The sequence below is a fragment of the Epinephelus lanceolatus genome, chromosome 9 (assembly GCF_041903045.1).
Source record: "Epinephelus lanceolatus isolate andai-2023 chromosome 9, ASM4190304v1, whole genome shotgun sequence".
Classification (NCBI taxonomy): domain Eukaryota; kingdom Metazoa; phylum Chordata; class Actinopteri; order Perciformes; family Serranidae; genus Epinephelus; species Epinephelus lanceolatus.
The window spans coordinates 15,224,675-15,295,824 of NC_135742.1; the positions used below are offsets into that span (position 1 = coordinate 15,224,675).

The following is a 71,150-nucleotide window of genomic DNA, read 5'->3' on the forward strand; positions in this document are numbered from 1 at the left end:
GCACACTGCACTTTTGGTCGTTGTAGAAATGGGATACACTAAGCACTTACACTAAGCACATGGACGCGCATGTCAAGTGTCCAAGTGCGTAAGTGTGATCAAGCGTGCATAATGGGACAGGCCCTAGGTTCGGGAACAGAGACCACTCCTCAAACACATCCCATTTCCACCCAACAGTAGCCTAATTAAGCACACCTCTTTCCCTTCGACACATTTCTCACATTGACTGACGTGCACTTCACATGTAAGCACAGGCTTACCTCAATCTAAAAGTAATACAAACTCTAGTTTTTATTGTATCAATTAATCAACTCACCACGGATCCAGAGCTAGAAAGTAATCAAATGTAAAAAGTTACGTCATTTTGATGTACAGTAATTAAATAGTTACATTACTTATTCTATTTACTTATTACATTTCAAAAGTAACCTTCCCAACACTGTAGCTATACTACAGGACATATAATTTCTTTGAGGGTAAATAAATACATAATAAGATAATAATGTAATTGTTGACTATGTTTGTATTTTATATCATTAATCTGAATCTGGAAAGTAACTAGTAACTAAAATTAGCAAATTAATGTAGTGGAGTAAAAAGTAGACAATATTTATGCTACCTCTGAAATGTGGTGTAGAGTACAAAGCACTGGCAAAAAAACCCTGAAATATTCAAGTAGGCAAGTACACTCACCAGTCACTTTATTAGGTACACCTGTTCAACTGCTCATTAATGCAAATAGCTAATCAGCCAGTCATGTGGCCACAGCTCAGTGTATTTAGGCATGTAGACATGGTCAAGACTGCTGAAGTTCAATCAGAATGGGGAAGAAAGGTGATTTAAGTGACTTTGAATGTGACATGGTTGTTGGTGCCAGACGGGCTGGTCTGAGTATTTGAGAAACTGCTGATCTACTGGGATTTTCAGACACAACCGTCTCTAGGGTTTACAGAGGATTTTCCCAAAAAGAGAAAATATCCAGTGTTGATGTTAGAGGTCAGAGGAGAATGGCCAGACTGGTTCAAGATGATAGAAAGGCAACAGTAACTCAAATAACCACTCATTACAACCAAGGTCTGCATAAGACCATCTCTGAACCAACAACATGTCCAACCTTGAAGCAGATGGGCTACAGCAGCAGAAGACCACACCAGGTGCCACTCCTGTCAGCTAACAACAGGAAACTGAAGCTACAGTTCACACAGGCTCACCAAAACTGGACAATAGAAGATTGGAAAAACGTTGCCTGGTCTGATGAGTCTGGATTTCTGCTGCCACATTCAGATCGTAGGGTCAGAATTTAAACAACATGAAAGCATGGATCCATCCTGCCTTGTATCAACGGTTCAGGCTGGTGGTGGTGGTGTATTGGTGTGGGGGATGTTTTCTTGGCACACTTTGGGCCCCTTAGTACCAACTGAGCATGATTTAAACACCACAGCCTACCTGAGTATTGTTGCTGACCGTGTCCATCCCTTTATGACCACAGTGTACCCATCTTCTGATGGCTACTTCCAGCAGGATAACTCACCATGTTACAAAGCTCAGATCATCTCAAACTGGTTTCTTGAACATGACAATGAGGTCACTGTACTCCAATGGCCTCCACAGTCACCAGATCTCAGTCTAATAGAGCACCTTTGGGATGTGGTGGAACGGGAGATTCACATCATAGATGTGCAGCCAACAAATCTGCAGCAACTGTGTGATGCTATCATGTCAATATGGACCAGAATCTCTGAGGAATGTTTCCAGCACCTTGTTGAATCTATGACACCAAGAATTAAGGCAGTTCTGAAGCCAAAAGGGGTCCAGCTCTGTGCTAGCAAGGTGTACCTAATAAAGTGGCTGGTGAGTGTATATCAAAATTGTTCTTCACAGCTGGAGAGTTATAATATTTGCAGAAACTGAGCAGATGGGGCCCAACAGCTCATTTGTGCCCCGCGGCCTCCTAGCAGGTTAATCCGGCTGTGCACGTTGCGCTTGCGCAAGAAAGAAGCGCGGAAGTGGCTGTGAACCTGCTGCTCTGCTCTGTTGTCTGCAGACTGTACAACGGATGGCGCACACATGGACTAAATACCGCTCTGAAATATAAAGCCACACCGAAGTCTCGTCTTTGTATCGTCAGGGAGCTCCATAAATGTCTCCAACATGGCAGAGGTTGTTCGGACGACAGGTTTAATGTTATATCTCTGGAGTGTTTTCATGCAGTTCAGTCGCGTGTCAGGTGAGTTAAGGGGCGGAGGCTATTTTAAATGCTGGTACACAGCTAATTTAGCTATCGGGTCGGTGTTACAATTAGCTGAAGGGTTTCAGGAGCTAAAGCTTTTTGCTGCAGCCTCCAGGATTCGTCACTTGTGAAATCAAATGTGGAGGCGTACTGTGGTATATTTACTTCCCATATTCCCATCCTGCTGTGGTTTACTAACACTGACCTCATGCTGATGAGTATGCAGTTATTTATTGCGTGTGTGTTTTGCTCTAGGTCTTGGGATCAATGAGCTGCTTTATTTCCGGGTCATCAGCCCAGAGGAGATAGGGTACATCTTTAGTGCAGCACCTGCTAAAGATTTTGGAGGAGATTTTGTGAGTACTCTGTCCTCCTCTGATCTTAATTTGTTGGCCTCATGTCCACTCACCGTCTAATTACAGCCCTCTCCCCTCCTTTGGTCCCCAGACGTCATCTTATGATGAGATTTTCCTCGTGCCAGCAGACCCAGCAGATGGCTGCTCAGACCTGGAAGACAGGGAAATCATCCATGGACAAGTAGTCCTGGTGGAGAGAGGGTACAGTAAAACTTCAGTTGATAGCTCGGGCTATAATTTGCTTAAATCACTGAAATCTGGGACAGGTGTCTGATTCCTTTCACACAAAACTGCGTTCCGCGAAGATAGGAGATACATTAAACTTGTTTATTTAATCCAGTATGAATATTACTTGTTTAAAAATTAGACTTTAGATAACATATCAGTTATGAATCATTCATTTGATCTAGCTAGGATTACAGCACCCTGCATACCAACACAACACCACTTTATCCTGTTAAAACAATGCTCATAATTTGGATTTATTTTTAAGGAAAAACCGTCTTGATTCATTTGATCTGAGGACCCTTACAGCCTAGAGGAATATGAATAACGTACAGGGTAATCAACGAGTGGACACATAATTTGACAGGCTATATTCATCCAAAGAACTTCTATAAAAAAAAGATTTACTGCTTGGCAACCATAGCAGGCGTCTAAGAGGCATTTATTTGCCACAATGTGTAGCCACACCGGGCTAGTGAAAGGGACTGGGTGTTTGATTGGGACTCGGCTTTTAAATGAGGTTGTACGGTACGTTTACACATGCCTCAGCACATATAGCTTTACTTTTATAAACCATAGAGAATGTGAACACAAACCACTGGTAGGAAACTGAAACTTAAAGCCTAGATGGAGTCATTTCATACTGAAGGGGAAAGGAAGGAGTCAAACTGAGAAAGCACCAAGAAATAAAGACTTGAGAAGCAGGACAGTAAGGCAACTGTTGTAAGCTTCAGTGTGGTACTCTCCCGCCCTTAAGAAAACTGTTTGAGCTGCTTTGTTGTAGGTGCACGCCGTCTGTTACCTCTGGAATTTAAAAAAAAAAATCCTAAAAAGAAAAATTCTCACTATGATGTCATTACAAAGGTTATTTAATGGTGCCCATTCATTCCACTAGCATAAGATAAGATAAGCTTTTATTGATCACCAGAGGGAAAGTTCAGGTGTTGCTGCTGCACAAAGACAGAAATAGATCCAGATAAATGGAGAAGTAAAAGAGGTGTGTACAACTACAATAGAAAAGAAGTAAAAATAGGAACCTTACAAGAGCAACTAAAGACAGTTATGAAGAAAAGAAACATAATGTGGTTAATAGCAGTGAGTTGGAAAGTTTAGAATACATGGAAACAATGCACACCATAGTAATAGTAATAAACCAGATCAATCAAAGTTGCTCCCCTGGCACATAGACAGACAAAAACACCTTTCACGTTTCCACATTTTTAGACCTGTATTATGTGCACATACAGTAAGAGTCTGTCTCTGGCCTCACCAACCAACTGCCTGCTCTCACAACTGGCACAAAAATAAAGTGTTGATATGGTTGTGCACAAGACTGGACGTTTGTATTTATTATATTGATATTGTGATACAAGACGAGATATGGTCTTAGATTTTGGATATTGTAATAAGTTATGTGTTGTCATTTCCTGCTTTTAAAGGCAGCATTACAGTAAAGAGACGTAATTGGGTGAACTTAACAAACTGTTCGAGCTGTTCTATTGTTAGCTTTTACCTGATTAATCATTATATCCACATTACTGATGATTATTCATCAGTAATCTCAATGTGTTAATATTGTGTGAAAGCACCAATAGTCAAACCTACAATATTGTTGCAATTTCAATAGAGGTGTATTTGCTACAAAATACTGTGATACTCAATATTCTCCTTATCGCCCAGCCCCAGTTGTGCATAATATTTTAAATTCACTTTGGACTTTTAGCTAAAATTGTGCCTTTTTTTAATAAAGCATTCTTAGTAAATTTGCTTTGTTGTTTCATTGGTATATGGGAAATAGTCCTTCTGGGCCAAAGGGCATTGCATTTCCTGCAACTTTGACTGGAGATATAAGAGCAAAATGTAGCAGGGGAAACCCCCAGCCCTTTTCCTGGGAGCTAGGTTCTTATCTAAAGAGCAACAGGCCTCATTGAAATAAACATGTTGACATTTAAAGGTCAATACAGTATGTCAAGACCTGGTTGCACAACCTCTTTCCCAAACTGAGGTATACATGGTAAACATGAGATACTGGCTCTGACTTCCAGCCCTTGTAAATATACTTAAACAAAACTGCAGGCATAACAGCAGTACAATGATATTCAGGTTGTTCAAGAAAGACCAAAATTCCAACAAATGTGCCCTGTTGAATAGTGTAAAAACAAACCTACGGTATTCTTGCTTAATTTTGAGTCACCTGTAGAGACTTAAAGTTACAGACCCGGGGCAAAAAACACCTTAAGTTAAGATTTTCCTTGAAGTCCTTGTTGACGTTTCCTCATAACAAAATCAGTTGCACAAAACACCCTTAAGTCCTCTCCTTAAGGTCTCCTTAAAATGTTTACTTAAATATTTATGGTTTTCTCCTTGTCTTGGTCGTATACTTAGGGAATCCCTAGACTGTTGTGCAAGAGAACTTAGCAACCAAAGCAAGATAAAAAATAAAAAAACTTTAGGTACTTCTGACTCTGTCTTAACTGCAGCATGACCGAGTTTGTGGTGATAAATGAAAAAAAAAAAAAAAAAACACACCCTGAGAAGAGTGTTCTGCGACCAGGAGAACTCAGTGGATATGACTTTGATTTGACACTGTAGATTTGACTGAATTAATTTTCGTTGCAATTTCTTCCTACAACTGTTTTTAGTATGTGCTTTCTATGATTGTGTTCCTCCAGAAGTAAAATCCTTTCCTCCTCTGTCCAATTTGTTTTTCTTGTCTTCGTTTCTTCTGCCATTTTTTCCACTATCTAATTATAAGCCAAATTTATGGGACAAGAACAGGCATCACAAGCGTGACTCCAAGCAAATAAACAATCTCCTTGCAAACTTTCGCCGCTGTAAAATCAAGTTCAACACAGTAATTGAGTTATTGTTTTTCCTTAACTAAGGAAACCTTTTTGGGGATTTTGTGCAACTATGTTAGTCCCTCAGCTAAGGAGAAATCAAGCCTTAACTATCATGACCAATGGAAGTTTGGTCTTGTGTATATGTTTAGAAAAAGTTTAAGCAGTGCTCAGTATCAGATGTCACACACAGGATTTGTGTGTGAAGAAATTAGCTGGTGAAATGATGGCACTGCTACTTGTAAGTTATGGGGAAGCTTTTATTTTTACTGCAAACTGTCTGCAAATCAAACTGCCTTGAAGTAACAACAGATGATTTCCACATTTTAAAATAGTGTCTCACACTTTCTCTGTTTTTGTGTGCCCTCCAGAGGTTGCTCCTTTGTACAGAAGGCCCGACATGTAGAGGAAGCAGGAGGCAAAGCTGTTCTGATCGCTGATAATGCAGTGGACAATGACAGTCAGTACCTTGATATGATCACCGATGGAAGCACAGCTAAACCAAGCATACCTGCTCTGTTCCTGCTGGGCCGCGATGGGTAAGACATGCAAACACACAAACAACCACTCAGTCTTACATTAATATAATACATATCAGAACATAAACAAATGTTCTTCTTTTCCTTGTATTCTAGGATGATGATCAGGCGATCTCTTCAGAGACAAGCGCTGCCGTGGGCTGTCATTTCCATTCCTGTCAATGTTTCCTCTTTGGCCTCATTCCCACTAAAGCAGCCGCCATGGACACTGTGGTAGAAATGACGCACACCCACAACTTCACACACTTCCTCACTCAATAAACACCCTGTCATCAGTGCATATCATGTCAGCTTTGAATAAACTCGCACCCTCACAGGGAAATTCTTCAGTGGTATTTAAACAAATTCACAAGCTCTAGTGAACCGGTAAATTTAACATACATACACATGATTATATCACGCTCAAACACGCGGCCAAAGACACATGGAGGGAACCTTTAAACAGTGTCTGAATGGACTCTACGTAACAGCTGCTGAAACAGGTGATGACAGACAAACTCAACAAGAAACATGCATGTTTTCTCTCAGCGCTCAGTTGAAGTTGACTGAATTAGCAGGTGGTTTTGAAGATAAGCAATCTGTTTATCAGTTGAGTCATCTCCAGGAACTTCTGTACAGATCGTTTGTCAGTGTTGAAAATGAAAAACTGGATACATGTTTATACAACACATGCAGACTGATACACCATTTTTTTTGCCTTGTTAAGCAGCATAAGTTGTTGTGTAGGACAGTACGGAGGGAAAAACAGGCCAGGACACTATTTATTAAACTTCACTACAATACAGCGCACCAAGAATGTCATCTCACTGTAATAATGTTAATGAATTCCTACTTATCTGCATGACCAAAATGAACATTGTTTCTCCTACGGTTAATAAATATAAAATGACTTTTGTTGCATTTCAGACCAGCAGTTATTGCCTTTCTGAGGTACGACCATACACACATTTTTCTGTCTGCTTGTGCCTGAAGCTTAATCGCTCAGACAACACCTTATAAGCAGTAAAACGTGTTGCACTCATTGACTTTGCATTCATATCCACTGTCATTTTCAATATCTGTGATCCACAAAAATGTATTCAGAGCAGCTTATTTGAACAGGATTGATGAGGTATGGTGTTTGGGAAAAAGTGGAGACAAAGTAAAGATAATAAAAATACTAGGTATGACAGGTATGTGAAAACAACAATACAAATTATGAATATGTTGCAATGCTGTGAAAGAGTCTAGTCTGCAAAAAATAAAGACGCAATTATATTGTGGTATGTTGTATAGTTTTATTGATAACAACATGTTTAATATAATTCTCGCTAATTTAATCTGTAATAATGAAGCACAGCAATGAAAACCTTTCAAACAATAAATATCTGTAAAGCTCATTAAGTATTAGATTTCTGTTTTTAGTTTCTCAGCGTTGCCGCTCATGTCTGGAACGTAATGTTATATAAACATTTGAGTATAAAGTCAAATGTAAGTAAATTACCTACTCTACTAAGGTATCACAAATGAGGCTCTTGTAGCTTTGAAAATGCTTTTACCACATCCCCATACAAAGCTTTACTCTGCTGTTGTAACCTTTTGAAGCAGGTCACGTTTTCTACCCAAATGACATCCAAGTCTTTACCATATATTTCCATTATTTTATATTTTAGGTTGTTTGCTTTCATGTGAATGCACAAATATCAGTTCTCTATGCTGTTTAGAGAATTTGATTCAGCTACTAAAGTGAGCCCAATTAGATTCTTACAATATACAGTAGGTCTGTGCAGATAGTTAACACATATTTGACCTACTGAATTAACTTACTGGACTTATACAATATTGCACTCGCATTTTATTGGACTGTCTCTTACTTGCAGTAGTACTCTAATGTCTGTGACTGTCATGGCCCATTAACAACTCTCATTGCACCTCCAGTCCGTCATGAAGGGATGGGCTGGCTGGTGTCCCTTTGATTTTTCCATAATGAGATTTCTGATCATTTTCATGTGAGTTTTTCCTTCATAGATTTGGTCAGGGGCTGATGCTTGAATAAAGAGTTTAGAATGGCCATTTAAATCACTTATTTTCTTTATTTAATATGTGACAGTGTTTTAATCTGAGAGATTTAGCACTTTCTTCACTTGTTAAAAAAAAAAGAAGAAGAAGAAATAGGCCGGTGTTTATTTATTTTTTATTCATGTATAGAATTAAAGTAGAAACTTGTATCAGAGACTGTGGGGTCTGTACATTTGTCTTTTACTCAGCATAGAGATAGTAGAAGTAATTCAAAATTGTATTACCTCTAACGTAAAAGCCATTACCTTTGGCCATGTTGATGTTCATTATTTTCTCTTAAAAAAGGAGTATACATATATATCACAATAAATATTTTGTATAAAATACATAGGCATAACAGATCTCAGTTATTAAAAATAACATTCTTTTTAGTAGAAATGTTTTGCCTGTACCTTTCTCTATAGATAAATTATTTTCAAACATGGAATATGCCCATATACCCGATCATCACTTATGTGTAGGTGTGTGATATAAAGTGTTACAAAATAACCTTGATATATACCATTACGTTTGATTTGTTTTTTAGAAGAAACACCATTAAATAATTTAGATAATAGCATTTAAGCTGTGTGTTATCCGTCTTCCCATTCCTTGTATTTCATATTCAATAATAGATTTGGACCCAACAGTAGGAAAGGAGGCCTACATCAGGTAATTCTTTGCTTTCATGGGCCTTTTTTACAGGAAACATTTTGACTTGTCATTGTAGGAAAAGTACAGGGGAAACTGACATCATTAATGATGGCTCAGTTCCATTAGCTTTCCCTGTAAGCTTTTCTAGTGAGCCAGCATGCACAGAACCAGAGCCTTCCCTAAATGGTATGCAGCCATCATCATTATTATTAGATACACCTGTCGGCTGTGAAAAGGGTCTGTTCTCTACATAATTCAGTCCCAATTATTAAGCGCTCCGGGCTTGTTCTTAATCACTACTCATCTCCAGCATGCAGGGTCTTTCTGAAAAAGCCCAAATTGTGCAAAACTGTCAGTTTGTAGCGCTAGCTCCCTTAATTCTTAAATCCATTGACGACAGCCAGGTGCGCTTATCTCTTCTGCTCGCTGGTAACTTCAACTGTCCTAGTACAAAAATCAACTTTACGCACGCTACATTAACACCGCTTCAGATGTTTAATTTTTGTTTGCAAGCTTGAAGCCGACAGCTACAACAAGACAACCCCAAACCCTCCTTGAATACACAATATAAAAGAAAAACATCAGCCAACATTAGGGCATGGCGTGCTGAAACTGCGTTTTAAAAATAGGCGGATTCAGCACCACAAAGCATGAACCTACAGGCAATTTGCCATGCCTGAAAACACACTGGAAACATCAGTTATAACAAATAGTTTTTTTCTTATCCTAATGCTCATAAGCTCAGTACATGGAGCTCTCCACCTGTCATGTACATCTGGATAGAGCACTCCGGCTTTGTCCACGTGTACATCCCCCAGGACATTGTCACTATTTCAGATGAAACATTAAAATTACCCTGCAAGATCCAGTGATGGGAACACTTCAGAAAACAGTGTATGCATAAAAAAAACTCTGTATATTGAGTAGGCTGCATAGTTTCAACCCAAAGTATTCAGAAACAAAGAGGGAGAGAAAGGAAAAGGAGTTTATTAGACGTCCATCAGTTCTTGTTATTTCCATGACTGTTTGACATCTGCCATCCCATGACAGGAGCCAACTCTGGAGAAAAGGATTAAAGATTATTTAAATGACCAGACTCTGCATCAAAAATCACAGTATGTATAGATCAATAGTTTGAACATAATGAACTTTGCATGCAGTGTTTCCTCCTCACCTCGTCTTGCACCTTGGACACACTCTGCCCCACACTGTCCTCACCATGGCCTCCCTCAGAGCCGGACTCCCCCAGATATACACAGACGGTGTGCACACTGCGTTTAAACGAGCCATGATGGCGAAAAGATTGGTGGCCTCGTTCCTAAACGTCAGCCCTCCTCCCACCACAAACCTGATGATAATATTCACAAAAGAGGGGCACCACAACACCAAGAAGCTTATGACAACAAAGATGATGATTCTCAGTGATTCCTTCTTGCTCTCTCTCTCGGCGCTGGGAGGATCTCTCTCAAGCTGGACTCTGGCGATTACATACAGTTTGATGGTCATGACCACTTTGGTGAGCACGATCAGCTGTAAGAGGACTATGCTGAGTGCGTACATTTGTATCGCTTTGGAAACTGGCAACAGATTCCTGGCGAGCAGGTGAGCAGCGTTGTAAACCCAGCAGTAGATGTTGATGCCTATCACGAACTGCCTCGTTATAAAGCGGCTGTAAATGAAAGGGTGGCACACAGCAAAATATCTGTCAAACTGAGCGAACAGAAACGTCAATATATTGATCCCTAGAAGTGATGGTAAAACATTAAAAGTCCCGTTTCTAGACGGATATCCCTCCTGAACATCAAACAGACCCAGATAAAAGACTGAAAACCCAACCAGCGTGTCACAAATACTGGTGTTCAGCATGAAGATGAACCTGTTTTGGAGGCGCAGAGCTCTGGTGGACAGTATGGCAATGACCACAGGTCCGGCCACCAGAGAAGTAGTTGTTGCAAACAAAAGCTGGAAAATAAAGATGAAATAATCCTCAGGACTGTCGAAGTCCACCGAGAGAGGCACTCCTCCTGTCATAGAGTCTGAGATGTTGGAGGGGAGCATTGTTTACCAGATGGTTTAAAGTGCAGCCGTCATTTTATACAGGAGCTGTGCCGTGGAGTCACCAGCCCTGATCCCTTGAGATGCTGTATGATCTAATGTCGTTTGTCCCCTTTAACACCAGCCTCATGCAGAAGTAATGCAGAGTATTTAGTTTATGCATCATTTCTCCATATGTTTATTTTATTTTGCTCACATTTACTCAACTCTTATTATGATGTCATTTAACAATATGCACCCTTTGTTTATTGCTGTTACACATTCAGAGCTGTTGGAAAATAAATCCAGGTTGACTGAACCTGATAAAGATATTTTTTTATAAATATCTCCAGTGCCATATATCACTATATAAACTGTTTATGCTCATATGCGAAAGCTTTGTGGTCTCTTTACGCACGATAGGTTCTCCCAGGTTATGCAAAACTGTAGAACTAAATGATTTTTAAAAATCAGACTTCATTAAAAACAATAACATAAGCAAACCAATCGGCGCTTTTGTCTTTTTACTTTTAGTATGAACTGTAGCTTTCCTTAAAAGGTACTGTTGCATGCAGTATGCACACAACTGGGACATACTATTTTCTTATAACATTACGCCCTAAACTTTGACCCTCTTGCTTTTATTTTCGTTACCTTTGCGTTAAAATGAGCTACCATTTTGTTTGCGATGTATGTAGTTAAACTTTAAAGTTATAACTGCACAGATTGAAGATTCTAACGCATTATATTTACCACAGTGAAATCACATCTGCCTTTCTCTGTCGTTGTCATTCTTGTAGTTATGTCCCATTGCTGTTTGTGGTATTTATGGTTGTTTTGTTCACTTAAACAATCAGCATTCAATTACAATGTGACTGATCACCTGTTACTTAAATGTGCTGCTCATTGCGACTTCTGACAGATGTCAGTCAGCCGTCATCTCTTTGCAGCTCAGTGTGATGTATCCTCCACTGTGTAGCGGTTTGTGGGTCAGAATATCCAGAAAAGCATGCTGGCTTGCGTACTGCAAAATGCGACCAGATGTAGTAGAACATCTTGGTAATTTTGGCATACTGCATTTGACATACTACGTATTGGGACATACTAAATCTCTTTCTGGCATGGTAGTGTGGGTATTGCAACGCACAGATTGTTAAAGTATGAAAAAGTACAACACAGTATGTGTTAATCTGCTTTGCAAACTCCAGACCGGTGCTCAAAGGAGCTGATGCAAAGCTGGTGACACAGTATTAAACATCGTCATCATTTGTGTTTGTGCGACGTAAATCTATTTTGATAAAATATTGCTTTGAGCCTTAACTCTCAGGCAAGACACGTTTGATTTAAATGAATATGTACCCATATTTATCAGTTATTAGTCGGGTATTAGACATAACTTCAGCACCAGGAGCTGTCCACTATGACCTCGTGTCAGTCGGCCCGGCATCTGGAACAGCACGAGCCACAGTATTGTCGTCGTCACATGAAAGATATTGGTTGGGTTGTTACTTGGTAAAGAGGTTGGTTTCATAGGGATTTACGTGGGCTCTCTGTATCGGTGTAATATCCACAGTGAATTCATGAACAGTGCTTAAACGTTGTGATGTAGAAGAAAACTTTTCATTTGGAGGCCAAAAAAAAACAAACACTTTGACTCTCACACTCAGATCGGTATAAAAACTAAAAATGACACAGTTGGCTTGTTTTAAGTGTTTTGCATTTGAATTTTATTGTCTTGGCAATATGTGTATGGCAGTAAGGTATCTTGCACTCTTTAACAATATAGATTTAAGAATAAAGTCCAGCCTCAAATATATTTATGTTACAGCGTGGTTCTACTTCTTGCAAATGTTCCTTATACTCTCATAAATCCACAACACAGCATGTGACCCGGACCAGTAAATGCTTAACTTAATTAATTTAATAATAAAATGAAAATAAAAATATAATAAAAACCAATCACGCCAGTTAAACATCATCTTCAACTGAGAAACAAAATGAAATTTTAATTAGTGCTTTTAGTTGAGAAAATGTGTTTTGATAATGCAAAATAAGCAGAATGGGTTGGACATTTACTCCCAGTCCTGTCATTTTCAATATACAATGAATTGTTTCATTAACTGAGCAGATAATAAAAATAATTCAAAAGAAGCCAAGTCAGAACATATGGCATTATATATAAAACGTATTAATACGTATTTAAATAATAATGATCATGATCGTAAAATTATTATTTTTAAACTACATATAAATAAATAAATAATAAAATAATTTTCCCAGTCCTCTTTAGTAATTTTTACACATTCCCTCATCTCCTAAAGTTGCAGACATGGTCCTCGATGAGCACATTTTCACAGTCAGTGAATCAGAGGCCTTCCTTTGTCATCACACCTCATAGTGCAGGAGCCAACTCTGCTGCTCACTGTAAGTTTGTCGTTGAGAGAAAAGAATGGCATTTTCATCGCAGTGAAGAGACACGTATCCCCTTGCTTTTCTTGCACCTTGGACACACTCTGCCCCACACTGTCCTCACCACGGCCTCCCTCAGAGCCGGACTCCCCCACAGGTACACCGCAGGTGTGCACACTGCGTTGAAACGAGCCAAGATGGCGAAAAGATTGGTGGCCTCGTTCCTAAACGTTATCCCTTGTCCAAACGCAAGTCTGAGGACAACATTAAAGAAAGAGGGGCACCACAACACCAAGAAGCTTATGACAACAAAGATGATGATTCTCAGCGATTCCTTCTTGCTCTCTCTCTCGGCGCTGGGAGGATCTCTCTCAAGCTGCACCCTGGCGATTACATACAGTTTGATGGTCATGACCACTTTGGTGAGCACAATGATCTGTAAGCTGATAATACTGCAGAAATACAGCTGTATTGCTTTGGAGAGTGGCACGAAACTTAAAATGATGGACTGAGCATAGACATGAAGCCAGCAGTAGATATTTGCAGCGATAACCACTGCGCGGGTTATAAAGCGCGTGTAGATGAAAGGATGACAGACGGCAAAATAGCGGTCAAACTGCGCGAATAAAAAAGTCATTATATTTACTCCAAGAAGAGAAGGTAACATATTATAAGTCCCATTTCTGGAGGGATATCCCTCCTGAACATCAAACAGACCCAGATAAAAGACTGAAAACCCAACCAGCGTGTCACAAATACTGGTGTTCAGCATGAAGATGAACCTGTTTTGGAGGCGCAGAGCTCTGGTGGAGCAAATGGTGATGACCACAGGTCCTGCCACAAGAACAGCAGCTGCAGCGAATAGAAGCTGGAAAATAAAGATGAGATAATCCACAGGACTGTCGAAGTCCACCGAGAGAGGCACTCCTCCAGAGTCTGTGATGTTGGAGAGGAACATTGCTCCAAAGATGCACTTTGAATTTAATACCTTTATATAGTTGGTTGTTAGGCCACTGCCCATGTAACCCCCAACTGGTTTTACCCATGAGGGATGACCTATCTCACTTCATATCCAAATAATAAGCAACACAAATACAGAGCAAAGCAAATGTCACCACCCCATAGGCCCTATAAGAACTCTGTGACTGCAGAAAACAAAATAAATGTAAAAAAGCAAAATACATAGAGTGCATATTACCAATTATGGAGACAAAGTGTAAAATGATACGAAAATTAAACAAAGAAATAAACAAGGACATAAAAGTAGAAGGCACCTTCTTCAAGAAGATGCCTCGAGATTAGGAAATAAACCAGGACCCTGAAGGCGCTTTTTTTGCCAGTCGGTGCTATAGTGCTGCACATTTTGTGTGTTGTTGGTTTGTTTTTCGTCAAAATTAACCAAAATTACGCTCAGAAAAATGTTGGCATTGTTGCATAGGTTTCTGTGAACCACATTTATGTTACATTTGTACGTTATTTTGAAGTGGATATGTTGAAACTTTGCGTTTCTTTACGTTTCAGCAAGGTTTACGCACACAACCCACTCGCTGACTTACCAATTTTAATATTATTTGGTCTAGAAAATCAGCTTTAAAACCCCTTGTGTCAGGACTGTAGAAATAACAGGCTAAAAACTCCAGCAACACTTTTGGTTTAAAGAGCAACTTTATTGTGAGAGCAACATGTTTCAGCTTGTGGTCTTCACCAGGGTCATCCTGCAACCATACACCATAACTTGCCATATTTAAATACAGTTTTTGTTTGTTTGTCTTTTTCACTTTTTAAACACCAATGCAAGTCAAAGTACTTAACAGAAAAGTATAGCAGATATTCACTACAAACTAAATGTAATGTAAAAACGTTCAAAAAATTATAAAAAGAACTTGAAAGCAATTGAAACAAATCTGAGTATTTCCCCTCACACCTTGGTTACTGCAGTGCTCTCCCATGAGAGACAAGATGGATTCATTTGTTCAATTCCAGATACTTTGAAAACGTGTATTACATACTGTAAAGTGACAATGAGAGGCCTGAAAAACTTTTGGAAACAGATCATGAGGGGCATGTATTTAAATCTGTTACGTTTCTCCCTGAGAGTCTACATACACAGGCTGCTGAAGACCACTTGAGCTTTATGACCAGAAGGCCCACAAAGACTGACATTAAAAAAAATAACAACTTAAAAAAAACTTTATAACATTTTTCAAACTTTGAGTCTAAATGTGTGAGCACCACATCAAACAGAAACAGGAACTTTTTGACACGATGATATCTTCCAGGTCATCCCACCAACCTTATCGATCCTTTGGGAAGAAACATTGTTCATTAATTGTGATCATTATTATAGTATTAGCAGCATTATGTACATTAAATGTGACAACAATCCTCGAGCGTAGATATTTAGAAAGCCTGAAGAGGAGGACAATGTGTAAAAACTAGATAAGTGATTTTGTAATCCGGCAAAATATGAAAGCCAGAAGACAAAAGGCCATCCTATAATAACCCGCAATGGAGCCCTTTGATTGTCAATATTTCCTCAATTTATAGTCAACTTATAGAATTACCATTGAATCAGAAAGTTAAATTTAATTATGTGCCTTACATTGCTTTAGAATAAACATGCTTGAGGTGTTTTACTTTGTCATGATTTCAACTTTGAAAGAAAAAATATCGTCTGTAATAATTAAACATTTGCAGAGTTGAGCCGATATAATGGGCCTATTTTACGGCAGACATTTTGACTCAATAACAGGAGAAACACAATTGTGATAATAATAGTAATTTTACTGAAGTGTCCGTTTTTTTAAACTACGTACATACATATAAATAAATAATAAAATAATTTTCCCAGTCCTCTTTCGTAATTTTCACACATTCCCTCATCTCCTAAAGTTGCAGACATGGTCCTCGATGAGCACATTTTCACAGTCAGTGAATCAGAGGCCTTCCTTTGTCATCACACCTCAGTTCAGTTCAGTTCATTTATTGGTCTCCTTAGAGAAATTTGTCTTGGAGCTAGGGGTCAGCATGCACATACAATCAACATATAATTACCAAAAATAAAAATAAACACATACATAGTCACCCAGTTAGCCTCGGTGCATCAAATTAAATACTTAATATATACGTCAGACACACTCCTCATTAATCAACTTGATTGACACTGGAATAAACGAGTTCTTGTACCTGTTATACCTGCAGCGTGGTACTCTGTACCTTCTACCCAAATGCAATGATATGATATATGATATATGATCATATCTTAATACAGACAGAATACTAGCATTGTAAAAAAATCATCATTATGTTTCTGTTGACCCCAAACAGTCTTAGTCTCCGTAGGAAGTGCAGGCGCTGATGTATCTTTGCACAGACATTTTGCACATGAGTGTCAGCTCATATCCCTATCGATCTGTACTCCTATAGGAGACGACTTGCTGAATTGTTTGGTTATGTATAGTGCAGGAGCCAACTCTGCTGCTCACTGTAAGTTTGTCGTTGAGAGAAAAGAATGGCATTTTCATCGCAGTGAAGAGACACGTATCCTCTTGCTTTTCTTGCACCTTGGACACACTCTGCCCCACACTGTCCTCACCACGGCCTCCCTCAGAGCCGGACTCCCCCACAGGTACACCGCAGGTGTGCACACTGCGTTGAAACGAGCCAAGATGGCGAAAAGATTGGTGGCCTCGTTCCTAAACGTTATCCCTTGTCCAAACGCAAGTCTGAGGACAACATTAAAGAAAGAGGGGCACCACAACACCAAGAAGCTTATGACAACAAAGATGATGATTCTCAGCGATTCCTTCTTGCTCTCTCTCTCGGCGCTGGGAGGATCTCTCTCAAGCTGCACCCTGGCGATTACATACAGTTTGATGGTCATGACCACTTTGGTGAACACAATGATTTGTAAGCCGATAATAGTGTAGAAATACAGCTGTATTGCTCTGGAGAGTGGCACGAAACTTGTAATGATGGACTGAGCATAGACATGAAGCCAGCAGTAGATATTTGCAGTGATAACCACTGCGCGGGTTATAAAGCGCGTGTAGATGAAAGGATGACAGACGGCAAAATAGCGGTCAAACTGCGCGAATAAAAAAGTCATTATATTTACTCCAAGAAGAGAAGGTAACATATTATAAGTCCCATTTCTGGAGGGATATCCCTCCTGAACATCAAACAGACCCAGATAAAAGACTGAAAACCCAACCAGCGTGTCACAAATACTGGTGTTCAGCATGAAGATGAACCTGTTTTGGAGGCGCAGAGCTCTGGTGGAGCAAATGGTGATGACCACAGGTCCTGCCACAAGAACAGCAGCTGCAGCGAATAGAAGCTGGAAAATAAAGATGAAATAATCCACAGGACTGTCGAAGTCCACCGAGAGAGGCAGTCCTCCAGAGTCTGTGATGTTGGAGAGGAACATTGCTCCAAAGATGCACTTTGAATTTAATATCTTTATAGAGCTGGTTGTTAGGCCACTGCCCATGTAACCCCGAACTGGTTTTACCCATGAGGGATGACCTATCTCACTTCATATCCAAATAATAAGCAACACAAATACAGAGCACATGTCTCCACCCCATAGGCCCTATAAGAACTCTGTGACTGCAGAAAACAAAAACATTTTATTTAGGAGGACACAATAAAATAAAACAAAGAGATTTCAGAGTAGATGATACAGAGAACGCAAACTCCACAATCATACACATATACACATATACATACAGTCAGGTCCATAATTATTTGGACAATGATACAGTTGTCGTCATTTTGGCTCTGTACACCACCACAATGGGTTTTAAATGAAACAATGAATACCTGCTTAAAGTGCAGACTCTCAGCTTTCATTTAAGGCTTTTTTCAAAAATGTAGTATGAACCGTGTAGGAATGACAACCATTTCTTCACACAGTCCCCCGACTTTAAGGGCTCATAAGTATTTGGACAAACTAACATAATCATCAATTAAACAGTCAGTTTTAATACTTGGTTGCAAATCCTTTACAGTCAATGACTGCCTGAAGTGTTGGACACATAGGCATCATCAGATGCTGGGTTTCTTCCCTGGTGATGCTCTGCCAGCCCTTTACTGCAGCTGTCTGCACTTCCTGCTTGTGTTCTGGGTGTTTTGCCCTCAGTTTTGGCTTCAGCAAGAGAAACGCATGCTCAGTTGGATTCAGGTCAGATGATATGACTTGGCCATTGCACAACATTCCACTTCTTTGCCTTAAAAATGTCTTTGGTTGCTTTTGCAGTATGCTTCAGGTCAATGTCCATCTGCACTGTGAAACATCGTCCAATGAGTTTTGAAGCATTTGGTTGAATCTGAGAGGTAATGGTGCCCCAAACACTTCAGCTTTCATCCTGCTGCTCTTCTCAGCAGTCACATCATCAATAAATACAAGAGAACCAGTTCCACTGGCAGCCATACATGGCCATGACATAACAGTATCTCCACCATGCTTCACTGATGAGGTGGTGTGCTTTGGATCATGAGCAGTTCCTTCCCTTCTTCCTTCTCTTGTCTTCCCATCATTCTGTTAGTTGATCTTTGTTTTATCTGTCCATAGTATGCTGTTCCACAACTGTACAGGCTTTTTAGATGGTTTTTGACAAACTCTAATCTGGCCTTCCATTTTTAAGGCTAACCAATGGTTTGCATCTTGTGATAAACCCTCTGTATGTATTCTAGTGAAGTCTTGTCTTGCTTACAAGAGCAGCAGGATGAAAGCTGAAGTGTTTGGGGCACCATTATCTGCTCAGATTCAACTAAATGCTTCAAAACTCATTGGACGATGTTTCACAGTGCAGATGGACATTGACCTGAAGCATACTGCAAAAGCAACCAAAGACATTTTTAAGGCAAAGAAGTGGAATGTTCTGCAATGGTCAAGTCATATCATCTGACCTGAATCCAATTGAGCATGCGTTTCTCTTGCTGAAGCCAAAACTGAGGGCAAAACACCCAAAACACAAGCTGGAAGTGTAGACAGCTACAGTAAAGGGCTGGCAGAGCATCACCAGGGAAGAAACCCAGCATCTGATGATGCCTATGTGTCCAACACTTCAGGCAGTCATTGACTGTAAAGGATTTGCAATCAAGTATTAAAACTGACTGTTTAATTGATGATTATGTTAGTTTGTCCAAATACTTATAAGCCCTTAAAGTTGGGGGACTGTGTGAAGAAATGGTTGTAATTCCTACACGGTTCATACTACATTTTTGAAAAAAGCCTTAAATGAAAGCTGAGAGTCTGCACTTTAAGCAGGTATTCATTGTTTCATTTAAAACCCATTGTGGTGGTGTACAGAGCCAAAATGATGACAACTGTATCATTGTCCAAATAATTATGGACCTGACTGTATACAAATTGCACCCTTATTTATCAGTTAATTGTCGGGTATGAGACATAACTTCAGCACCAGGAGCTGTCCACTATGACCTCGTGTCAATCGGCCCAGCATCTGGAACAGCTCGAGCCACAGGTGATGTCATTGGTTTCACCTGGCTCTTTGTATTAGTAAAGCATACAGCGACCTCATGAACAGTGCCTAAACTTTTTGTTGTAGATAAACTTTCAGTCTTCATTTGGAGGCCGGGAAAAAGTTTTGACTCCCTGAAAAGTCAGACTCGCTCACAGCAGAGCAGTATGAAGACTGATAATGATACAGTTGGCATTTTTAAAAATGTTTTGAATTATTTTATTGTCTTTGACATATATACAGTACAGGCCAAAAGTTCGGACACACCTTCTCATTCAATGCGTTTTCTTTATTTTCATGACTATTTACATTGTAGATTCTCACTGAAGGCATCAAAACTATGAATGAACACATGTGGAGTTATGTACTTAACAAAAAAAGGTGAAATAACTGAAAACATGTTTTATATTCTAGTTTCTTCAAAATAGCCACCCTTTGCTCTGATTACGGCTTTGCACACTCTTGGCATTCTCTCCATGAGCTTCAAGAGGTAGTCACCTGAAATGGTTTCCACTTCACAGGTGTGCCTTATCAGGGTTAATTAGTGGAATTTCTTGCTTTATCAATGGGGTTGGGACCATCAGTTGTGTTGTGCAGAAGTCCGGTTAATACACAGCCGACAGCCCTATTGGACAACTGTTAAAATTCATATTATGGCAAGAACCAATCAGCTAACTAAAGAAAAACGAGTGGCCATCATTACTTTAAGAAATGAAGGTCAGTCAGTCCGGAAAATTGCAAAAACTTTAAATGTGTCCCCAAGTGGAGTCGCAAAAACCATCAAGCGCTACAACGAAACTGGCACACATGAGGACCGACCCAGGAAAGGAAGACCAAGAGTCACCTCTGCTTCTGAGGATAAGTTCATCCGAGTCACCAGCCTCAGAAATGGCAAGTTAACAGCAGCTCAGATCAGAGACCAGATGAATGCCACACAGAGTTCTAGCAGCAGACCCATCTCTAGAACAACTGTTAAGAGGAGACTGCGCGAATCAGGCCTTCATGGTCAAATAGCTGCTAGGAAACCACTGCTAAGGAGAGGCAACAAGCAGAAGAGATTTGTTTGGGCCAAGAAACACAAGGAATGGACATTAGACCAGTGGAAATCTGTGCTTTGGTCTGATGAGTCCAAATTTGAGATCTTTGGTTCCAACCGCTGTGTCTTTGTGAGACGCAGAAAAGGTGAACGGATGGATTCCACATGCCTGGTTCCCACTGTGAAGCATGGAGGAGGAGGTGGTGTGATGGTGTGGGGGTGTTTTGCTGGTGACACTGTTGGGGATTTATTCAAAATTGAAGGCACACTGAACCAGCATGGCTACCACAGCATCCTGCAGCGACATGTCATCCCATCCGGTTTGCGTTTAGTTGGACGATCATTTATTTTTCAACAGGACAATGACCCCAAACACACCTCCAGGCTGTGTAAGGGCTATTTGACCAAGAAGGAGAGTGATGGAGTGCTGCGGCAGATGACCTGGCCTCCACAGTCACCGGACCTGAACCCAATCGAGATGGTTTGGGGTGAGCTGGACCGCAGAGTGAAGGCAAAGGGGCCAACAAGTGCTAAACACCTCTGGGAACTCCTTCAAGACTGTTGGAAAACCATTTCAGGTGACTACCTCTTGAAGCTCATGGAGAGAATGCCAAGAGTGTGCAAAGCAGTAATCAGAGCAAAGGGTGGCTATTTTGAAGAAACTAGAATATAAAACATGTTTTCAGTTATTTCACCTTTTTTTGTTAAGTACATAACTCCACATGTGTTCATTCATAGTTTTGATGCCTTCAGTGAGAATCTACAATGTAAATAGTCATGAAAATAAAGAAAACGCATTGAATGAGAAGGTGTGTCCAAACTTTTGGCCTGTACTGTATATATGTCAAAGACAATAATGTATATATATATTGAAATTAGGTGAAGTGATCTTGAGCTCTTCAACACCAAAGAGTAGCAGGGAATATATTTTATTACAGCCCGGTTCGGCTTTCATGCGATGTTGCACAACTTTTCCTCTAATGTTCCTTATAAATCCGCATATATTGAAAAAACAAAATTTTACCAGGAGCCATAAATACTTAATTTGGTATTCTAACTAGTTTTCTTCTTCTTCTTGATATTTATTTCGAATGTGTAAAAAAACATAAGCATAAACAAGCAGACAAACAGACAGAAAGTAGTATTTACAAATAATAAAAAGCAATTGTCAGTGTCTAGTTACTTTGATATACACATCCGAAAAGGAATGGGAGGAAATATAGACTTATTAAATCTCACCCTCCCACTTTTCTAAATGTGCCATTGTTTTAACCTTTTAACTTTGTCACACAAAAATAAACCTTTTACATGTATATAATAGTAATTACCAAATCCAGTCCAAATGTATGATATATATATGTATATATATATGTATATATGTATATGTGTGTGTGTGTGTGTGTGTGTGTGTGTGTGTGTGTGTGTGTGTATGTGTATATATATATTATAATGTGTATAATGTATATATATATTATAATGTGTATATATAAATTATAATTATATTATACAAATTGTTTTTGTCTCTACAATAAATAAATGAATTAATTAAATAAAATAAAACGAAATGAATATTAACATAACATATATATCATCTTTTCCCTGATATCTTTTTCTAGTTAAAGAAAGTTAACATATGAATTTCTTCTTCTTCTTCTTCTTCTTCTTCTTCTTCTTCTTCTTCTAATGATAATAATAATAATAATAATAATAATTACAATTATGATGATTACAATAATGCACTGAATCTAACCTTAACAAAACATCCAGCTCACATTATAGCATGTCACACTCTATTGTATTTAAGCTGATGGAGCTTTGCAAGCAGAACACACTACACCACAGTTACAAACTAATGCAACCTCCTCCCCTGTACTATTTCAGAATACTATATCGGGGTAGAGTTTTTAAAAGGTATATTTTATTAAGGGGAAACATCTTTAAGGAAGCCAAGAGCTTCTTATACTGTAACAGTAAACAGTAATGGGGCCTAATTGGAGCTGGAGAATCCTGATCAGATCAACTGCAGTTCAAAGTCAGGGACGACCTGTCACAGTATATATATATATATATATATATATATATATATATATATACATATATATATATATATATATATATATACACATATATATACACATATATATACAGTACAGGCCAAAAGTTCGGACACACCTTCTCATTCAATGCGTTTTCTTTATTTTCATGACTATTTACATTGTAGATTCTCACTGAAGGCATCAAAACTATGAATGAACACATGTGGAGTTATGTACTTAACAAAAAAAGGTGAAATAACTGAAAACATGTTTTATATTCTAGTTTCTTCAAAATAGCCACCCTTTGCTCTGATTACTGCTTTGCACACTCTTGGCATTCTCTCGATGAGCTTCAAGAGGTAGTCATCTGAAATGGTTTCCACTTCACAGGTGTGCCTTATCAGGGTTAATTAGTGGAATTTCTTGCTTTATCAATGGGGTTGGGACCATCAGTTGTGTTGTGCAGAAGTCAGGTTAATACACAGCCGACAGCCCTATTGGACAACTGTTAAAATTCATATTATGGCAAGAACCAATCAGCTAACTAAAGAAAAACGAGTGGCCATCATTACTTTAAGAAATGAAGGTCAGTCAGTCCGGAAAATTGCAAAAACTTTAAATGTGTCCCCAAGTGGAGTCGCAAAAACCATCAAGCGCTACAACGAAACTGGCACACGAGGACCGACCCAGGAAAGGAAGACCAAGAGTCACCTCTGCTTCTGAGGATAAGTTCATCCGAGTCACCAGCCTCAGAAATGGCAAGTTAACAGCAGCTCAGATCAGAGACCAGATGAATGCCACACAGAGTTCTAGCAGCAGACCCATCTCTAGAACAACTGTTAAGAGGAGACTGCGCGAATCAGGCCTTCATGGTCAAATAGCTGCTAGGAAACCACTGCTAAGGAGAGGCAACAAGCAGAAGAGATTTGTTTGGGCCAAGAAACACAAGGAATGGACATTAGACCAGTGGAAATCTGTGCTTTGGTCTGATGAGTCCAAATTTGAGATCTTTGGTTCCAACCGCCGTGTCTTTGTGAGACGCAGAAAAGGTGAACGGATGGATTCCACATGCCTGGTTCCCACTGTGAAGCATGGAGGAGGAGGTGTGATGGTGTGGGGGTGTTTTGCTGGTGACACTGTTGGGGATTTATTCAAAATTGAAGGCACACTGAACCAGCATGGCTACCACAGCATCCTGCAGCGACATGCCATCCCATCCGGTTTGCGTTTAGTTGGACGATCATTTATTTTTCAACAGGACAATGACCCCAAACACACACTGTATATATATATATATATATACAGTGCATATATATATATATATATATATACAGTACAGGCCAAAAGTTTGGACACACTTTCTCATTCAATGTGTTTTCTTTATTTTCATGACTATTTACATTGTAGATTCTCACTGAAGGCATCAAAACTATGAATGAACACATGTGGAGTTATGTACTTAACAAAAAAAGGTGAAATAACTGAAAACATGTTTTATATTCTAGTTTCTTCAAAATAGCCACCCTTTGCTCTGATTACTGCTTTGCACACTCTTGGCATTCTCTCCATGAGCTTCAAGAGGTAGTCACCTGAAATGGTTTTCCAACAGTCTTGAAGGAGTTCCCAGAGGTGTTTAGCACTTGTTGGCTCCTTTGCCTTCACTCTGCGGTCCAGCTCACCCCAAACCATCTCGATTGGGTTCAGGTCCGGTGACTGTGGAGGCCAGGTCATCTGCCGCAGCACTCCATCACTCTCCTTCTTGGTCAAATAGCCCTTACACAGCCTGGAGGTGTGTTTGGGGTCATTGTCCTGTTGAAAAATAAATGATCGTCCAACTAAACGCAAACCGGATGGGATGACATGTCGCTGCAGGATGCTGTGGTAGCCATGCTGGTTCAGTGTGCCTTCAATTTTGAATAAATCCCCAACAGTGTCACCAGCAAAACACCCCCACACCATCACACCTCCTCCTCCATGCTTCACAGTGGGAACCAGGCATGTGGAATCCATCCGTTCACCTTTTCTGCGTCTCACAAAGACACGGCGGTTGGAACCAAAGATCTCAAATTTGGACTCATCAGACCAAAGCACAGATTTCCACTGGTCTAATGTCCATTCCTTGTGTTTCTTGGCCCAAACCAATCTCTTCTGCTTGTTGCCTCTCCTTAGCAGTGGTTTCCTAGCAGCTATTTGACCATGAAGGCCTGATTCGCGCAGTCTCCTCTTAACAGTTGTTCTAGAGATGGGTCTGCTGCTAGAACTCTGTGTGGCATTCATCTGGTCTCTGATCTGAGCTGCTGTTAACTTGCCATTTCTGAGGCTGGTGACTCGGATGAACTTATCCTCAGAAGCAGAGGTGACTCTTGGTCTTCCTTTCCTGGGTCGGTCCTCATGTGTGCCAGTTTCGTTGTAGCGCTTGATGGTTTTTGCGACTCCACTTGGGGACACATTTAAAGTTTTTGCAATTTTCCGGACTGACTGACCTTCATTTCTTAAAGTAATGATGGCCACTCGTTTTTCTTTAGTTAGCTGATTGGTTCTTGCCATAATATGAATTTTAACAGTTGTCCAATAGGGCTGTCGGCTGTGTATTAACCTGACTTCTGCACAACACAACTGATGGTCCCAACCCCATTGATAAAGCAAGAAATTCCACTAATTAACCCTGATAAGGCACACCTGTGAAGTGGAAACCATTTCAGGTGACTACCTCTTGAAGCTCATGGAGAGAATGCCAAGAGTGTGCAAAGCAGTAATCAGAGCAAAGGGTGGCTATTTTGAAGAAACTAGAATATAAAACATGTTTTCAGTTATTTCACCTTTTTTTGTTAAGTACATAACTCCACATGTGTTCATTCATAGTTTTGATGCCTTCAGTGAGAATCTACAATGTAAATAGTCGTGAAAATAAAGAAAATGCATTGAATGAGAAGGTGTGTCCAAACTTTTGGCCTGTACTGTATATATATATATATATATATATATATATATATATATATATATATATATATGTATATGTATATGTATGTATGTATGTGTATGTATGTATGTATGTGTATATATATGTACAACCTAGTATAACCTTGTTTTTGACGGTTTTTGTAGCTAAGTAAGTTTTTGTAATTTCCTTTCACATGACAGGAGCCAACTCTCCTGCTCATTAAAAGTTTACTACTGAGAGAAAGAAGTGGCATGATTATTTCAGTAGGGCCATTTTACATCCTCCTATATCCTGGGCACACTCTGCCCGGGCTGCCGCCCCACACTGTCCTCACCGTGGCTTCTCTTAGAGCCAGACTCTCCCAGATATAGACAAAGATTGGTGGCCTTGTTCCTAAATGTCAGCCATTCTCCTAACAGTAGACAGGACAGCATGACTTGCTTGCTCACTGTGTGTAAAAAGAGGCCGATTCAGCACCACACAGCAGGGACAGTGACACATGAACCTCTGCACAGATATCACCTGCCCTCCTGTACATCCGCCCCAAAAATCACAGAGCAATTTAATTTGCTGTTTTCAAATTTTAACATGAATCCTTATTTCAAATAAAGGTACACTGTCCTGACTTTGTTTGACATTTCCTCTATCATTTAGATTACATCCAGTGTGAATTGAATTAAAAAAAAAAACATCAGCACAACCTTGTCAGATCCAGTGATGGAAACATTGCAGAAAATAGTGTTTGCATTAAAACTCATTGACTGTATATTGAGTAGAATAAGGGAGGAAGAGAGGGGTGTAAAAATAGCACATATGATGAGAGTAAAATGCTGACTGGAGTCATCTGGTTCTTGTTATTTCCATGCCTGTTTGGTATCTCCCTTCCCATGACAGGCGCCGACTCTGAAAAAAAGGGATAGACATTTTAAATTAGTAATGGCTGCATCAAATAATACATTCACAATATTTTAATTGTGGCAGTGGATTTTGCAGGCAGTTTCCCCACAGTGTTACCTCGTCTTGCACCTTGGACACACTCTGCCCCACACTGTCCTCACCATGGCCTCCCTCAGAGCCGGACTCCCCCAGATATACACAGACGGTGTGCACACTGCGTTGAAACGAGCCATGATGGCGAAAAGATTGGTGGCCTCGTTCCTAAACGTCAGCCCTCCTCCACCTACAAACCCGATGATAATATTCACAAAATATTGCTCTTTGGTTTAAAGAGCAACTTTATTGTGAGAGCAACATGTTTCAGCTTGTGATCTTCACCAGGGTCATCCTGCAACCATACACCATAACTTGCCATATTTAAATACAGTTTTTGTTTGTCTTTTTCACTTTTTAAACACCAATGCAAGTCAAAGTACTTAACAGAAAAGTATAGCAGATATTCACTACAAACTAAATGTAATGTAAAAGAACGTTCAAAAAATTATAAAAAGAACTTGAAAGCAAAGGAAACAAATCTGAGTATTTCCCCTCACACCTTGGTTACTGCAGTTCTCTCCCATGAGAGACAAGATGGATTCATTTGTTCAATTCCAGATACTTTGAAAACGTGTATTACATACTGTAAAGTGACAATGAGAGGCCTGAAAAACTTTTGGAAACAGATCATGAGGGGCATGTATTTAAATCTGTTATGTTTCTCCCTGAGAGTCTACATACACAGGCTGCTGAAGACTACTTGAGCTTTATGACCAGAAATAAAGCTGTACAGGAGGCCCACCGTTTGGCTGAACCATCGTATGAGAAAGACTGAAAGAATGACATGTTTAAAAAAAATTCAACCTTAAAAACTTTATAACATTTTTACAAACCTTGAGTCTAAATATGTGAACACGAAATCAGACAGGAACAGGAGCTTTTTGACACGATGAAGTCTTCCAGGTCATCACGCCAACCTTATCGATCCTTTGGGAAGAAACATTGTTCATTAATTGTAATTATTATTATAGTATTAGCAGCATTATGTACATTAAATGTGACGAGAAATCCTCGAGCGTAGACATTTAGAGAGCCTGAACTGCAAGACAGACGTGTAAAAACTGTAGTAAGATAAGAAAACGTATAGAAACGTATAGTCAGTTGCCATTAAATCAGAAAGCTAAATCAAATTCTTACATTGCATCAGAATAAAAATTGTTTAAGGTATTTGAATTTATGTTGTCGTGATTTCAACTTCGAAGGAAAAAATATCGTCTATAATAAAACTTTTACAGGGTTGTAAAAGTGAGCCTATGAGCCTATGTTACGGCAGGCGTGTAGACTTAATAACAGGAAAAACACAGGTGTGATGATAATAATAGTCATTTTACTGACGTGTCCGTTTTACAAAGCTCCTCCTGGAAATTATATTTATATAGCATCAAATAGTTTTACATTGTAGTGAAAATCCTAATGTTTGCCAAACTGGAGTACTGTATGTTAATATGCAACGTTTTTTTGGAGCCATGGAAGTGCAACATTTATTTTACGCACACAAACCACACTTTAACACAGTATGTGTTAATCTGCTTTGCAAACTCCAGACCGGTGCTCAAAGGAGCTGATGCAAAGCTGGTGACACAGTATTAAACATCGTCATCATTTGTGTTTGTGCGACGTAAATCTATTTTGATAAAATATTGCTTTGAGCCTTAACTCTCAGGCAAGACACGTTTGATTTAAATGAATATGTACCCATATTTATCAGTTATTAGTCGGGTATTAGACATAACTTCAGCACCAGGAGCTGTCCACTATAACCTCGTGTCAATCGGCCCGGCATCTGGAACAGCACGAGCCACAGTATTGTCGTCGTCACATGAAAGATATTGGTTGGGTTGTTACTTGGTAAAGAGGTTGGTTTCATAGGGATTTACGTGGGCTCTCTGTATCGGTGTAATATCCACAGTGAATTCATGAACAGTGCTTAAACGTTGTGATGTAGAAGAAAACTTTTTATTTGGAGGCCAAAAAAAACAAACACTTTGACTCTCACACTCAGATCGGTATAAAAACTAAAAATGACACAGTTGGCTTGTTTTAAGTGTTTTGCATTTGAATTTTATTGTCTTGGCAATATGTGTATGGCAGTAAGGTATCTTGCACTCTTTAACAATATAGATTTAAGAATAAAGTCCAGCCTCAAATATATTTATGTTACAGCGTGGTTCTACTTCTTGCAAATGTTCCTTATACTCTCATAAATCCACAACACAGCATGTGACCCGGACCAGTAAATGCTTAACTTAATTAATTTAATAATAAAATGAAAATAAAAATATAATAAAAACCAATCACGCCAGTTAAACATCATCTTCAACTGAGAAACAAAATGAAATTTTAATTAGTGCTTTTAGTTGAGAAAATGTGTTTTGATAATGCAAAATAAGCAGAATGGGTTGGACATTTACTCCCAGTCCTGTCATTTTCAATATACAATGAATTGTTTCATTAACTGAGCAGATAATAAAAATAATTCAAAAGAAGCCAAGTCAGAACATATGGCATTATATATAAAACGTATTAATACGTATTTAAATAATAATGATCATGATCGTAAAATTATTATTTTTAAACTACATATAAATAAATAAATAATAAAATAATTTCCCCAGTCCTCTTTAGTAATTTTTACACATTCCCTCATCTCCTAAAGTTGCAGACATGGTCCTCGATGAGCACATTTTCACAGTCAGTGAATCAGAGGCCTTCCTTTGTCATCACACCTCAGTTCAGTTCAGTTCAGTTCATTTATTGGTCTCCTTAGAGAAATTTGTCTTGGAGCTAGGGGTCAGCATGCACATACAATCAACATATAATTACCAAAAATAAAAATAAACACATACATAGTCACCCAGTTAGCCTCGGTGCATCAAATTAAATACTTAATATATACGTCAGACACACTCCTCATTAATCAACTTGATTGACACTGGAATAAACGAGTTCTTGTACCTGTTATACCTGCAGCGTGGTACTCTGTACCTTCTACCCAAATGCAATGACTCATATTCAGGATTCAGTACATGGTCATGATCAGATACGATTTTACGAGCTTGTCTTATCACTGATTGTTCAAAAATGGCTTGAGGAGTGATCAGGGGTGTGGACATACCCATTATCTTCCCTGCCATATTAATCAACCTATAGCAATTTGGGATTTAAGTTTCACAGTCTCCAAACCAGCTGGACATACCATATCTTAATACAGACAGAATATTAGCATTGTAAAAAAAAAATCATCATTATGTTTCTGTTGACCCCAAACAGTCTTAGTCTCCGTAGGAAGTGCAGGCGCTGATGTATCTTTGCACAGACATTTTGCACATGAGTGTCAGCTCATATCCCTATCGATCTGTACTCCTATAGGAGACGACTTGCTGAATTGTTTGTTTATGTATAGTGCAGGAGCCAACTCTGCTGCTCACTGTAAGTTTGTCGTTGAGAGAAAAGAATGGCATTTTCATCGCAGTGAAGAGACACGTATCCCCTTGCTTTTCTTGCACCTTGGACACACTCTGCCCCACACTGTCCTCACCACGGCCTCCCTCAGAGCCGGACTCCCCCACAGGTACACCGCAGGTGTGCACACTGCGTTGAAACGAGCCAAGATGGCGAAAGGATTGGTGGCCTCGTTCCTAAACGTTATCCCTTGTCCAAACGCAAGTCTGAGGACAAGATTAACGAAAGAGGGGCACCACAACACCAAGAAGCTTATGACAACAAAGATGATGATTCTCAGCGATTCCTTCTTGCTCTCTCTCTCGGCGCTGGGAGGATCTCTCTCAAGCTGCACCCTGGCGATTACATACAGTTTGATGGTCATGACCACTTTGGTGAACACAATGATTTGTAAGCCGATAATAGTGTAGAAATACACCTGCATTGCTCTGGAGAGTGGCACGAAACTTAAAATGATGGACTGAGCATAGGAATGAAGCCAGCAGTAGATATTTGCAGTGATAACCACTGCGCGGGTTATAAAGCGCGTGTAGATGAAAGGATGACAGACGGCAAAATAGCGGTCAAACTGTGCGACTAAAAAAGTCATTATATTTACTCCAAGAAGAGAAGGTAACATATTATAAGTCCCATTTCTGGAGGGATATCCCTCCTGAACATCAAACAGACCCAGATAAAAGACTGAAAACCCAACCAGCGTGTCACAAATACTGGTGTTCAGCATGAAGATGAACCTGTTTTGGAGGCGCAGAGCTCTGGTGGAGCAAATGGTGATGACCACAGGTCCTGCCACAAGAACAGCAGCTGCAGCGAATAGAAGCTGGAAAATAAAGATGAGATAATCCACAGGACTGTCGAAGTCCACCGAGAGAGGCAGTCCTCCAGAGTCTGTGATGTTGGAGAGGAACATTGCTCCAAAGATGCACTTTGAATTTAATACCTTTATATAGTTGGTTGTTAGGCCACTGCCCATGTAACCCCCAACTGGTTTTACCCATGAGGGATGACCTAATCTCACTTCATATCCAAATAATAAGCAACACAAATACAGAGCAAAGGTCACCACCCCATAGGCCCTATAAGAACTCTGTGACTGCAGAAAACAAAAACATTTTATTTAGGAGGACACAATAAAATAAAATATTAAAGAGATTTCAGAGTAGATGATACAGAGAACGCAAACTCCACAATCATATACATATACATATACATACACTCCACAATCATGCATATACACATATACATATACAAATTGCACCCTTATTTATCAGTTAATTGTCGGGTATGAGACATAACTTCAGCACCAGGAGCTGTCCACTATGACCTCGTGTCAATCGGCCCAGCATCTGGAACAGCACGAGCCACAGGTGATGTCATTGGTTTCACCTGGCTCTTAAAGCATACAGTGACCTCATGAACAGTACCTAAACTTTTTGTTGTAGATAAACTTTCAGTCTTCATTTGGAGGCCGGAAAAAAAGTTTTGACTCCCTGAAAAGTCAGACTCGCTCACAGCAGAGCAGTATGAAGACTGATAATGATACAGTTGGCCTTTTTAAAAATGTTTTGAATTATTTTATTGTTTTTGATATATATATATATATATATATATATATATATATATATATATATATATATATATATATATTGAAATTAGGTGAAGTGATCTTGAGCTCTTCAACACTAAAGAGTAGCAGGAAATATATTTTATTACAGCCCGGTCCGGTGTTCCTTATAAATCCACATATATTGAAAAAACAGCATTTTACCCTTCGAATGAAAAATATCGTCTATAATAATATATAATATAGCTGATATAACAGGCCTATGTTACGGCAGGCATGTAGACTCAATAACAAGAAAAACACAGGTGTAATGATAATAATAGTCATTTTACTGATGTGTCCGTTTTACAAAGCTCCTCCTAGAAATTATATTTATATAACATCACATAGTTTTCCCATTTACATTGTAGTGAAAAACCTAATGTTTGCCAAACTGGACTACTGTATGTTAATATGCAACTTTGTTTTGAGCCATGGAAGTGCAACATTTATTAAACCACACCTTTAATGATACATTTGTACGGGCAGATGTTGTATTGCAATAGCGGACATTTTGGACAGTAAACAAAATAGACATGTTGCCATTTACTGACATCAACATTTTGCCACCTGCCAGATGTGTTCATGCAAAGATCTGACCCCGACAATACAACGTTTTCTCCATAAAGTATTCACTATTGCAAATCAATAGCACATAAATGTAATTTCTAAGTGACAGGGTTTGCCGAAAAATCGTGTCACAGGCCAGTCTGGACAAGGAAAAGGCCACCAATTATTCCGATGGGAGACAGGGTATGGCTGCAACACTTTTTGTCTCAGCACCTATAACTCTCTGGATTGTTTTGTTAGAGCTCTAAAATTTTAACACAAAGTACTCTTATTTATGTACTACAAATCGCAATTCCTCGCTGTCTTTCCCTGCCTCACCTGTTACAACCATCCTCATCCCTGTCAGCCATTTGTTGGAGCAGAATGGTGGTTTGAAATCAGCAAAGATGAAATGCCTCACATTTTACCCAAGAGATTACTCTCTAATCTTATACAAGTTACATGATTTCAACAGTATCAGTAATAATCAAAATGTAGTCTTGGTCCAAAATAATTACTTTCATATCTGAAAATCAGTATTTGGGTTGTAAAATCTGCACACTTATTCATACAGCTATGAAATTCTACATGCAAAGTCAGGAAGGAATTGTGCTCAAACAGTTAATGAATTTCATGACTCATAGGTCAGCCCCTCTTGGTGAAAGTGGTGGTGTTACAATCATCCCATTGTTACATCCATACTCTGTCTCTCCGACATAGTATTAATAATTATTTTCTCTACATTTAAAGGGTCATTGAATACGTATATGTTGAATGTCAAATGCAATGTGCTGTGCAGATGCAGCCATTTAAACGAACTCCCTGTCGCGATGAAACGCTCCTATTAAAGTATTACTTTACCCTTACAGTTATTGATCCAACCAACCTTTTGGGTTTCTTGCAGCAGCAGCAGATTTTGCTCCACACCGTTTCCCACACAGCCCTCCTGAGTGAAGGGCTGGCACACAGATAGAGGGACGGAGTGCACAGAGCATTGCTCCTGGATAAAATCTTCATCGGGTTTACTGCGTCGTTTTTAATGACAAGATACTTCCCTGTCAGCGATGCCAGGACCGTGTAGAGCATGGCCGGGCCCCACAGCAGCAGGAAAAACACCACAACCACCACTATGATCAACAAGGACTCCTTCTTACTGTCTCTCTCAGGACCCGGCGGCTCCCGCAGCAGCTGGTGCTTCGCCACGACCAGCAGCTTGATGGTCATGATTATTTTGGTGATGATAATCACCATCAGACTGATCCTGCTGTAGGTTCCGATCTGTATGGCTTTAGAAAGTGGCACCATGTGCTGCAGGAGCAGCTGAGAATAAACATGCACCCAGCTGTACACATTGACACATATAACCACTCTTGTGGTGATGAAACGACCGTAGAAGAAGGGATGGCACACGGCGAAATATCGGTCAAACTGGGCGAATAGAAACGTCATGATATTAACTCCAAGAAGCGAAGGCAGGATGTAATAAGTCCCGTTTTTAGAGGGGAAGCCAACTCGCACATCGAAGAGAAACTGATAGAAAATACCACAGCCGGTCATTGTGTCACAGATACTTGTGTTCAGCATGAATATAAACCGATTCTGTCTTAAAAGTGCCCGGGTCTTAATGATCCCACATGCAACAGAGCCAGCCACTATCACGGTGCAAGCCCCGGCCAGGATGTGAAACATGAAGAGAAAATAGTCCCCTGGACTATCAAAGTCAACACACAGAGGGATGAGCGTTATGTTGAGCATGATGGGAGTGCACAGTGAAGCAGCCCAACCTGGACTGAGACAAAAATAGAGACGCACTCCTGTTTTTTTTTTGTCACAGAAATTTTCCATTGTGATGTTAGGGGATGGGGTGCGTGTAGGAGGAGTGGCCCTTTCCCCCTGTGATCAAGTTCATGCTGACTTTTTTACTTTTTATTTCAAACAACAGGAAGAACCCCATCCGAAGTTAAGTGATCTTTTGTACTGGTGAAGCTGAGCCTCCAACCACCACACCCACCATGGCCCGTCCATCTCGTGGAGTGTATCGCTTTTACAATTGTTAATAACAACATGGAGCTGACCAAGGTCCTGAATATGCGGCTGTCAGCGGTACTAGAGCTGTCCAATGTACGAGTTTAACTAATTTATTTTTGCGTGTTGTGTTCTTATGAAAATAGTACTGTCGGTGTGAACATGATTTTTCCATTCAGAGGAAAAGATGTAGTTACAGGTGACATTTCCCACACCTCCCCTCCCTTTCAAGGTCAACATACAGAGATAAATGTCCATTAAATTAGTAGACAAAATAGTAATGTCACAAATACTGTGTTTGATACAGGCTCTTGTGTTCATTATTTCTCCAAGACAGAAAAAGATAAAGTCATACTTGCTCGGAAACTTCAAATAAAGGACTAAACTGTGATGTCACAGCTCGAGCTTCAGTGGGCATTATGGCCCAACTGCGGCAAATTCAAGTTAAAAGTGTGAGACAGCAGCTTGATACAATAAAGACAAATATCTAAATGATACCATACATCGCAATACAACAACAAAACTTTACAACTTTCAATGCAAGCAAGTGAACCGAACAGCTCCCGGATCTTAGGATCAGCACCCTGGACAGTGGTGGTGGTGACACACCTGAAGAACATACTAGTGATCCACCTGAGCTACAGGGAAACAGAGACATGCTTGTAGGTCTGGAGCCTTTATCACAACTGAACATATTATTTCACAACAGTCATATCTACATTTGCGTTGTTTGTTGTAATTCAGAGAGCTCCACAAAGCGAGAACACACTATCTGGAAGTTAACAGTAAAAATCCTTTTTCTTATAGGTTTATTGTATGCTGAATATCGCAGTTGTTAGTGCAAACGCACTCACTGAACAGCATAACAACAGAAACGGTATCAATTTGAGGACGTGTTGAGAAATTTAAAAATCTGAAATCTGCTGCATAAACTGTGGGAAATTAACCCCAAATGTTAATATTGTGTCATGGCATCCCATGTTTATTTCAACAGTAGCTTTACGGAAAGCATCAGAACTTTGAAAATGCGGCTTTAAAGAAAAGTAAGACACGATAATAAGACACTATAATATGCTCATAAAACCTGCACTGTTGGCACTTGGATAAAGACAAAATTTCCACAAAGTAAGAACACACGATTCATATTCAAAGTTCAAAATGAGCAACATGAGGCAGCTGGTACAAAAAAGGTTATTCACATGTTTTATTTTAATCTCTTAAAAGCGGTATCGACACATATGGCAGGTGTGTTACATGTGGAAATGAAAATGAGAAAAAACAGAATTAGTGGCTAAGCCCCAAACTGTAATGGACTGTCCTCTATATATGCTGCAGTTACACACACTGCCATCCTCTGATCCCAAACACAGTCCGAATTTCACGTTTAATATCACATCTGAATCCAATTGTCCAATCTGCCAAGTGCGTTTTATTACAGTCATTTAACTTATAAAACATGATGATTGAGAACTCACATTCATTCAAAAGTGATTGAAACACGTGCCATTTTCATGTCAGCCATTTAGGTCATTTAGTCAATTCTCCATATGATACCTTACGATGATGCAGATGCTGTCTGATGCTTCATTTTGTTTGCCACTCCATTGAAGTTATAGCCAATTCTGAAAAAGACAGAGAAGGTGCAGAGAGAGAGAGAGAGAGAGAGTTAAAGTACGTGTCTTACATAGCCTAAGATTTCATATTAACACACAGCATTGACTCAAAACAAGCACACAACGCAACTAAATGGTGACATTTAAATCTCCGTGTCTCACCTGGCCCTCCTGCAGGGGCAGATCCTGCGCCACACAACTCTCCACACGGCCTCCCGCAGCGCCGGGCTGCCCCAGATGTACAGAGCCGGGGTCACCAGTGCGTTCAGACGCGCCATGGTGGCGAACAAATTAGTGGCTTCATTCCTAAACCTCAAACCTTTCCTCGTCAGCTGTCTGACAATTATATTAACAAAGGACGGCACCCACAGAGCCAAGAAGCAGATAACCACAAACACAATGATGCGCAGCGACTCTTTCTTGTTGTCTCTCTCCGCACTGGGCGCCTCTCTCACCAGGTGGCTCCGGGCTATGATGTATAACTGAATTGTCATCAGCACTTTAATGAGCACTATAATTTGTAAGGTCATCACACCAAACGCGTTTATTTGAGCCGCCTTTGAAATAGGCACCATGTTCTGCACGGTGAGGATAGTGTATGTGTAAATCCAACAAAATGCGCAAATCCCAATCACAAAGTATCTGGTTATGTATCGGTTGTAAAAGAAAGGATGACACACAGCGAAGTAGCGGTCAAACTGAGCGAACAGGAAGGTTAACACATTGACACCTAGAAATGAGGGTAAAATATAATATGTCCCATTTCTAGATGGATACCCCTCTTGGACGTCGAAGAGGCCGAGGTAGTAGACCGAGAAGCCGGTCAGGGTGTCGCTGATGCTCGTGTTGAGCATGAATATGAACCGGTTCTGGCCTCGCAGAGACCGGGTGGAGGATATCCCGACGACCACCGAGCCGGCGACCAGTACTGCGCTTGTGGCGAACAGGATATGGAAGATGAAGATGAGGAAGTCCTCCGGAGTGTCGAAATCCACAGACAGAGGGACTGTGGCGTTAAGGAGCATCCTGGAGCTCCGCCAGAAGAGGAGATGAGTGGTGCTCAGAATTTAAGCAGACGTCCTAATCTCTAAAGGGCAGAGGCTTCAGCATAAACAGGTGACATGTCAACAGATAGGACATGTCAGACGTATGGAAAGAGGCCTAATCATGATTAGTCCCAGGAGTGTTTGGTTGGTGATGGCAACACATGCACCTGTTTCTGCGTCCTGTGGTTTCCGAAACACTTTGTCACTTCAACTTGAAATCTGAGGTCTATGCTTCAGGATGACCTTTGACTCCTATCAGATTTTTATCACTTTTGCTCCTTCATTTTCCCAGTTACTACCTCCTCTACCAAGTAAAAACTCAATCAGCTTATAAAATTCTTTAACAAAAATAATAAACGTGCTGCACTTCAACTGGCTATGCATAATAGCATCTGTGTAATGAGATGTTTTGGCTTCTTTGCTTGACTCTGCAGGATTGTCTGTGTCCTTTTAGGCCTTCTCTTTTTTGTACGGCACTGTTGAAATGGAGGATGTTTCTGTTCTCATACATGTCTGGTTTGCCACCTGTAACCCTATTTCCAGTTATTCACTATTGTAGACAATGATCATAGATGCACAGGGTCTACATATATCATCCAAATTACCCTGCGTGATAATGAAGTGCTTGTTTCAAAAAGACACATAAAACCAACACTCATGGCTTATAACTGAAAGACTCAAACACATGCCAGATAACAGACACAGTTTTTTCTTTTATTCCAGGTACAATTTGTAAAAAGTTTAATTAAAATAATCCAAATAAATAAGCGTCATTCGCTCGAGGGCCTCTTCATTAGATTGTCATTTAATTATACCACATTTTTAATGCTTTTATTACATTAAATTTAGCCCGCTTGTAGGTCATTGAATCATTTTATCTGTAAAAACTTTCACCCGACAATATCTGACTAAAGTCAATGCGTTTTTCAACCACTAGAGGGAGCAATAACACATTTCTTTCATTATAAGGCCAAAAGTCCTCTCTATGCTGCTAAATGAAATCACTTAAGGTTATGGAATAGAATAAAATAAAATAAATATAAAAAAGACAAAAATAAGTTGTTGTTTCTTCTTACATTTGAATTCCACCTCTGTTTATATACACTGTATTAAATCCCATTGAATGTAGGTTTCGCTCATAAACTGGCCCTCACAGTGAAAATCATCATTATTATCCGCTGTGTGTTCACTGAAGGTTTCTCTTTAAGCACTATCAATTACAAACATACAGTCAGAATAAAAACACATAGCCTGGCAATAGAGCAGTGATAGAGATGCATTCATCCTAAAGCCCTACTAGAGAGGGTTTGTGCAACTATTAGACAAGCTCAGTACAGACAGGTTAGGTGAGAGCAGAGTAAAGGACAGTCCTCTTATTACAGTTTCTCTGGTTGCTTATGGGCATTATCTTTGAAACTATGAGCTAATTTTGTGAAACTTTGGAAGAAACAAAAACATTTTTTTTAAGAAAAAGAAATGAAATCTGGCTAAATCTCTCTTCCTTTGTGAATCTGACCAGAGACCAGTGTTTAAAGTTTAGCAAAAAATATGTTATATAATATAAACTGAGTGTAAGAGCAAAGAACATGCATTCAGTTTGGCACACTTGGCATCTGCATTGGCTAAAGTGTTACTAGAATCACTGTTAATGTTTAAGTATTCAGATAAAAGTGTAAACTGATGGTTTTTATTGTTCTTTTGTGACTTGGAAGTAACAAATCAACCCTTACTTCTGGAGCCCCAGCTGTAGAAACCACTGCACAAAATAGTTTACAGATCACAGCAGGTTGTTGCTTTTTCTTCTGTCTTGTGTCCTAAGATTTAAACAGTTGCAGAGGATGATGCCTTACAAATGTTTCTGACAGTTCTCATACACATTCCATAAAGTCAAAGTGCTTATATTAAAAGAAAACCATATAATGAGAATTATGTGATTAGATAAATAATTTGAAAGAGGTCAGTTAACTTAAACAGAAGTACAAAGTAATGCATACGTGTAGCAAGAGATTCTACAAGGTGATTCATAATAAAATGGTATCTTAGTTGCAGTAAGATATTCTGAGTAAAAAGCAAAGCTAAATATACTGAACAAAAATACAATCACAACACTTTTGGTTTTGCTCCCAGTTTTGACAGGTTTAAGTTAAAAAATCTAAGACTTTTTCATGCACACAGACAATCCATCCACCTGACAGGTGTGGCATATCAAGATGCTGATAAAGCAGCATCATTACTTCACAGGTGAGCCTTGGGACAGTCACACTAAAAGGCCACAATAAAATGTGTAGTTTTATCCCAGTACACAGTGTCACAGGTGTCTGTGTGCATTGGCATACTGGCTGTAATGTCCACCAGAGCCGTTGCCCGTGAACTGAATGTACATTTCATGAGCATAAGCCATCTCCAGTGTTGTTTCCCTTAATTTGGCAGTGCAATCAACCAGCCTCACAACTACAGAGCACATGTAGCTGCTCCAGCTCCGGACCTCCACATCCAGTGGCTTCACCACAAGATTATCTTGTAGTCATCTTATTTCACAACCATTAGCCATCTCCAGTGTTTCCCTGAATTCAGCAGAACATCCAACTGGCCACAAAATCACCCAAGTTGTAACGTTATATGATGACAACCTGCTGTCAGGTCAAGTCAGACCCTGGTGAAGATGATGAGCATGCTGATGAGCTTCTCTCAGACAGCTGAGCTGGTGTGACCATGTGGTCTGCAGTTGTGTTGCTGGTTTGATATTCTGCCAAACTGATGGAGACATCATTGGTTATGGCTTATACTTATGAAATGAATATTCAATTCATGGTCTACAGCTCTGCACATTTCCTGCAGTCAGCATGCCAGTGCACACTCACTTAAAACTTATGTCGTGTGATCAAACTACACATTTAATTGTGACCATCCCAAGGCACACCTGTGTAGTAATGATGCTGCTTAATCAGCATCCTGATAGGCCACACCCATCCACCTGACAGGTGTGGCCTATCAGCATCCTGATAGGCCACACCTGTCAGGTGGATGGCTCACTAACACAACTCATACAATTTTCTACCAAAATTTGAGAGAAATAGAGTGCATGAAAAAGTCTTAGATATTTTAACTTCAACATTTGAAAACTGGGAGCAAAAACAAAAGTGTTGTATTTATATTTTAGTTCTTTTGTTACTGCAACTGAGATACCACGAATAATAACAAATTTGCGACCCTAATTTGAGAGGAATATATCTACTGGGTGCACGAAAAAAGTCTTAGATCATTCATTTCAACCTGTGAACAACTGGAGCAAAAATAAATGTTTACATTTTTGTCCAGTGTAGATTGGGTTATTGCACATGCTAAAGGGCCTGTCTTGTTGCTGTAAGATCCAGATGGAGACATTTCTGTTTTATATACAAAGTACAAGTCTTGTTAACTTGAAATTAATAAATCTCTGCACTGAGGGTAAAAATAGCCAAATTATACTAATATTTGCACAACTTGTTGACCTGTGTATGTTCCTATCAGGAGCTTGTTGACTTCTTGTCCATGGTCATTAATGTCACCCAGGTGGTTCCCTCCTACATAAATAAGAGCAGAGGTAACCCCCTCAGCTGTGCAGTCTCACAGCTGCACTGCTCCCAGTCTCTGCTGTGCAATGAAGACCTGAACACTGTGTTGCATTTTCTCTGCTTCGATGAGTAACAGCAGCCAGGGTCTGTCTCTTGTACTGCCCCTCACAAGCTTTGGCAACGTGTTGATGTTTCTTTTCAACATCCTCCTGCCTGCAACTATCATTTTCCTCAACGTGTCTGTGTCACTCTCCATTCTGCTGGACAAGGCAATGCGCAGCGAGAACCGCTTCATGTACATGCTCAGCACCTGCTTCAGTGACATCTGCACCGGCGTGTCGTATTACTACTCTGGTGTCCTCGACGTGAGAGACAGCTTTGATTCTCCTACGAGAACCTTTTACATCGTGCACACTTTCCTAGGGCTGTCTTACATGGCCATCCTAGCCGCACAGGCTGACAGGTACCACGCCGTGGTGGCACCTTTTAAATACTCCCAGCGCATGACCCGAAACAGGACCGTGCTGGTCATCTTTGCCTACTGGGTGTATGCTTTCCTCATCGTGGCTGCGCACAACCTGGTCACCATCGGGGTAGCCAGGACCATCACGAGCTTGGGGACATTTGTGGGGAACATATTAACAGTGATTATAATGATAGGGCTGAATATCAGACTGTTCATCATAGCCAGGTTCCAGCTGGAGAGGGAACCACCCTCTGAGGAGAGAGACAACAAGCGCTCATCGGTGTATCTCATCCTGGTGGTGGCTGTGTTTTTCCTAGCGACGTGGCTTCCCATATTCTGTCATGTTATGGCCTGTAATTTATTTCGCTCGACCTGTTATACCTTTAAAAATGAAGGCACTGACCCTATTCGCATCTTGCCCAGAGTTAATGCTGCCCTGACCCCCGTGCTGTACATCAGAGGGTGCACCGGGCTCAGAGCGAGGCTGCTCACCACAGTGTGGAGACCCTGCTGCAGGAGGAGGTTCAGAGAGAGATGTTTGACGTTCACTCCTTAGTGTTATCCAAAGATGCCTTACATGACGGTTTGCAGAGATTTTACGCAGTCGTTTGATCACATCAGAACACTTAGATGCTGCAGAAAGCATACATATTTTGTCAGTAATCATGTTATCATGTCTCCACTTCTCACAATAAACTGCAGCTCACTCTTCACGGTTACACTGCAGGTGTACAGTCAACCATATATGTTTTATGTGTTTTTATATGTTTTTTTGTTGGATGTTGCTTCAAATTCTTGCTGTCCACATACACACCCACTCCCTTCTGCTTAATTTTAAAGCTGAATGGGTGTCAGCGTTAATGTTGTTTTAAATCAATGCCAACATAACCAAACTAATCAAAGACTGGTAATGATTTCAAACATCGAGGAAAAGCTCAGAATTCTTGGAAGATTGTGGAAATGCTTCCTAATGAACGCACGATTGTTTTTACACAGTATTTCCATAGTTGTTGTCAGATTGCTGTGAATTAATCCAGGTCTTGGATGTAAAGTACTGTAAATGAACACATATCCAATGACGTGTTTGCTTATTATTTTATACTACAAATTTTCAATTAATAACAAATTAAAGGTCTTTGCAGGTATGTTGATGTTTTTTCCATTCATTCCCTTCCTTGTTGGAAACAATTAAATGTGAATTACGCAGAGGACAAAGTGTGTCGCACCCTTTATTATTTGTCCTGATAAGCCTCCACTATATGTGCTATTAAACATCTGGTACATGACATACCCCTGTATGGTTTATCACATGTTTGTCTTTGTCAGTGTCAAGGATCCTCAGCTATAGGGAGAGTTAATAACACAGAGAAACACATCCAGTGCGTCTGAGCGCCGTGATTATGCAACACACAGTGTGCGGAGCTTCCCTGCAGAGGATGCACTTTCCACGACAACCACAGCGTGTCAGAAGAGCACTTTGGCACGGAGCCATAACTTGGATATCCAACGGGGAATGTGAACCATAAACATAAAGCACGAAAGATTAAACTCATACACTATCTGGATCAATCTGTGTCTCCTCAGCACCTTGTAGGATGGGCAGGGATATTCATTAGTAGCTGCAGCGAGGTGGCATCATCACAGTAATCTCACTCACAGGGGTCCAATAAATGGCATGTAGGTGAAACCCATCATGTATCCTGTTTTCTATTGGCTCAGGGCTGGTGTGTGGGTCCTCTGGGCTAAGAGGAGGAGCCAACAGATCGTCACACTCCTGCACATCTGGTGCCCAATTTTTGAACCATAACCGGCTCCCTCTCTCTTTCTCTCTACTGATACCTGTAAATCATCTGGTCATCAATCATCCTGGGCTGTGGTATGGCTTTGGATCGAAGCGTCAAATGGCGGTTAATAGTTTCAATCCATCTGATAAACTGGTTCCAGGATAAACAGTGTTGATGCAGTTTCCTCTGGTGATTTAAAATAGGCGCATTAAATACATTGCATAATTAAACTGCATGTCTACAAGAGAAGACTCTTGAGGTTGCAGAGAAACATAGTCTACACTGCAAAAAATGTCACATAACGTATCCTGCATCCATGCAACGATCTTTTTATATTTAAACCCAGTGATAGCAAACAGGATACTTTTATTTTCCTGCCGCACAAACTTGATTAAAGCATTTTCTATCATGAAAAAGAAGGTTACCACTTTGTTTCAAACTGATAGTTTTAATGCATCTCGGTGAAACTGCACCCGAAACGTGCTGGTTTCGCTCACACCCTCTCATAAAATATATGTTTTGTTTCATTATTCTTTTTAAATAAGAGAAGCAGGTCTTATCAATACGTAAAAATGACTTCCTAAGCGAGACATTTTTTGCAGCGTGGACCTGCATTCAGCAGTATAGGACCATGGCTGAGCCGAGCTGCTACTGCTGCTGCTGCTGGGAGAAGAAGGCCTAAACCACAGTGTGTACATATCCCTCCCTCTGTCTTTCTCTCTCCCTGCCATCTTGCAGGTAAAGTTGCCAGGGGTCCTGGGCTGAGAAAGTGGCCAAACCCTCCCACAGTTGGGTGTTTTCTCTGCTGCACTCTGGGCTGGTTTCTATTCAAATGTGGGTCAGGGGTGAGGAAGCCTAACGTCATAAGCTTGCAACATGGCGTCCCGAAGGCTGTGAGATGAGCAAGAGGATGGTAAAGAACGCTTGAGAACGATCCTACCGATGTAATAAGGTATTTAAAAGAAATTATTTCTCTTTGTGGTGGATTGTAAACGCGCAACGGGGCCGCTTTCGCGTCTGTTTGGATCGGATGGTTTTTCTCGCAGCTGCTGCAAGGATCATAAGGGTTTTCGGTGTTACGGTGGTGTTTTTTTCCACGGCGTGCCAACAAAAAGGGGCTCCGCTGGTGCCTATTCTGGCTCTACCAACCTGCTTGGCAAGCCGAGAAATCCCACATTATTTGCTCGAGCTTATCGCGGCTGCTGCTCGAAACCGCAAAATAAATGATTTGCAAATATTTGTGGCGTTTATTTTGGCGTCGTGGGCTTGTGAGAGATGCCCCCGCGGGACGAGTGTGTACCAAATATTCACCAGGCTGGCAAAGCCCATTAGGCGACAGAAAGGATCCACAAACGGCTCGTTGCTGCACTTCGCAGAAATGTTTCCACACTTTACCGCGTTTTATCCGCTTTTATCATCCAATATGTTCAATGAATCGTTTTCCTAAATGAACTGTAATGAGATGAAGGGTTCATTTAAATCGATCTCTCTCATGTAACCAAAACACCGACTTTCCTTTTTGTCAAATTTGCACAACACGAGACTAATTCAGCGTATTTTACGCACCGTATTTTGCGCAATCATCCTGACAATCATATAGATGTTACAGCCGGTACCTGTAGTGTAACCTGCATTGTTTATATGTAGGTTAAGCCACCGTGGTCTTAGTCACGGCTAATTAAAAAATGGTTTAACGGGATTGACTTGCATGTATACTCGTTACAATGTAGAGACGGATTACTTTCAGGTTTAAATTCTGTCGATGAAGGGGATTGTGTGTCTCCATAGCCTATAGGTGGGCTACTGCTATACATCGACCATCTTTGTGATCGGCTACAGTGTGGGTGTAATGTTACATATAGTGACCCAAAACTGCTCCATTGAAACAGTGTTGCGTGGTATTGATTTCCGGGTGTTAGTTATTATTCTGATAAAAGCAGCAACAACAATAAAAGCAACATCAGTAAGTTGAATATTTGTTTTATTAAATTCTGAGTCAGTGCAACAACAACAAATCACTTGCTAATAAAACAATGTGCTCAGGTGCGAAGGCAGCCTGGGTTCTCAGGTGATTAGTTGTGTTAAAGTACCAAGGGGCATGCAGATAATAAGGCACAGGAATGTGAGCAATGTGGGTTCCCTTAACTGGCTGCTGTTTTTGTGTAACCAAGTGTTTTGTTCTGTAAGTACATTTCCACTGTGGGCTGTTTTACTTTGCTTAGTTTCAACCAATGGCACACATGCTGCACCTCTGATGATAAGATACTTCTGTTTTACTTTAGGCTTAATGGAACTGATGTAGGTTTGTGTGAAAGTATAACAATGCTAAGTTCTCTATAAGTAATTTTGCCAGTTTTAAAAGTCTCACTCTTGATGCTTGAGTAAGCCAGAGGCCCTCACTTGTCCTTTATCTTTTCTGCTCATCTAAAAATATGAGTTTGAAGTCGGTTAGCCGCAAAGTTTTTTTCTGTTCTTGATCTTGTCATGCATGTCAATATGGTTTTGCATCGTCTTGCCTGTAGCTTAATCACACAAAGTGAACTGTGTTTATTCCGCAGGCCGAACGCAGTTGTCGGATGAAACTCCCTTTTTAAGTTTTGTCACAACTTTTAGGGCAATATGAAGATAAATACATCTTTTTTCACACCCTATTATCCTGTTCAGGGTTGCATGGTGCTGAAGCCTATAATATGAAGATTATAGGACTACATTTTGGTTGGTTACACCCACCTAGAAGTGCAGTTAAAGTGAGCAGTTGCTCTGCCTGTCAGCTTAAAATTCAGCCAACACTTAGCTGAATTGTGCTTCTCAATAATGCCGTGATAATGTATTTTTGACTCATCTCGCCAAGCCACAGAGATTGTGTGCTTTAATTTTATATTTTATATACATAATCTAATTTGGTGAGGCTTGTAGAGCTGGAAAGGGCTCCTGGCTGTAGTGCCTGAGGCGTTTGATGATGACAGTGCTGCATCTGTAACAGCAATAAGCTTTAAAGGCTGACAGTGTTTAGTTCATGTGATCCCATTATTCTAAAGACAGTGGTTCTTATAAACGTATGCAAGTATAGAGCTGCAACACTAAATCGATAAAACTATTTTATAATCAGTTAATTTGTTTAAGGAATTAAAAAAAGTAAAAAATTCTCAGGTTACAGCTTATTTCATGTGAATATTTTCTTGTTTCTTTACTTCTCTGTGACAGTAAACTGAATATATTTGGGTTGTGGTCAAAACAAAACCTTTTGAGGATGTCATTTCAGGCTTTGGGAAACACTGATAAACATTTTTCACCTTTTTTTTAAAAAAACATTTTATAGACCAAACAACCAATCGATTAATCGAGAAAATAATCTTCAGATTAATCAACAGTGAAAATAATCATTAGTGGCAGCCATACTGCTGCAGGTATCCAGAAATTATGAAATGAAATAGTGTGCTGTATTTTGAAGAGAAGTGATCAAGTATATTGCACTGAAAATGTTTTATGTAGGCTCTTCGGCAAAGAAGTACCTACCCAGTCTAGCCGTATGCCTACTGTAGCTGTGGTCAAATTTACATTATAGGTAGCTACATCTAGTAAAAACTATAGAACAAGTTAATACAGGCCATAAAAATGACCAAGTCACGTCAACTGATCAGTGTGACTAGTTTCATTGATTACTGTGGACTACAAAGGGGGGCCTGCAGGGTAATTTGAGGCCTGTGTGTGCCTCATGATCGGCTGGTTGGTCTTGCTTCACCCTACTTGTCCCTTCCCATTTTAATACACACACACATGTACCCTGTGTAGATTGTGACTGTGGCTTACAGTGGCGTGTGTGGGCAGCACAATGCAGTAAGGCTACTTAGGCTATATGTTCTGCTGACATGCTAGGCGAGGACTTATAGATTGTGCTTGGCTGTCGTATCTCTACGTATCCGTCTGTTCTGTTCTGCTGTGCGCTGCCTGTTCGAGGGCAGTTTGGTTTGTGCAGTGGCGCAAGCACCTCAGGGCAGGGTTGTTGTTGTTCTTAAAGAAGAAGAAACAGGCTGTGGAATGTAGTGCTGATAGCCAGAAGGTTATGCAGTGTTTAAAGGCTGGAGAAGGAGGAGGAGGGGGTGGCAGCTCTGTAAAACCTTGGACCATACAGGATCTCTCCTTACCCAACATGCCCTCTGTCCTCAGCCCAAGCATTAGGCCCACAGGTCATGTGGGTCTGCTGCTTTTTTCGGGGGGGGTGGGGGGGGGGGGGTGGTTATCTCATCAGCAAAGTTCATTCTCTCAAGACAGAGGTCACTTTATCATACCATTATGTTCACTTGTTAGGGAAGAAGTTGATTACTTCACTTTTGGATTTGCATTTCACAGTTGGCTACAGTTGGTTTGAGTGCCAACTGCCCACCAGTGTTGCTGGTAGCCTTAGTGAATGTCTCCGTGTTTGTTTCTCTCTTTATTTAATTACTCCAGGCATTGTTTTGGGTTTGGATACAGCAACTGAGCCATAAAATACAATACAGCATGAAGACAGAGATTGTTAGATACACACATTTGTAAACTCATGGCACAGAGAGAGTAGTAGCTCTTTAGAGTTTCTCAAAATGGCCCGAGTACAGTTGAGTTAGACGTTTCTTCTGATTAAATATCTGGATTTGTTAATCTTAGAGTCAAACAAATCTCCCATATAATCTTAATATAATCATATTATTTCTTTTAATCAAATGAACACACCTTCAGGTAGTGATTTAACTAAAGAGCAAATATGTAATCTGTATGTTGAAACAAAGTTTGATACTAGATTTATTAATTATATGTTACCTCAAATTGCTGGGAGCTAAATCAGAATGTATTAAATGAGGAAGGCTTTGCTTGTGCAATGAGTTCAGTCTGTGTAATTGCTGCTTCCTGGTTCTTGTCAGGTGCAGCTGCTAAGGAAAGTATTCGGACCTACCTTGTGCACAATTAAATTATGTTAGACATGTAATTTAAATTGATTACATTTGCCGTTTTTACCAATATCTACGCAGTAACTCATTATATCCAAGTGAAAACATGCTTGTAGACACTTTTGCAAATTAATTAACAGTTATAATGTAAAATCTCCTGACACACTATGCCTTTAATCTTCAGAACTTTTATTTTGCATTGATTATGCACACGGCTGCTGATCTCTGTCTGCAGATGCTCACATACCTGTAGCCACCCTTAAATCTGGCATTCTGCCCTGTCCAGCCTGTTTTTGTATTTACTTATTTAATTCTGGCACTATATTGTCCCATGCTGATAAATAAAGCTGGATTGATTTAAATGGGAGTTTACCACAGGTTAGGCAACTGCATCCATCACAACAATACATGTAATGGGGGGTTTGTGAATGCTCTTTTTGCACACATGAGAGCATATGCTTGTATACCTGTTACTCCCTCAAGACTTGGCTGTGGCTTTAGCATCTAGTATTACATGCACACCTCTGACGAAATTCTTTGGTGAGCTGTTGGGATGTAGAAAAAAATGTTAAACCTTAAGTGCCTGCTTTAAAATATGAGGGACATTGTCAGAAAAAGTTTCTCCTTTTTTCTGGGTTTAATGCCCCGCTGCAAGGAAAGGCTGAAATGCAAAAGCTGTTATTTGGACAGCCATTTTTCTTTAGAAAACTGCATGAATTCACTCAGAAAGGAACCCATGGCTTTGATTACAGCTTGTGTTGTGGACATGTAAGATGATTCGTGTGTGTGTGAGAGAGTCTTGGCTTTTCTTCCCTTGCTGCACAGCACCGGTCCATATGGGGTAGGCAGCAACCTTTGGCCCCCTCCTGTGATGAAATGGACGGGGCTCCTTTCATTCCACTGCACCCTGGGCAGGACTTGTTTGTCTGTAACATGGCTGAACTGCCTGAAAGAAAATGAGTCTTAATTGGAAGGGTTCTGTCCTGGCTGCGGTAGGGATACTGTATTTCATGTACTTCCCCCCTCAGTCAGGCAGCACTGGGGTCATTCACCTGTTCACCAGCAGTTGTATCCAACCATTCTGCAGAAATTCATGTCTCTGAGACAAGACAGGTCAGGCTTTACTTATTGTCTCGATGTTTTTGAGCTTTTGTACAGCAGGACGTCTCCCCTGCAGCTTTTCTGAAGAGATTATAACCAGAATTGGATCAGTGTCCAGAATTCCAGCAGATGCTCTGCATCAGAGCTATTCAACCATTTGCCATGGAGACGCAAGTAGAGGCTGGTTTTTATTCCAAGGAAAGGCCACAGCTGGGGATTTCACTTTTTATTTCACCCTCTGTAGTCACACTGGTTGGAACATAACCCTGAATATTCTGCTCTCCATGGCACCACAGCACTGCACTACATACATCACTGTATCTGTCTTGGAGAATTCAATACAAGGCTGTATGGCTTGTGTAGAATTTCAATGCAGAAGCCCATGAGGTTGCTTTAGGTTTCAGCTCAAACTTGATTTCTTTGCCACGTCTAAACTTTAACAGGTTTCTATGGGGGTTTTTACTTATGCGCATGTGCATGACAAAGACTTAAGAGAGGGAAAGTATCGCTGTGGCAGCAGTGTGGCAGGATGAAAAGAAGAGACATTACTCTTACAAGTGCATGTAACTGATCCAAACTCCAAACAGGGTTGAGCAGTGGAATATTTGTAAAACATACACACATCATGCACTGCCTGCTTAAACCAAATGCTCCAAGTGTCCATCACTAAAACACTTTATATATGACGATATTAAGAAATATAACTGGTGGGTTTGCTGGGTGTAACTGCAGGTTTTACAGTCACCAGGTTACTTTGGTACATATAAATGCATTCTCCTTTTTCCTGCCTTTACCTAATTTGCGCCCATATTTTTTTGTGCAGTTAAACACATTAAACTGTGGACCAGAGTTTCCCACATTTTTCTGAAAACTGAAATCGTGACCAAATCATCAGAGACTGGTTCATGTTTTTTTCCCTGTGATGCAGCAGATATTAAGCAGGTGTAAGGGAACATGTTGAGCCCGTAGCCGAAAAGCACCGCTGCTCTGTTTAATCTCCTCATTGTGTCATGAGCCATCCTTTCTGTCATGAGAGAACTGAAACTCAGATAATTGCAGCACTCAGGAGTCCTGCATGGATCAACCTTACCCACACAGCACTGTCAGCCATGTTGAAATGGCTCAGAGGTGGTTGCTCGGTGTTTGTATTTCAAACTGGCTTTGTACCATCCCCCTAGCCCCTCCCCCACTCCCTCTGCCCACCAGCATACTCTCTGGGTGTGTGTGTATTTGTGTGTGTATTGAGTGCATGTGGTTAGCGCACTGTCTCTGTGAGTGCGTGCACTCAGCGAGGCCTTTTGCTCGTGTACAGGATTGGCTCACTTTCCATCTGCTTCAAACAGTCTTTTGCCTGCACATCCGTCTTCTTCTGTCCATCCTCTGCACAATGTGACCATCTGCAAAGTCATTGCTGTATATTGTTCAAAGAAATCGCTGTGAATGAGAAGCCTAGAGGTTGAATATGTTTTTAAAATCCCACTCAAGTCTTGTTTTCTATTGGTTATTTAGCAGATGACCTTTCACAGTAGTAGGGTGTGTTTTGTTATTGCGCCACAGGACTTTGCCTCACCTCTGCCCTCTCTCCTGGCTCTCTACCCTCTGTTCAGGAGATTAGTGCCACAGCCCACTGCTCTCTCAGTCACTGCCGCTGCATGAACACAGACTCTGAAAGGTTTACTAGCTCGCTGTTTAATCCATAAACTCCTTGGGGGGGAAAAAGGATGCAATGACAGTCAGCGGTAAATAAAGTAAATCGAGATCATCCAGATCGCTGGTGTAACCAGTTTAATGTAAAAAAGACTCATGTTAATTCACTGCTGGAGGCACTTTGGTGCATTCTAGTTTTCAGTCCCTTGTCAACCAACACACGGATATGTTATCCTGATTGTGTCTGTCAAGTCTGTGTAAACATCCCTGTCTGCTCATCTCCACATCAGCAGGCTTCTGTAACAAGTCAAGGTTGAGGCTAAGCAGTAGGGTGCTGTGTTTCCCCCTCTGTCATTAAGCCACAGTCACTTTTTGAAAAGGTTAACACTGCAGGCAAGGTAAGCTGATCCTGTGCCTGTGCTTGAAGGGCAACATCTACCCTGGTCTGCAGTCCAAACGCAGGGCTGTCATGGTTGGTATGTGGTGCCATATTCGGTCAGGGCATGTATTGTTTCTCGCTGCCTCCTGATCGGCTATCTTGCCATCTCCCAACCTCCCTGCCAGCCCTTGCAGAGGGCTTAAAAATACAGGGATCCCACTGTGCAGGAAATGCTGCTCGCCAACTGCGTAACATTATACATATGAACTAGTCATCGTGCATACTGGAAACATCGCTGCAACTGTCCCAGTTGGGTCGTCTTTCTAATGGGTCATCCATCCCTGACTTAACACCATAACTGTGAGTCTGTGATGCTCTAACAGCCTGGATATGGTTTTAGAAATGTATCTACAGACAGCACAGGGTGGCATGCACTCAGAGTTGGAGCTGCCATGATGGTGCAGGCCTATCTGTCTCTCTGTGGTATTAAGCGTGCTTTCCTGGGCAGCACCATTGGAAGGGGAGCTGGGCCTACACGTGTCCCACCCTAGCTGCATATAGATCAGCCATAATCCATTAGCAGCTCCCTGGAATCCAGCCGGCACAGCACAGCACTGGAGGGGCCGGGGGAGAGGGTAGCCGTGTGGGTGATGGGGGGAGGAGAGAGAGAGAGAACGAGGGATGAGAAGAGGAGGGGGTGGGGGAGGGCTCTCTCTTTTTTTTTTTTTCTCCTGAGCTGGCTTCTCTACTCCGAGTCCAGCCCCCTTTTTATGTTGGCCTGCTGGAAAAGCCTCTTGAATCCCCCCCATAAAGCCTGCAGAGGTGCGTGTGTATGTTAAGAGAGAGACTTGACTGATATATGGCTTCCTGGCTGGCATCATAGCAGAGGCCCTTCTTTCCCTCGCAGCCCTCTTCTCCATTACCGCCTGCAGGGTTGAGTGCTGCACACCCCAGTCGCACATTCTGCGATTAACTGCAGATCTGGGTTATGTATTCCAGAATAGCTCATTGTAATTCACGTTGGGGACAGCGAACTGTTCCTGGGATGTATCTGCGTGCCCGGTGAGAGGCTGGTGAGGGTGGGAGGATAGAGAGAAAGGAGGAGAGGAGCAGAGGGAAGACGGGGGAGGGGAAGAAGACCAAGAGTAGAAGTGTCAAAGCAGAGGAGGCAAGCCCGGGCCTGGACCTGGGAGTAATGATCACTCCAGCTGATTGTATCAGCCAGCCTAACTGTTCCAACAGAGTCGGCTTTGATGCACCAGCCAGCCATCTCCGGTTTATAGTTTTCGCCTTGTTTTTGTTCTTGTATGATGTTCGATTATTTTTGTGGCACTGTGTTGTCCCCACCATACAGACTTAACGAATTTCCTGTCAGTCTTTTCAACCTCTTTAGTGGCAGTTTGAGGTTTTTATGTGAGTTATTCTGTCAACAGAGTCTGTGCAGTGATTATAGATGTTAACTGTCCGGCCTTGACAGATTATTCAAGGCTTTGTTGAAGAATGGTTTGATGCAGCATGTCATTATTGTGCTGGGAATGTCAGTTTCCTTGAGAAAGCAACTAAAACATGTGTAGCATTTAGGTAGATTTAGTGGCATCTAGCAGTGAGGACTGCAGATTGCATCCCACTGTATTTTCTCCTTGTTTGAATTTCTTCAACGTTCATTGTTCAGGAGGTTTTTACCGGGAGCCAAATTATCTGCAGAGGTTGCCTCCTCTCCAAAACAAATGGACCAGGTGATTAAAACCAATAGAAACACCAAATAAAGCAGTTTCACATTACCAATCAGTATTTATCCTATGCTGTTTAGCACGTCGTAGACGGGCCGCTAGCACAGCACCTGCTAATGTTTGCTCACCAGTTTTTCTGATAACTAAATGTGTGCTCATCTTATTTATGATCCAGACATGCAGGAAATCTTTTACAGGCCTGAACTGTCCACAGAGGTCTCTTCCTCTCCAAAATAAACAGACCCAGTGATTTAAACCAGTAAGAACACTGAATAAAGCAGTTTCAAGTTAAAAAATGAAAAATGGGGCCGTATACGAAAATGTGAATGGCCCTATCTGGATCTAGTTTTTGGTTTGTTTGTTCTGGGCTACTGTAGAACCATTGTGGTGTAACATGGTGATCTCTGTAGAGGAGGACCTGCTCCCTATTAAAATATAATAGATCGTATTCTAAGGTAACAAAAACACAATGATTTTTATTTTCAGATGTTTATTCACTGAAGAAAACATACTTATTATATTCAATATGCCACTATATCCCTTTAAATCCTACACACAGGACCCATAAGGGAACAGGTGAAGCAAAATTTGTGGTGAACTACATTTGTATGCAGTTGTTCTTTGTTAATATACATCTGAAAGTATTCAAAAAGGGAAACAGGCTGTACCAACTGCCCTCTGCTCTGTGACTTTAGAATGAGCTTTGGCTTAATGCATGTTTGTGAATGCCAGCCCTCACATGAATTATTCCATTTGAGGTTTTGAGAGTTCGTCATGTGTCTTTGAACTCACGTTTGGCGCTTCTGTCGCTCCAGCTGAGTGTAGGAATTCCTGCCTTCTTTCCTGCAGCGTATTACGAAACATGATTTTCAGTAAATCTCTGAGTTGGCACTGGGTTGAAATGGCGCGTTTTCACATATATTTACGGCTTGAATTAAGCATTTCTCTGTATTACCGTGTAATCTCCTGTAATACGGTATACCCTGCTCTGATCAGGGGCATTAAAGATATATGTTCACTTTCACAGGATGCCCAGGGCTTTAAGAACATGTCAAACATGAGTCACGGACAGGCCCTGCCGCTTCAACTAAAGCACACTACTACTGTTATGTTAAACCCAAGCTGTTTAGAGGCTCTTGCATCTATTCCAGTAAATTACTTAAACAAAATATTTTGAATGGCAGGCTGAAAGTAGAGCACTGTTGAGCAGAACAGGTCATCACTATGTAGTTAAACAGTGAATGAGATTCATCTGTCCCATTTCCATAAATGAGGGCCTCTCTGGAGGATCAAGTGTTGCTGTCCTTGTCTTTGAGCCACACCCTCCCTCCCCCTCCCTTCTCTGCCCTAGCTCCTGTGTAGTTTTACCTGCTCAGGTGTCACCTAATCCCTCCCCCCGGCCTTGCTGTGGCACCGACCCCCACCCCCAGACAATGGGGCAGGGCTGACATTACCATGACCTAATGGAGGCTAGAGTGAGCCGAGTTTCCAAAGAGGGCACCCCACCGAAACTAGAGTTACTCCATGGAGATAGGGAAGAGAAGCTGAGGGGAGGCTCCTTAGAAAAGTAGTTACTTTACCCTTTCTTCTTCTCCGCCCCGTTGGCTTTTGTGCCAGAACAGTGGCAAAGTGTATCAGAACTTGATCCATGTAGGGTTGCAATTTGTATAAAGAGGAAGGTGAGAGGAAGGGAAGGGTTCCAGTTTCTAAGCTGCCATGTGATTATGTGGCACGCTGTGCTAAAAGTGTGCTAATTTCCCTGTGAGAGCTAAGAGCTTAGATTGATGTACTCACTGTGGGAGTCATAACACATGCAGTTTCATTGTTAGATGTGTCAGACTTGCAAGCACTGTAGCTGTCAGCTTTTTTTCCCGACTTGTATTAAATTTTAATTTCACTGAAGGCTGCAATAAACCAAGCTTGTGCAGAAATGTCCTGCTTTTGAACAATTCAAGCTCTGTCAGTACAACGAGCTTGTACAACACATTGCTTGGTCAACATTTTTGGGCTTTTTTTCATTGCCAACTCAAGTGTGGAAACATTTATTGCCCTCTGTTAAAGACCACTGCTCCCCTTTCATTTCTTTACTCTGGCTTACACACTGTATTGAATAACGTGTCATTTATCATGGTATCAGTCTAATTTTTCTTCATATCTATAATGTAAAACTAGAAGAAGGGCCTGAGGAACATTTTGTCGAAACTTTGCCTTGCAAAGCGAAATAAACTTTGTCTGGAGCCTATGTGTGCAGATTTCCTTTGTGCCCTACAATGTAAAACTGACCACTTTTTTTCATTTTTTTTCTTTCAGCTTTAGGTGGTGCTCGTGTAGGAAGAGAGAGAGAGAGAGAGAGAGAAAGAAAGAAGGAAGGTGGAAATGGAACTGCCAAATCATGCCAAACAACTGCTGCTGCAACTCAACCAGCAGAGAGCCAAGGGCTTCCTGTGTGATGTTATCATCGTGGTGGAGAATGCACTCTTCCGTGCCCACAAGAACATCCTGGCAGCAAGCAGCATCTACTTCAAGTCTTTGGTCCTCCACGATAACCTCATTAACCTCGACACAGAGATGGTTAACCCCTCTGTATTCAGACAAGTTCTGGACTTCATCTACACTGGGAAGCTCCTGTCCTCGTTGGACCAGAGCAGTGAGCAGAACTTCAGTGCCCTCTTAACCGCAGCCAGCTACCTCCAGCTCCATGACCTCGCTGCTCTGTGCAGAAAGAAGCTCAAGCGCAGTGGTGGGAAACCCCTGCCAGGTAAACCCTCCACTCCAGGTCCCCTCAGCCGCTTACGCCTCAACAACCAGCGCCTTTCCTCTTCTACCCCTGCTGGCCCCAACAACCACTATCCTCCGACCCCCTCCGATGCCGACCAGCCACAGCCAGATGAAGGCCTTCGGGACAAGTTCTCAGACGACGAAATGTTTGTTGGCAGCTCTGCGAGGAATGGCAATGGGGGGAATGGCAGCAGTAACGGTAACCTCAGCAGTGGAGGCAGTGCTGGGGAGCCAGACCATGGACTAGATCTGTCCAAGAAGAGCCCTCCCTCTGCGGGCACAGCCACTGATGCCCTCAGCCCACACAGCAACTCCCAAGAATCCCCTCAATCTGCCTCAGTATCCACAACCAACAGTGCCTCACTGGATGACTCCTCTACCACCCTACCAGGTGTAGACAACTGTGGCTCAGAGAGCATGGAGCTCAACTCCTCCTCTAAAGCCTCAGATGAAACCCAAAACCAGCCTGACGGCCCTCCACCCCAGAAGAAAACTCGGCAGGGTGCTCGTAAGAACGAATGGCCTAAGAAAGAGGCGTCAGGGTTGAAGTCTGAAGATCACGACAGACCCCTGGTTAACGGAGTGATTGTGGGTCCTAAAGATGGCCGTTCCTCTGACCAGTCCTTCCAGTGTAAAGATGAGGAAGAAGGAGGAGAGAACGGCCAGGACCACACTGATGAGAGTGGGCAAAGTGACGGAGAGAGTGCAGGAGGCGGCGGAGGAACAGGAGGGGGACACCACAGCGCCAACTACGTGTACCGGCAGGAAGGTTTTGAGCCAGCATTTGGAGACAACCTCTATGTGTGCATACCCTGTGGTAAGGGCTTCCCCAGCTCAGAGCAGCTCAATGCTCACGTGGAGACACACAATGAGGATGAGCTCTACATCAAAGAGGAAGGAGGGACCTTTGTGAAAGAGGAAGATGAGGAGGAGGCAGAAGACCTCTCTGCCCCTGTGGGTCCCTCCAACTTTGGCTCTGAAGCGCGCCCGTTCAAGTGTACAGTCTGCAGTAAGAGCTACAAAGACCCGGCGACGCTGAGACAACACGAAAAGAGCCATTGGCTGACCAGGCCTTTCCCCTGCAACATCTGTGGGAAAATGTTCACCCAGAGGGGCACCATGACGCGCCACATGCGCAGCCACCTCGGCCTCAAGCCGTTTGCATGTGAAGAGTGTGGCATGCGCTTCACACGCCAGTACCGTCTGACAGAGCACATGCGTGTCCACTCTGGGGAGAAGCCGTACGAATGCCAGCTATGCGGGGGGAAGTTTACCCAGCAGCGCAACCTCATCAGTCACCTGAGAATGCACACCTCACCCTCTTAGAAATGCATCAAGCCAAAGAACTCTGGGAATAGAAAAAAAAACGCTTCTCTACCTTTTTCCATCTTGACAGCAAAGAAACGCACACGTACACGTTCACATGCAGACACTCACAGTTTCTACACATGTATTCCAGTTTACGACGCCCTGGCTAAGTGAATGATGTAGCTGTTAGCCACATTGGGCTCTTGGTGACGGTGGGAACTTGTTGATGCAAGGATCATGTCATCATTTATATCAAGCGACGTCTGCTCACCTCTCAGGAGTTCTAGAGGGACAATTACTCCTGTCTCTCTCCAAAGTCACAAAGCCATGGTGGAGTGGCACGACTTCTGGTCTGCATTGCAAGTCTGTCAAATGTGAATGTGGGTACTGATACAAAGTCAAGCCCCCTCACCTCATACCCCTCAGCAGCCTTTCTCTCTTCTACCTTTTGAGCATTGAGTCTTTGAGTCATTCAGATTGTTCCTCAAACTGATTAACTCAAGAGTCCCCTCTCTACTCCAGTGCTATTTTGACCAAAAACCCGTGCAAACAATACTGGCAATAATTCAGCAAAAAGATGATTTTAACCTGACAGCTTTATATCCTTTGTTACGTTGGTGATGGGGATCTGTATGTAAGAGGAGGGGTAACTGGGTTTGGGACCATCTCCATGCTTTAACTGAAAGTCCTGAAAGAAATGGTGGGATGACATTTGGATTTTAGTTTTTACAGATCACAAATACTCAAAGGTCCTCTCTGCAGCTGGCCACAGTAATATAGAGAGGATTATCATTGTTTTCGGTTTTGCCTGCTAGTGCTCCCAGGAATGAGTCCTGGGTGAAAGATGAACCTCTTGAGGTACTTGTTTTACTTAAAGAACTTGTAATGTTTCAGTGAATGTTTAAACTGGAAAGTCTTGGGATTTTTCTTGTGGAGGGGAGGGATTTGGGTGGGTGGGAGGGTGGGGGTAGTTTAAAGGGGGTAAGGAGAGGGTGTTTTAGACTGAGCGTCATGCTCGGTGGGTACGTTTTATTTTTTTGTCTGTATAGCTTTCCTCCCCTCAGAAAAAAGAAAAGTCTATTTATATAGGCTTGTGACCTCGCTACCTCTGATTACTCTTACGAACTCTATGTCGATTAGTTGAAAGTTCCTATGTAATTAATTGTAAAAAGTGTGTAGATTATGGTAACTTTTCACCTAATGCTTTAACCTGCCCATCTCTCAACACAGGTTTTTAATGCTCATAGATTTTACACATTAATTTTGTTTTTAGCTGTTGTTTTTACTTGTCAAATATAGCTTTTTCAGGCGCCCTGCTCAGTGTCGGCCCACCTCAAAGTGTACTGTAGCTTCCTGCCTGGAGAATATAGTGGTTAGTTAGTGTAGATGTATAGTGTTCCAAAGATCTTATGAATGTTGAGGAGAACAGAGCTAACTAACATTGCTAGACAAGGTCATAACCAAAGTTTTTTTAAAAAAAAAAGATGTACTTAAGATATATAGCATACTAAATTATTTCACTTTTTGATTTCTTTTTGCTGTATAAAACAAATTATGAATTATATACTAAGTCCAGATAAAGAAATCCACTCTTTTGATGGAGTTTTGGCCAATGACTCTGAGACCGAGGAAGGTTCTTGTGGTTTTTGCAAAGAAAAGCTTGTGCTGATTGGTGGGCCGGTATAACGTAAACTTTACCACCTAACCAAAATGGTGAAGTTAAAAAAAAAAAAAAGAAAAATGTGTTCCCCTGGACATGTTTTTGGTTTTTTTTCGTTTGTATCCAGAGTCCTTATCACTTTATATTCCCTGACTTTAAAAACAGGACTTGATGACATTGTATGTGTTCTGTTCAGACCAAAAAAAAAAAAAGAAAAAGAAAAAAAAATATAGGAATTATAATCAGAATTTTAATGTGAAGTTCAAGTTGCTTGTTAGTTTTTTTTTTTTTGTTTGTTTTTTTTTGGAGCCAGACTTGTGAAAACTTGTAACAAGAAGGGAGAAGCAGAGATGCACTGGACAGTTGGACAACTCATCGGTCTCCTGCGGCATCCTTTTGTTTCTGATTGTATTCCATTATATCGCAGAATGATTTTTAAATTATTTTAAACCTCTAAAGCTTTACCTCACTATAAGCAACCGTAAGCTGGGAATGGCCCCTCTGTTGTCTGTGGCTTTCACTGAAACCTGTCCAGTGTATCTACTCTAAACAGTTACACTGTGGAGCGTGAACCTTCACTACAAGTTTTTGGTATAGGCATTCCTCTCTTACGTTGGTGTAACTGTCTTCTTGATTTTATTTTTTATTTTTATTCCTCTTTCGTCCTCATGTTATGGTCTGTGAAATGTTTGTTATCATAGGGATGCAGCTACAGTTACACAAACATCACTACCGTTTTAAGGTACCTGCGTCCTGGACTCCCAGAGTTGTTACTTGGTTATGTTGGATGTTGGTGTCTTGCTGTTTAAGCAGTTGCTGTTTAGTGATTGCATGGTACATCTTTGACTTTTTCCACACTCCCCCAACCCCCCTCCCCCAAACCACAAACATGTTATTTATCGCCTGATCCACTGTTGCTTGTGACCTCTTCTAGCTTAAGAGGGAGTCCACAATGCATTGCCTTCAAACGTCATTGTACTTGTCAGCACTTACTGCAGTACAGCATAATGTCTGTCACGCAAAAGGTGTTTTTGTACATCAAGATCTCTAGCCATCTCTGCAAAAGACCTTGCAGCTGCATTTGAATGCTTGCTTATTTGACATAACGAAGAAAGAAAAAAAAAAAACTACGAACTCCAAACTGTGACCATACTACTATTATTACTACTACTACTAGTACTACTACTATTCAAATACTTCAGGGATTGTTCTGCATCTGTGAATGCAGACTCTCAGCTACATTTGTAAGACATGGTATTGTATCGATTTCTCTGTATTTTAATCATGGGAAAAAGCAGAACACTAGTTTCATATTTAAGACAAACAGGGGGGTACTTTTTTCAACTAACACAAAGAGCCTTGACAAAGGCGAGGCAGCTCGAAACAAGTCTACATTTTAGTTAGTAACACAGTATGTTCAGAAATAGTTGCAAAGTTGTACAAAGAACTAAGAAGAAAAAAAAGAAGCTCATACCCAAATCCACAAACTATTTTTTAAACCAAAGCACATTTGAATGATTATGGAACCATGTGTGGCTCTAAAAAGAAACATATGTATTTATCTCATTGTTTACATAAACTTTTACAGTTTTACAGACCTCAGTCGAGGCTCGGCCAGTCAGAGAGGTGATTTTGTGTGTTTTATTTTTATTTTTTTAAAGATGCTTTTCCACAGGGGTTGCTGCCAAAACAAAAGCATAGCGTCTAGCATGGGGTGAACTGCTGCATATTCAATTAAGGGGAGGGGTGTGTGGTTTTGGGGCACCCCCCCCCCTCTCTGCCAGCTGGCTTTGGGGTGACCCTGCGCCCCAGTCCCCCTGCCCTCTGGCCTGTCTTCAGATGGGACCGTGGGGGTGGGCAGTGCGTCCTTGACGTATTAATCAAAAGGCATTGTTAGTCAGGGTCTTTAGCTCAATTTTGTGTCTCTGTTTACCCAAATGCACTTGAGGACTACCTCTGCTGCTTGGGTCTCTAATATGTAGGAGTGGGTGGGTGATGCTTGAATGGTTTGGGTTGTTTTAGTAACATGGTACATCTCTTAATGCTGGCGGTTCTTGAAACCTATCTGGAGAATGTAGCTTTGATTTGTTCACTGCATGTAAACAGGCGTATCTGGTAGTCTTAACTGTGAATGTTATTGTCGTTTTTTCTGCTTTTATGCTGTTTTTTTTTCCTTATAGCTGCCTGTGTTCTGTGGGTAAAAGCAGCACAAACCTCTGGCTGGCTGGGCCTCATACAAAGTTGGTGCAAACACTTATTGACAGTGTTCTTTTTTTATCAAATGTCTATTGTCAGTGATGAATGTATTTATTTCTGGTCCTGCCCTCACCTCTGCAAAGAATTCGCTCAGTGTGTGAGACTGAGGTGGAGGCAGGACCCCCTTTTTTTTGTTTTTGTTTTGAGGATTTCAAGCTGAGAATCAAAAATGAGACACAAAACATAGCCATTAACCACAATCTGTGAAGTTGACTTTTTTTTTTCCATGGGAGATTTTATTTTTTCCAACTCAAAGAAAATGGTCTATGGCATTTAATATCTTCTTTCTCAGTTATACCTGACAGTCTGTAGGGTTTTTATTTCATGTATGGGTGTTTTTTTACCCATGTGTTCTTGAGTTCTCACTGAATGACTGCACACAGGGGAGTTGAACTTTAACCCCTTGTGTGTGTCTGTGGACACAGGCAGGACACTGTGACCTGCCTGTGCAGAACGGAGGCTACTGTATCTTTTCAAGCTTGCTCTCCCTGGGTGTTGCCACGCTGCTGCCATTTAAAAATACATTCACACAGCCGAAACATGCACATAATCGACACCTCTCTCCGCCTAATGGTAGTGTTCTGACGACTCTTGTTACATTTCTTGTCTTAAACCACTTGTCACTTCCTCTTTCTCTTTCACATGACGTAAATGTTTTTAGTGTCTATTAGTTCTACATCGGAGGATTTTAGAAACGTTGGGTGAGATAGCTTTACTAAGTGCACTTTGTATGTTTTTCAAAGCCTCTGGGAAGACCCGGGTGCTCTCATATCAGTTCCCATTTAACTGACGGTTTACTCTTTGTCTTTCTCTTCTTACCTCATCATTGTTCCTGTGTGTGTATTGAAATATCATATCATTATGCAGTGTTACAAAAGCTTTAAAAATGAATATACAAAGCAGGAAACGCAGTCGAGAGGCTGTACTCGGCTCTAAGCATTCACGTTTCCATCTCATTTCTTGGTATTATTGCTGTTAACGCCTTGTACACTTGTTACCATCCTCTCCAGGCATTTTGTATAGTAGAGGGGCTGGTCTGTCCAGTTATTATGGAGATGCTCCTTCTTACCTCGGCAGACTTAACCAAAGCCAGTTTTAAAATGGCCTCCAGTGCCATTGAAGCATTTCTAAGCTTTATTGTCCCTTGCTTTATCTCAGATACACCTGACCCCCTGCTTTAGCCCGTTAACCTCCTGTAATCTCGGTTACTGCGCAGGCGACTTTATACCCGGCTCTGCTGCATTTTACATTTCACATCAGTATTTACTGTACCTCCAGTGACGACGTGCAGTAGTGACTGAAACACAAAACACCAAATTACCTCAAAACTTTGAGCGTTTACAGTGCTATCTTACCATCACATCTCCGCATTTATGCTTCTTTTTTGTTTTGCCGTCCATCTGTAACCAAAATATCCTTTTTGAAATGGAGTTTGTAGCAGCATATTTTCATACGAAACCTTTAATTTAAAACCTGTTTTTAAATTTACAAAGGCACAGTGTCACTTTGACGTGCACTACATTAATGGAAAGACATGATTAGCTGCTAAAATAAAATCGTACTTGAAGAGTTGATTAGTGGAGCTGCCCATGAAGTGGGTGTATCAAGCTTCCTCTTTGGGCTGTTTTCTTCAGGAACATCCTCTCAATAATGTATCAGGATCCGTAGGCTGAGAGGCCCTGGAATGGACATGTAGGGTCTTTGCTGATGAATAATTAAAAGCCGAGAAGCCCTCCCCCTTGGCAAACACATTTCACATGCAAAGGTGTACACACCCAGGTGCACTTTTGCTGGCATGTACTCGCATTCGCCTCTACTCGTACAAACACAGATGCCACCGTCTAGACTTCAAACACAACTTAACATGCACACACCAGTATTTAAGGTGAGATTCTGTGACCCTTTGTGTGGCCTCTGGCAGCACCCAGGCTGGGCTCTCTTCTCTCTTTATCTCCACTCCTCAGAGAGCTCGTATTCAGGTCAGAGCCACCGCCGTGCATAGCGATGGGGCTCGCAAACTCAAAGTGTCATAAAAGTGTAATACAGCTGACCTCAGCACTCACAACCTTGCAGTCTTAATGTACAGCAGTGAGGAAAAATAAACTGTTATTTTATGATCTTTTCATTAAAAGCTTGATTGAAAACCAAGACGGTGTTCTGTGTTGTGTGTTCTTCTCTCTAGAGCATGTCTGATTCTGTCATTGTGCAAGTGATACCGTTGGTAGATAATATCTTATGGGTGATGTCTTCCCACTCACAGGTCACATGTTTCTTGTCTCATTTCAGGTATTGCTACCCTGTGAAGTTTGCCTCTGGGTTGATTTATGTACATTCTATGAAGATGCCTAAGTGACATGTTATGTGGTGTTGTGCATGTGTATTTCATTCCTGTTAAGTTAAAACCTGTTGGCAGTTTTCCTTATACACAATAAGGCCAACATGCATAGGGACCTATTAAGCGATGTATAGGGAAGAGACGAAACACCACTTAAGTATAGTGGAGCCGTAGGGGAATCGCCAGTTTGGTGAAACTTAGACATTCTGTTACTGACTTAATGTTTCGTTTATTTTTGAACCCATAGCTCATGGTGGCGTAAGCATGTTTCCTGTCCAGTCTTTTAGTAGCAGTTGACAAGGGTCAACTTGTGGCCACTGGTTTCCCTGTATTTGACTAATGTCGTCATTCTTGAGACATTTCCTTTTGCCACCTTGCACAATTTTACTGTTTGCCACTGATGCACCAGCAACTCTGTGACTTCCTGGCAGCGTTGTACCTCTATACATTGTCTTTTGACGTCTTAAAAACTCTCCTGTGAAAATGGTGATGGTAACAGCTGTGTTATGGCTGACACTTATTGCTCTTTGTTGGGATTAACAGTATTTACTGCCTCAATTGCTTTTGGACCAGTCCCAAACATTGCATAATTCTGACATCTGGCAAGTGAAAGGCCTTAAAATATGCCAAATAGAGTGATACTGCACTGACAAGCAGTGGTTGCAAGAAAACCCCCAGTGACAGAATTTAGTAAGGGGCTCTTAAAGGGATACTTAACCACCCAAATGACCATTTGTTTATCAATTTATTATTCCATGTTACACTTGCAGGCCAACTTTGTTTTTCTTGCACACTCAGGTGAATGAAGAAATGACAAAAAATCCTTTATGAATTGAAGTAACTGGGGTCCACATTTAACAACAGCAAAACTATATTAAAACACTGTTTGTAAACTCTCATAAAACTCATGCAGTATAATCCACGTCTAATTTGTCCAGTCTAATATTCAGTACTTCACAAACAGACAGACCTTTCCAACGGGGAACTGAACACACAGTGAAACTTATCTATGTTCTCTTTTAGGCCAGACTCCACTGACAAAAAAATTAACTCTTCCTCACTGAGCACGGCAGCCGCTGGTCTACCACTGACGCGATCGTTTAGTTTGAACCATTTACTAAAGTCAGACTAACTGATCGAGACCGCAGTAGACCAGCAGCCACCACGTTCAGTGAGGAAAAATTAGTCTTTTATCAATGGAGTCTGGCTTTGACAAGAGCACAGACAAGGTTCGCTTTAAGTTCAGTTCCTCATCAGAAAGGGCTGTCTGTTTGGGAAGCACTGAGCATACGACTGACTCAATGAGACTGGGATTGTACTGCAGGAGTTGTGTGAGAGTTTGTTTTGATATAATTTTGCTGTTGCTAAATGCAGACCCCGATAACTTCAATTCGTCAACAATTTTTCTTCACAAATTCAAAATAATATGGTGTGAGTAACTGATATAAAATGGTCATCTTTCCTGTAAAGCAGTATGAAAGGATGCATTTAAGTCATGAAGCATAGCCTTCATTCAGGCAGAGTCCTGAAGTCCTGCTCACATCAGCTGATCTACATCAGCTGTCACATATCATTAGCTTATTGATGGATCATATGTTTGCTATCAGGTGACCGGTATTATCCAATCATACGAGTGTTTACAGCTTTTGTAAACTCTATTACTCCTCTCTGCTCCTTTTAATCCCAGTGCTGATGGGGCAATGCTCCCTCCATCATGTCAATGAAGCTTTAGTATTACCTTGCCAAGCTTATGTTTGTGTACAGTTCTATATCTGATGCTGTATCGGAAGTGTTTGGGGATTATGTCTCTCTGCAGAATCCTCGTCATGGTTCAGATTCATTGAGCACGCCCTCAAACAGCTGAGTGTTTCCTGCCAAATCTGAACATATAATAATCAGAGTCAGAATCAGGTTTATTGCCAAGTAGGGTTCTTACAAGGAATTTGCTTTGGTGTATTGATGCATAGCATGAACATAGTAAGAGAAAATGAATTAAAAATAAAAGTATTGCAACAATAAAGAAACATAAATATAGAATAAAATGCAATTATAATAGATATATAGACGAGGAAAGGTTGTGTTAGTGGAGTGCATATTTATTTTGTAACACTGGATGGTATTTGGACTGTAAATAAACAGGGTTTATTACTGATTTATTTAATTGGGTGGTAAATAGACTGGGGATAGTTGTATATTAGTTGTGAATAATTGAAATAATACATGCCTTAAAAGATGATATATAAAAAAGTGGTAGGGACATATAAGTTTTACTTGTACCTACTCCTTTTCGGACACTATTATCTTTGTCTTGTTTGTTTTTTATTTATTTTTTATTATAATTTTGGTTTGAAAATAAGTCATTTATTCATTTAATGTGGTATTTTGGAGGGATTTTTGATTATTTCAATCAATGCTCAAGCACTAGAAATGCTTAAGCTTAGCTCTAAATCTGTGTAACTAACGGTATAAACCCAAAAATGCTGATACAACTTATGAGACATAATTGAGCCTGTGAATCACCATCATGTACTTCCATCATAATGTTCTAGCCCTTATACGCTCTAAAGTTTTAAGTTTGAATATATGCCTAACCAAAACAAAACATATATTACATATCTATTTCTAGCGCGGAGCTGCATCTCACATTAATCTCCAGGTTTCCTGCTTTCAGATGATGTATAACACTTGTGTGTGGCACATACTGTTGACCTGCTATCTCCTCATAAACATCCCCTGCCCCCTGATTTTTAGATGTCTAAATAATCTCATGGCAACTGAACAGGGTGGACAGTGAGGACAGACCCGGCTAGGGTAAACACTGGGCCTTTTCCAGCCTGTCTGCAGACCCCCTCCCCCCGGTGTCTCTTTCTCATATTCCTTTTGATGCCCAGCCAGAGTGCCCGTGGCTGCGGACCGCTGACCTTACCATCACTTACCGTAAACACACACTTGCATACATCACACATACTCGTGTACACGCCCTCTTCAGGTATGTAGATGAGCTCCTTCAACTGTCTCGTCTGCCTGGTGTCTCTCACTGCCATGCATACATTATGTGTTTCTTCTGTTGCTCCCTCGTCCCTGTGATATTGAGATGATGATTTTGCCCTCCTTGTTCCGTCCACCTTCCTCTCTCCTCATCGCCCCTGCCTTATTTCTCACCATCCTGGCTCGGGTCAGAGTGTAGGGAGCTGGCACATTTATTGCTCTTCTGTGCCATTAGTAATACACTGTGCCCCTGGAGGTGTCACATGCTAAATGACCCTGAATGGGGGTCGCTGAGAAACAATGGCCCTGGTGTCGGTAGCCCTACCCTGCCCTCCCCCACTCAAGCCCCTCTCTCCCCTAACATCAGCGCCAAGTAAACACAATAGTGAGAGCTGAGGGGAATGGGTGGGTGGGTCGGTACAGGGTGGACATTACCCACAGCAAAGACCTAGAGTGCCTGTTTGCCTGCTAGGGGTCATTCATGTTGAGTGCTGTTTTGGCTCCTCGAGGACAAGCATGAAACTCTTTCGATTTGCTCTCGTGGAGAGCGAGGAGAGAAATTCCTAAAAAATGCCCCCACTTCTCCCCAGCCTTTCTTATCCCAGTGGGTCTACGAGCATGAGTGGAATTCACCAGGGTCTGCCCAGGTGGGTCCAGGCTTGCCTCTGCTCGTCTGGGATGGCCCTCTATTATCTGAGGAATGTAGATGAGAGATGCCTGGCCTGCCCATGGTGGGCGAGGGAGATGGACAGTGTCTGTTATAGTGGTACACACACACACACACAAACAACCCACACCCTCCTTTATCTCCAGCACCAGATGACCTTCTTGTCTACATGCTGATATTGAGCAGAAGGACTCTAGATCTTGTCTTGGTCACTGGCTTAGTTTTGACCTCTTTGTGAGCAGCAGAGTGACACGTTTTGGAAATATGCTTATTTTAATTCTTGCTTACAGTTAAATGAAAACACTGATACCTCCCTAATGTCTGCACAGTAAATAGTACAGACATTAGAGAATAGTACAAATTAAACAAAAGAGATTTAACAAGTTTTGTGAGAGCTAGCCTTATCTTTTAACTGAGCCTCACCAGTTGTTTCCAGTCTTCGTGCTAAGTTAAGCTAACCCTCTGCTGGCTCAAGCTTTGTATTTACCACAGACACATAGTGGTATCAATCATCTCATCTCACTCTCACTTAATAAGTGTGTTTTCTTTAGTGTATAATCAGCTGAAAATAAGAAACGTCTTGTTTTAGTTACCTTACATAGGGAGCAGGTCCTCAGCCACAGAGTCTGCCATGTTGCACTGCTATGTTCCTATAGTAGCTCAGAATGGACAAACCAAACACTGGCTCTAGACATGTGAAACTTAATGTGAAACTGTTTTATTTAGAGTTTCTACCAGTTTAAATCAGCAGGTCCATTTGTTTTGGAGAGGAGGAGACCTCTGCAGATAATTCAGCTCCTGCTTAAAACCTCCTGAACGTCTTGATCTTAAGTAATCAAAGAAAAAAAGCTAAGTACACATTAGCAAGTGCTGGGCCCGATTGCATTCTGCCTTACAGCATCAGACAAGTTTTCCCTAGTCTAAATCACCTATGAACTCATTTATAAACATTGCATATGCACAAAACCAGGCCTGAAAAAGGTGTACGCCACTTCCCACGCAAAAGTTGTGATGTATAAAAACAGACTTGATGGGGGAAACTTTGACCCATGCTTATGAACATTTTGGAGAAGGGAAATTGGCGATGCAGATGATGAAGTGGAAGCCTGATTGTAGAAATTGTCAAATATTTTTTGGCGCACACCATTTTTGGTTTTCGTTCGTACGTACATTTTTAGTATGGATCCTTCGCATTGTTTTATGAATGAGACCCCTGGATCATTTGGAGATGAGGAGACCTCTGCGGATAATTTGGCTCTTGGTTAAAACCTCCTGAACAATAAACACTAAAGAAATTCTCACTGGGAGTTCACGCTTGGCACACGAGAAAAGTTTTAGCTGGTTGCATTTACCAAGTCCTCCACACTACTCTTTTAAATTTCAAAAATACGTGTCTCTGCTCATTATCACACGCTCAGCTTATTCCAGTGCGTCACTGAAGCTATATGATGCTTGCTTTGAGTGAAATATTGATGCTCTGCAGGCCTGAGCAATGCTTGGAAAAACAAAGGGATTTTATGAGGATGGAGACACTAGAGGTTTATTAGATGTGTGTGCAGCTTCAACACCAAATGTGTTCTTTATGTAAAAGCTCCTCCACTTCTGTGATTAGGCTGATTTTGAAGCAGAATTAAAGACAAAGATACTGGCAGTGAGGGCTATTCGTGTAGGAAGTGAATGCAAACCAGCTTCTATTGGTCCAAAGTTGTTGTGAGGAAAGATATACCACCAGATTGATAAAACACCCTAGAGAGGAGAGTGAATCACCCACAAGTTGATTTATGCATTCTGATCATGTGTGCATATATCTTCACTGTTTTGATGCACATCAATTATTAACATAGTGTTGAATTTATACCTCGGAGCCCCAGGTTGTCTGTATAGCCGTTATGAGATGCTACTCCTAGTGGAGCAGGGAAGAGACACGTTGATTCACTTTCCCCTCTGATACAAAGCTCTGCCCTGTTCATCCCGGTTTCCAACACTTGGTCTCTTTTTCATAGTTGCATCATTTCATCTCACTGCCTCTGCCTTTGGGGCCATTCCCTCTATCCACGCAGTTAACCGTGCCCTCCTCCTCCTCCTCTTTTTCCTCAGGGAAGAGTGCAGTGGATCCCATCCCACTGGGAAGACACGTGTCTTGGCACAAAAGTGCAGCGCTGCAGGCAATGTATATATCTCCATTTGTGTGGGTTTTCATTGATTTTTGCTGCGTGAGTGTGCACACGTATATATGACAACACCTTGCTCTAGCCCAATCTCATTATTTCATGACACACACACACACACACACAGATGTTTCCCCGGTCTCATGATGGTGCTGCGCAAGGATTCACTCACTCCTTCATCAATAACCCATCAGTATTGATAGGGGCTGAGCACACTCTGAGCATCAATACCTGATCTTAAATTCAGTGGGTCTGTTTGGAGCATGGGGAGGATGTTCAAGGCCTGTGTTGCAGGTATGGCAAGAGCAAAATTAAGAAGGCACAGATTGAGTGACTTGCATGAGATATACAAGCTAGAATCCATATTGTGATTCTTACACTCCTGAAAACTGTGCGGATTTCCGAAAGAGAGTTAAACCTCGTCCTTCTTCAACACCCATGAAAATCACTTGGAAATCCAGAGCCAGGTGCAACTTAGGCCCCTCTTTCAATGCAAAACAAAATACAGTACCTATGTATCTGCCTGCTTCTTTCACCCCATTTCACTCTCCCACTCAAGAAATTAATCTTTTCTCTCTCTTTTTATACCCTCCCTTTTTTTCTTTATTTCATGAGACCTCAGCCTGAATTGAACCTGGACTGCTGAGTCACCGAGCGCTTGACAGTGAAAGGCAGAGAAAGAGAGCTGAGAGAGAAGGGAGAGATGAAGGAGAAAGAGCTCAGCAGGTGGTGGGCACCGCCGCAGCTTCAGCCCGCGGAGTCTTTTCAGCTGGCACACAACTGCTAGGCTGCCACAGAGGCCCTGCTTTCCATCAGAATATTCCCCCTCTCTTCCCCCTCTTTAAACGATAAACGAGGAGAACAGGCTTGGGCCGGAATAATAGGATCCTTTCTTTCTGCCTCTGCCATGTGTGAGGACAGGAACAATGGCAGGGACCGGGAGGGGAAATGATTCAAAGTGAGATTTTCACCTGCTCCCTTCAACCCCGGTCCTGCTCCTTTTCAGAGCATGCTAATGCCAGTTCATTTACAGAGTAGTACTGTAAGCTGCAACACACAGACACACACACAAAAATGCACAGATTCTTTTTCTCTTTGTGATGGACAGTTTAGATTATTGTGCTCCAAGACGTCCATTTCGGTAATCATACTCATTATCATCATTATCCCATTTTCAGAGCTAAATAAGAATTAGAGACTGGCTGACCTGCTTCGTGGTGTAGTCTCTGCTTTTGGTTTTTGTTCGGTCAGAATGGCAGTTTTGGTTTTTTTTTTCTTTAGTTTGTGAGGTGATGCTGTGGTTTTCTTTAAGAGGAATCAGAGTGGCTTTCATGAAACTTTTCCTGTCAGCTGTAAAGTTCTGCATTCCTCATGAGCTCATCCAAGGACGTGTAAGAAGACTTGATGTTCACACCTAGTGTGAAACATCTATGCTGACTTATGTCTATGAAGTCTTGGTTTTAGATGAGTGGAAAGCAATGTGCACTCTAATTGCTTTGTTTATATAGTTTTGTATATTGAAATCTAGGGTTATGGGACAGGCATTTGTGTATTGGATTGGATTTTGAGCATGCATCAACTTATTTTCTGTGCTTGAACAGTAGAGGGAATCTTGAGTGGTGGTTTCTGTGTGATCATGGACACACCTCCAACACAGCTGTGGACGATCATGCAATTATGGGCTGTATTTACACACTGTGTCACTTTATGATGTTTGATTATGTCTTGAGAAACATCCACGTGACCGAAACATGACACTGTTTCAATAATTAAATGCAGAGGTGATAAGTGTGTGGAAAGCCACTTTTTATTTTGCCGTTTTGAAAACTAGCAACAAGAGACACAACAAGAGCATAAAGTTACACATTCAGAATTTAGACACTAAAATTAAATGGCAGACAATAAATATAGTCTTCAGTAAATAGGGAGTGGTTTTGAACACTACCACAGTCTTCCTAAGTAGCTGAACTTGCCCAGTTGTCGTAGACCCCATGCAAATATTCAGTTTTTATTACATTTTTTCTCCAAGCACTGTAAAACTTCTCATCCACGTTGGCTTAATAATTGACAGTGCATTCCAATGCCCATACTACCGTACTATTTAGCATTCCAGAAAAAGATTTATATGTCCCACTAGCAAAGGTGTAGTGGAAGTTAATAAGCTACATGCAGTATTGGTTACATGGGTAGGTTACGGAGGAGAAATGGGTATACTATCCTATATATTCTGCAGGCTCGTTGGCTGATGGGTGGGTATACTATAAACGGTCAGAAAAAGAGGTGGGTAT

The 71,150-nt window shown here is 41.1% G+C and overlaps 8 protein-coding genes across 8 annotated transcripts; 2 read left to right on the forward strand and 6 right to left on the reverse strand.

Moving 5' to 3' along the window:
• Positions 1-1,990: 1,990 nt before the first annotated feature.
• On the forward strand, positions 1,991-7,452 carry LOC117252075 (protease-associated domain-containing protein 1-like). Its single transcript, XM_033618749.2, has 5 exons — positions 1,991-2,227; positions 2,486-2,586; positions 2,678-2,787; positions 6,023-6,190; positions 6,287-7,452. The coding sequence occupies exons 1-5, from the start codon at positions 2,152-2,154 to the stop codon at positions 6,405-6,407; spliced, it is 576 nt and encodes a 191-aa protein (XP_033474640.1). The 5' UTR covers positions 1,991-2,151; the 3' UTR covers positions 6,408-7,452.
• Positions 7,453-9,942: 2,490 nt separating this feature from the next.
• Positions 9,943-11,076, reverse strand: LOC117250878 (uncharacterized). The gene has a single exon (XM_033616838.2). It carries the CDS (start codon positions 10,937-10,939, stop codon positions 10,052-10,054), a length of 888 nt encoding a protein of 295 aa, XP_033472729.2. The 5' UTR covers positions 10,940-11,076; the 3' UTR covers positions 9,943-10,051.
• A 1,223-nt stretch (positions 11,077-12,299) lies between these two features.
• On the reverse strand, positions 12,300-14,575 carry LOC144464356 (uncharacterized). Its single transcript, XM_078171086.1, has one exon. It carries the CDS (start codon positions 14,343-14,345, stop codon positions 13,374-13,376), a length of 972 nt encoding a protein of 323 aa, XP_078027212.1. The 5' UTR covers positions 14,346-14,575; the 3' UTR covers positions 12,300-13,373.
• Positions 14,576-16,514: 1,939 nt separating this feature from the next.
• LOC144464357 (uncharacterized) lies at positions 16,515-17,799 on the reverse strand. The gene has a single exon (XM_078171087.1). It carries the CDS (start codon positions 17,751-17,753, stop codon positions 16,845-16,847), a length of 909 nt encoding a protein of 302 aa, XP_078027213.1. The 5' UTR covers positions 17,754-17,799; the 3' UTR covers positions 16,515-16,844.
• Positions 17,800-26,046: 8,247 nt separating this feature from the next.
• On the reverse strand, positions 26,047-31,190 carry LOC117250880 (uncharacterized). The gene is made up of 2 exons (XM_078171088.1): positions 30,450-31,190; positions 26,047-26,976 (listed from the first exon to the last, which is right to left on the reverse strand). Exons 1-2 carry the CDS (start codon positions 31,188-31,190, stop codon positions 26,836-26,838), a joined length of 882 nt encoding a protein of 293 aa, XP_078027214.1. The 3' UTR covers positions 26,047-26,835.
• A 1,998-nt stretch (positions 31,191-33,188) lies between these two features.
• Positions 33,189-34,187, reverse strand: LOC117252608 (uncharacterized). The gene has a single exon (XM_033619650.2). It carries the CDS (start codon positions 34,185-34,187, stop codon positions 33,285-33,287), a length of 903 nt encoding a protein of 300 aa, XP_033475541.1. The 3' UTR covers positions 33,189-33,284.
• A 1,532-nt stretch (positions 34,188-35,719) lies between these two features.
• On the reverse strand, positions 35,720-37,130 carry LOC117252609 (uncharacterized). The gene is made up of 2 exons (XM_033619651.2): positions 36,233-37,130; positions 35,720-36,079 (listed from the first exon to the last, which is right to left on the reverse strand). Exons 1-2 carry the CDS (start codon positions 37,093-37,095, stop codon positions 36,013-36,015), a joined length of 930 nt encoding a protein of 309 aa, XP_033475542.1. The 5' UTR covers positions 37,096-37,130; the 3' UTR covers positions 35,720-36,012.
• Positions 37,131-43,765: 6,635 nt separating this feature from the next.
• hic2 (hypermethylated in cancer 2) lies at positions 43,766-57,227 on the forward strand. Its single transcript, XM_033618883.2, has 2 exons — positions 43,766-43,872; positions 55,013-57,227. Exon 2 carries the CDS (start codon positions 55,079-55,081, stop codon positions 56,804-56,806), a length of 1,728 nt encoding a protein of 575 aa, XP_033474774.1. The 5' UTR covers positions 43,766-43,872; positions 55,013-55,078; the 3' UTR covers positions 56,807-57,227.
• Positions 57,228-71,150: the final 13,923 nt, after the last annotated feature.

Excerpts from the sequence above, each read along its gene's own strand:
- hic2 (XM_033618883.2), top strand. The coding sequence starts at position 55,079 with ATGGAACTGCCAAATCATGCCAAACAACTGCTGCTGCAACTCAACCAG.
- LOC117252075 (XM_033618749.2), top strand. The coding sequence starts at position 2,152 with ATGGCAGAGGTTGTTCGGACGACAGGTTTAATGTTATATCTCTGGAGT. Across the intron at positions 2,228-2,485 it reads GCAGTTCAGTCGCGTGTCAG|GTCTTGGGATCAATGAGCTG; the intron begins GTGAGTTAAGGG and ends GTTTTGCTCTAG. Across the intron at positions 2,788-6,022 it reads GTAGTCCTGGTGGAGAGAGG|AGGTTGCTCCTTTGTACAGA; the intron begins GTACAGTAAAAC and ends TGTGCCCTCCAG.
- LOC144464357 (XM_078171087.1), bottom strand. The coding sequence starts at position 17,753 with ATGTTCCTCTCCAACATCACAGACTCTGGAGGACTGCCTCTCTCGGTG.
- LOC117252609 (XM_033619651.2), bottom strand. The coding sequence starts at position 37,095 with ATGCTCCTTAACGCCACAGTCCCTCTGTCTGTGGATTTCGACACTCCG. Across the intron at positions 36,080-36,232 it reads TGCCCCTGCAGGAGGGCCAG|AATTGGCTATAACTTCAATG; the intron begins GTGAGACACGGA and ends TGTCTTTTTCAG.
- LOC117250880 (XM_078171088.1), bottom strand. The coding sequence starts at position 31,190 with ATGTTCCTCTCCAACATCACAGACTCTGGAGGACTGCCTCTCTCGGTG. Across the intron at positions 26,977-30,449 it reads GGATAACGTTTAGGAACGAG|GCCACCAATCTTTTCGCCAT; the intron begins GCCACCAATCCT and ends TTTAGGAACGAG.
- LOC117252608 (XM_033619650.2), bottom strand. The coding sequence starts at position 34,187 with ATGCTCAACATAACGCTCATCCCTCTGTGTGTTGACTTTGATAGTCCA.
- LOC117250878 (XM_033616838.2), bottom strand. The coding sequence starts at position 10,939 with ATGCTCCCCTCCAACATCTCAGACTCTATGACAGGAGGAGTGCCTCTC.
- LOC144464356 (XM_078171086.1), bottom strand. The coding sequence starts at position 14,345 with ATGGGCAGTGGCCTAACAACCAACTATATAAAGGTATTAAATTCAAAG.